The 72,089-nt window shown below is 37.7% G+C and overlaps 1 protein-coding gene across 1 annotated transcript; it reads left to right on the top strand.

The window, feature by feature from the left end:
• Positions 1-1,229: 1,229 nt before the first annotated feature.
• SMC2 (structural maintenance of chromosomes 2) lies at positions 1,230-59,634 on the top strand. Its single transcript, XM_059657524.1, has 25 exons — positions 1,230-1,445; positions 2,277-2,506; positions 3,137-3,286; positions 5,584-5,706; positions 7,412-7,450; positions 10,241-10,351; positions 10,530-10,574; positions 12,832-13,065; positions 13,257-13,406; positions 24,781-25,014; positions 26,415-26,574; positions 27,286-27,403; positions 27,999-28,137; positions 28,622-28,741; positions 31,734-31,938; positions 33,790-33,925; positions 36,429-36,553; positions 37,358-37,551; positions 38,596-38,739; positions 42,142-42,336; positions 44,885-45,085; positions 48,430-48,546; positions 50,506-50,666; positions 54,259-54,406; positions 55,399-59,634. The coding sequence occupies exons 2-25, from the start codon at positions 2,339-2,341 to the stop codon at positions 55,555-55,557; spliced, it is 3,576 nt and encodes a 1,191-aa protein (XP_059513507.1). The 5' UTR covers positions 1,230-1,445; positions 2,277-2,338; the 3' UTR covers positions 55,558-59,634.
• The last annotated feature ends 12,455 nt before the right edge of the window (positions 59,635-72,089 follow it).

The raw sequence follows: 72,089 nt of genomic DNA on the forward strand, positions 1-72,089 counted from the left end.
AACGGCCTGTGTGTGTGTGTGTGTGTGTGTGTGTGTGTGTGTAACCGATTTCAGAGACAGGAGGGGACATAGAAACGTCAATGATGAGAAACAAGCCTGGCTGCTGGGAGCCTGCACCCCGGGCCTGTGCCCTGATGGGAGTCACACCCTGGCCTCCTGGTTCATAGGCTCACACTCAATCAGAGTCACATGGGGGGGGGGGGGGAATAGGGGGCTGATATTTTTTAAAGGAGAAAACCATGCACATGGTTCCAGTGGCACCCGGTTCCCGGAATGAAGGGGACTATGAGTTATTGAAGGGGACTATGAGATATTTAAGGGCGCGCGCTGCTAGACTGGGTGGGGACGAGCCCCAGCTTCTCCACTTACCACTCGGAAAACGTTGCTTAACTCTGTGACCCAGTTTGCTCCTGTGTAAAACGAGAGCAGTATCACCGATTTCAAAGGGTGGCTACGGGGCTTTTAGAAACCCTTGGAACCCGGAGCTCAAAAAAAAAAAAAAAAAAGTTAGCTGTCGTCAGCATGTTCCCCAAAAGAATCCTCTGAAATGTTAGTTGGCCATGGCTTATGATTAAGCAGCTTGGCAGGGTAAGGAGGGAACACCTATTCGTCCCGCACCTGCCACCCGCCCACACAATTTCTCGGTTGAATAGAATCGCCCGGTGCCGTCCCGTCGGACCGGAAACCCCAGAGGGAAAGGCCGCCAGAACCCGGGTCGGCGAGGGGCAGCCAGAATGCGACACAGAGGCGTCAGAGGCCGGCGCCTTCTCAGCCCAAATTCAGCTTCCAGTTCTGAGGAATAGGAGCCAACCCGGTCCCAGCCTCCGGCCCCTGTCGCTCTGAGGCGGGAGCTGTAGGTACCACCGAGCCCGCCAAACCCAAGCGGGGGCGGGGACGGGGCCTCCGGGGCGCGGCGGTGGCCAGGCGGCGCCTGAGACGGGGCGGGTCCCGCGGAGCGCCAGGCCCGGAGGCTGAGGTGGGGCTGCCCGGGGTGTGCCTGACGCCGGCCTCCGCACATGCCACCCGCTCCTTTAGCCCGCAGGCCCGCGCCATCGCAGCCCCGGAGCCGACGTTGTCGCCACCCTTTTTTCTATCTCCCTGTCACGTTGATTGTTCGGTGGGAGGGAAAAATGGAACCCTCCGAGTCAGGCATCTCCTAGGCATCAGCCAATGGACTAAGCGGAGGAGGTGGGGTCCTTCGCTCGCGCCGAAATTCAAAGGTATAAATATTTCCGGCAGGGACGCGGACCCGGGGCGAGTGCTGCATCTGCCATGGTGGGAGCCGGTTTCTAGCGCCCGAAGTCGGGCCAGGTTGGCCCGCTCTCCGCCCTTGTGAGCAGGAAGCGCGTGTGGGGGCCTCGAGCGCAGGCGGCCGGACCAGCTGCGAGGCGGGCGGGCGGGCGGGCGCGCGGCCGGTGGGGCCTAGCCTGGCATTCCTGCAGCAGGTGGGGGCCGCGGGGCCGGGAGCGGGGAGAGCCGCAAGGAGGGACCTCGGGCTAAAATTAGCCCTACAGGGTTCCCGGCAGAATGGCCAGTTCCTCTCCAGCCGTGGAGTGTGGCGGGGGAGTGTTGACAGGCCTGGTGAGGCGAGGGAACAGCCTGAGTGGAAGCAGGAGGCTGGAGGATACGTGGGATTCGTGTGTGTAATCAATATTTACGGATGCTCCCCACTCCGCGCGCACGCCCAGGAGTCAGGCCTGTGGGAGCACCCAGCGCGGGGGGGGGGGGCGGGGGGCGAAGATCCTTTAGGAACTTGGGTGATGACAGGTTGGGTAGACGAGTAAATACATACTGTTTAGTGTCGCCTCTAAGTTCAATGAAGGAAAAAGAAAGCAGAGTAGGGGGTAGGGGTGCTACAAAGTGGATTTCTACAGAGAAGTCAGGAGGGACCTGCAGTAAGGTGACCTGTGGGCAGGGACGCGAGTGGTAAAGGAGGGAGCCACGCCGGGGTGGGCGAGGAGCGTCGGGGCAGAGGGAATGACCGGCCTGGGAAATAACCTGTGGTCTGTTGGCCGGGTGTTATAACGGTGGAAGGTGAGTCTGGAGGAGTAGCTGACCTCCAGGTTGAATTAATGGGTTAATTAGTCTCCAGGTACGGACCAACTCCTGCATGTTTTTAAGTTGGAGAAGGAGATCTTTGCACCCGGGGAAGTAGCTCGGGTTGGCAGGCTGCTGCTCTATTTCTGTTGAGCTGTCATTCGGTGTGAGTCTGGCATGCGCCGCATAGGGTTCCAGGTTTTCATCCCGCGCGTGTGTTGTTGTTTCTGTTCGTACAGAACTTCCTTTGCGGCCCATTGGATTCCTAGCAAAGGCTTACCTGTCCAAGTCAGTCGTGAAAATGCACATTAAGTCCATCATTCTCGAAGGATTCAAGTCCTATGCTCAGAGGACTGAAGTCAATGGTTTTGACCCCCTCTTCAACGCTATCACGGGTTTAAATGGCAGTGGGAAATCCAACATATTGGACTCCATTTGTTTTTTGCTGGGCATCTCCAATCTGTCTCAGGTAAAGTGTAAACTTTCTGATGTATGTGAATTTAAGTTTGGGGAATCCTCGCTGAACTCGGAAACTATTGCCAGTAGTTGCATTTTTTTTTTTACTTTATGGGAATTCTGTCTCACTGCAGCCCTTTAAAGGTAGGGATTATTACTCAGTTTTTTAAGGTGAGAAACCAGAAACTTAGGTGGGTTGCATAAGGTTCATTCTCTTATGTTATTTGGAGCAACACTCAAACTCAGGTATTCTTACTTTAAGGCAGTCAGGCCCATTCCAGAGTCTGTATTCTGTGCCCCCTCCTCCCACCCCGCCTCCAAGGTTAAAATGCCTTTTCAGGGTCTGCTAATGGGATTGGATGAATAGTGAAATTCTTAGATCTGTATACCCTTGAGTACCTTAAATGAACTTTTGTTAAGAAATGAGTAAAAAACAATTAAATTTAAAGTTGAAAAATTCCTACGGAAAGATGGACTCATTGAGGTTGCTGCTATTTTCCTGGCCCCATTGCCTGTCCTTGGTTACTTGATGGATAATACTATAAGGGTGGTTTTCCAAATATCAGGAAACCCATTTTTTAGTGCCATTTTGTGCAATATGGGGTTTTGTAATTGATAAACTTTTTTTTTTTTTTAATTTTAGGTTCGGGCTTCTAATTTACAAGATTTAGTTTACAAAAATGGGCAGGCTGGTATTACTAAAGCCTCAGTCTCAATCACCTTTGACAATTCTGATAAAAAGCAAAGTCCTTTAGGATTTGAAGTTCATGATGAAATTACAGTAACAAGGCAGGTAAGTAGCTAAGAAATATTTGGATACCTAAGAACTTGCATGTCTGCTCTGTGTTTTGGTGATAGGACTTTAATGGGGAGAGGAGTGTTGTATGTGAGAAATCTATGCATTGAATACTGACTCGATTCCTTAAAAATGTCTTCCTCATGTTAAAATCTGACCATGCAAATCTTACCATTTACCATGAGGATTGACAGGAATTTGAAAAGTCATCTATTATTATAAGCACTCAGCCGTGCTTCAGTCTTGAACCATAGCTGAATCCTCTCTGTCTGTGCTGGAACTCGTAACAGTACTTGAGATCTTACCATCTGCTACGGTAACCCATTCTGGTTTTGGACAGGTCCAGCTAGAGCTTGAACAATATAATGAGCATAATTGCTGTCTTAAAGTTTCATATATTAATCCAACTTCTATTGAGGGTACAAAGAGCAATATTTAAGTGTTCTGTATGTCTAAATGTTATGACCCTGGAAAGTTAATAATACCTTATGAATTCATATCTGATTTACTTAAAATTGCACTAATTTTTTTCATGTGTGCTATGTTATTGCCATTTCTGTATGCAAGCAGGTTTGTGAAACTGATGCAGGACCTTATATTTCCCCTTAAAAGTCTTTTTTCTTATAGTCAACTAGAGGCTCGGTACACGAAATTCATGCAGGGGGGTGGGGGAGTCCTTCAGCCTGGCCTGCAACCTCTCAAAATTCGGGACCCCTTGGGGGATGTTCAACTGCTGGTTTAGGCCCGATCCAGGACTGCTGGCCCCCTATCCACTCGCCTGCCTGATCACCCCTAACTGCCTCTGCCTGCCTGATCACCCCTAACCACCTCTGCCTGCCTGCCTGATCTCCCCTAACTGCTCACGTGCCTGCCTGATCAGACCTAACCACTCGCTGGGGTGTAGCCGGCCAGGATGAGGGGCCATGGTCGTTCCGCCGTTTCAGTTGCTAGGCTTTTATTATATAGGTGTTTTTAGTTTGTCGAGGTTTTGTTTTTAAAAGTTCTGACTCCCATTTATTCTCCGCCTTAGTGTATGTAACTTACACATATCCCTCTCTGTTTTAATGAAAGTCTCTGGTTTAAAAACAAATTAAAAAAGCATTGACTATGATGTGACAGAATCCTGTTCTATGTCATTAAGCATCTATCAAATAATCACTCTTTAGGAATTTTCACTAAGTCTGCAACTAATCTGTCTAAAGTCCCTGTCCTCATGTGGTCCATATGTCTGTATCTTATTGCAAAGACTTCATTAAATTACTAGTATGGATGTACTAGGTCTGTAATTCAAGTATATTAATATATGTTCTATCAGCCTAATAATCCTGTCAGGAAAAGAAAAATTAACTTTACTCAGTATTTATTAAGTGCTTGATGTATGCTGAGCATTCTTGAATGCATTGGGAAATAACAGGGAGAATTAAGGATGAGAAATAGATCTTGTCTTTAAGGACCTCAAAATATGAGTGAGACAGTCATACCCAATACATGACAATGTGAGTGCTATAGTAGAATATAAACAAACTGGTGTCTGATGTAAGTTCTTAATGAACCCATGCTGGAACTCCATTTTACTCCTTTTCTTGCAAGTATTCACAAGTCATGTCCTTATTAATCCCCTTTACAATCTTTTAAGGATTGATATCAAACTGCTTATCTTTAGTTTTTTCGTATCTGATTTTGGTTTCTTTGGGAACAAAAAGGTGGAGGAAGAGGGGTTAAACACCGAGTGGAAAAATTGCAGGAAGAGGATAATCAAGGATAAAGATATGTTGGAGCCCTGACCAGTTTGGCTCAGTGGATAGAGCATCGGCCTGTAGACTGAAAGGTCCCAGGTTTGATTCCAGTCAAGAGCATGTACCTTGGTTGCAGGCACATTCCCAGTAGGAGGTGTGCAGGAGGCAGCTGATTAATGTTTCTCTCTCATCAATGTTTCTAACTCTATCCCTATTCCTTCCTCTCTGTAAAAAATCAATAAAATATATTTTTAAAAAATATGTTGGAAACAAAGCAAGAAGTGACCTAGAGACCCAGTCCAGTGTAGGGACATTAGGAGATTTGTAAGTGGTTACATAACTTGTTAGTAAAAGTCTCTGGATTAGAAAGCAATTGTTCTGATTCAACCTCATGTTTTCTCGACCATGTCACATTTCCTGCAGAGTGGTTTTGCTCAGGATTGGTTTTATTTATCAGTTGGACAAAACAAACAAATGCATGATAATATATTTGGGAGTTTATTATCATAGTTCAAGATGTGTGTGTGTTTATATCTTTAAAAATACCTTTCTTTTTAGGTGGTCATTGGTGGCAGAAATAAATATTTAATCAATGGAGTAAATGCAAACAATACCAGAGTACAGGATCTCTTTTGTTCTGTTGGCCTTAACGTTAACAACCCTCACTTTCTCATCATGCAGGTATTCTATTTGTGATCCTTTTATCTCTTTCACAATGGTTTTGACTTTTTTTATTGTTTTAAGTTATACAAAAGGGAAAGTGCTTCTTTTTGGACTTTTCCATTTTTTTATTTATTCTGTTGGTCTTTGGGCACCTGTTAAGAAATGGGGTTTTAAGTTATTTGTACTGATGTGTTCTAAAGTGTTGTATACATTTGAATTTTGAAGAACATCTAGAAGTAATTTTCCTCGATTTACTTGGTTACTTACTAGAAGAACAATACATGCTCACTCTATAAAAAATTTTTAAATGTTGTCTTAGTATTTCATTTAAAAATATTGGATTAAAGTATTTTATTTTAAATATATATTAAATTTTTTAAAAATATATTTTATTGATTTTTTACAGAGAGGAAGGGAGAGAGATAGAGAGTCAGAAACATCGATGAGAGAGAAACATCGATCAGCTGCCTCCTGCACACTCCCCACTGGGGATGTGCCCGCAACTCAGGTACATGCCCTTGACCGGAATCGAACCTGGGACCTTTCAGTCCGCAGGCCGACGCTCTATCCACTGAGCCAAACCGGTTTCGGCTATATATTAAATTTTAAATAATTTTCTTCTTTCGAGACTTATCCAAATGAAAAATAAGAATTAATGTTATCTTGCCTTTATATTATCTCACTTGACCCATCCAGCTATCCTTTGAGAAAGTTAAGGCAAGATCAATGGCAGGATCCTGATGATACCAAAATAAAATTATTTTCAATACATCACAGCCTCAAAACTGAAAATTTACTTCAAATGAAACTAAATCTTAAGTAATATTCTCTTGAGAGTTGAATAGCAGGTCTTTTTTTTTTTCTTTTTTCTTTTTTTTTTTTTTTGTCTCTGAATGATTTTGGTGATTTTTCTAGCATTGAAAGAAAACATTTTACTATTCTATTTAAGGCCTAAAACAGCCTGCAGGCTATAGAAGGCCCTGGAAATCATTTGGTCTGGCCCTGCCAAGGCATTAGTGATGAGTTAATTAAATGTTTGACTAAATATTAAGTTGATAATTTTGTATGGCCCGAAAATGATGTTATAAATATCCAAATGCCCTTGGTAGAAAAAAAGTTTCCTACTCTTGGCCTAGAAGTATGCAGTCTATTTCTAGAAATTATTTTGGATGGCTGTCTTTCAAAAAGACCAGGAAATATTCAATAATTATGCTAAAAGTTTATTGATATGCCTGTTTTGAAATTGGCAAGTTCTATATTAATAGTATTAACTGTTGCAGAAATCTGGGCAGAGTTAACTTTGTATCTATCATTTATTAACTTCTGTAATTTGTATCACTCTAGAATTATAAGATACCTTCAGTCTCAAATAAAAGAAACATCTTTTATTGTGTGCAAAACAGGAGTGGGGAACCTTTTTTCTGTCAAGGGCCATTTGGGTATTTATAACATCATTCCTGGGCCATACAAAATTGTCAGCTTAAAAAAATTAGCCTGCTATATTTGGCCAAACATTTAACTCACCCCTAATGCCTGGGCAGGACCAGACCAAATGATTTCGCGGGCATATTATACAGTCCACAGGCTGGACATTCCCCACTCCTGATACAGAAAAAAGAACTCCCAGAAGATTGATGTATTAGGATACAATAGCTTCAGTGCAGATAAACATATATGCCTTTAACTTGTTATCATTATGGTAAGTTTACCATTTTATTTACAGGGCCGAATCACAAAAGTGTTGAATATGAAACCTCCAGAGGTAAGAGAACTACTTAATGGACAGTAAAAATAGTAATAATTATATATTGTTTTAATCTTCTAGATAATCAATTTTTAGTATGCTTTCTTCTATTCTTGAAAACATGTACGAATGATTAGTAAAGAAAGTAGTTCTTTTTTCAACATTTGCCCAATATTTTATTTTAATTTTATAACATAACCATCTGAGCCTTAGCTTTTTAATCCATAAATTGGAGTCAATAATCCTAACCCCAGGATTTATAACAAAAGGTGTGAGACAATGTTAAACAGATTTTAAAAACTATTGATTGAAATATAATTGATGTTAATTTCAGGTGCACAACATAATGATTCAATATGTATATATTGCAAAATGATCATTATAGTATTTTAGCATCACCACACAGTTATAATTTTTCCTTGTGATGAGAACTTTTAAAGTTTATTCTTTTAGCAACTTTCAAATACAGTATTAACTAAAGTCACCATGCTATACATTGTATCTTCATGATTTATAAATGTTATAACTGGAAGTTTATACCTTTTGACCACATATTTCACCCACCTCCAGTCCCCTACCTCTGGCAACCACCAATCTGTTCTCTTTATGAGTTTGGTTTTTGTTTTCTTTTTAGAAAGAATATAAGTGAGATAATACAGTATTTGTCTTTCTCTCTCTGAACTTCGTTTAGCATAATGCCCTCAAGGTCCTTCCATGTTGTCACAAACAGCAAAATTTCCTTTTTTTAAATTGATGAATTACATTCCATCATATATACAGGCATACCTCAGAGTTATTGTGGGTTTAGTTCCAGACCACTACAATAAAGCAAATCATCTGGTGGAGGGTCTTGCCTTCAGTTGGTAAGAAGTAGGACATCTATGAAGTGCAATACAGTGAGGTATGCCTGTGTACCTCACTGTTTAATTTATCAGTGGACACTTAAGTGTTTCAATGTCTTGGCTGTTGTAAATGCTACATTGGACATGGTGGTGCAAATATCTTTCCAAGTTAGTGTTTTTCCTTAGCATAAATACCCCAAAATGGAATTGCTGCGTCATGTGGTAGTTCTATTTTTAATTTTTTGAGAAACTTCCAAACTGGGAAGTTTTTCCACAGTGACTACACCAATATACAATCCCACAAACAGTGCACAAGATTTTCCCTTTCTCCCATGTACTTGCCAGTACTTTTTATTTCTTGTCTTTTTTATAATAACCATCCTAACAGGTATGAGATTACATATTATTGTAGTTATGATTTGCATTTTCCTTATGACTAGTATTGTTGAGCACCTTTTCATCTACCTATTGGCCATCTGTCTTCTGTGGGAAAATATTCGCACATTTTCTGCCCATCTAGAATTGGATTATTTGTGTGTTTTTCTATTGAGTTCTTGGTGTATTTGAATATTAACACCTCTTCAGGTACATGATTAACAAGTATTTTCTCCCATAGGTTGTCTTTTCATGTTGTTGATGGTGCCCTATGCTGTGCAGAAGTTTTTTTTAGTTTGATGTAGTCCCACTTGTTAATTTTTGCTTTTTTTGTACTTGCTTTTGGTGTCAAATCCAAAAAGTCATTGCTAAGTTACAGTACTCTTAGTAACTATTGTTGGTAGAGTGAGTAACTTCTAGGATACCAGGGTCCATCACTACAGTTAACTAATTTCAAGGCATTTGGGGAAATGAAAGGTATTGAACCAAATAATTAAGTTTTCTCTGTAATTTTTGCAGCTTCTGACATCATAATGATGGCAAGGATGTCAAGGAGCTAACGACCTATGCTTTCTTCTAGGAGTTTTATGTGCCCAATGTTAAAATAAATTTTGAATGTGTAAAGCAATTTTCCTCAACCGCTGTTTCATATCAGAGTTAAACCCTATAGAAAAATCCTACAGAAAAAGATCTGAGTGAAATTAATTCATTGCCTATAATGGATTACTTAGGGCGTATTTTCTCTTGGCGCCCCCTTGAGAAGAGTTGGTATGAAGGAATGAATGTTTTTTAGAGAACACAGGCTCATTAGTTATTGAGAAGCGCTAATAAGACTGATAATTGATAATACCTTTCTAATTTGAATGTGGGGCATGTTTATTTCCTTTAGATAACATCTTAAGGAAAAACTTCTAATTTGAAAACTGCCAAATACATAGAACTCAAAGTGAGTTCCAGAGGAACAATCCTGTTGAGATAGGGATTGGTCCTGAGTAGAAGCTTCTGAAAACGGAGTGCTGGAAAAATTTCTCTTCTTATACAATTATAATTGATTAATATTTGCCTTTTTAAGAGTGCCTTTCACATGAATTATATTAGCAGTGCTCTGAGATATTACGAGTACTCTGGATGAAGAACCTGAGGCACAGAGGAAATTCAGTTATTTGCCCAAGTTCTTGAAGCATGGCCATGCTTCATCCTTCTAGGCACAAAATGGCTCAGGTCTTACTTGGGACAATTTTAAGTAGAAACTTCTAAAATGAAAGCTGAATGGTGTTAGCCTTTACTTTTTTTAGGCTTATATTTGAATGAAAAGAGGAGTGAGGAATTACTGGCTTTCAAATTTAAAAGAAATGTGCTCTGGTATAGCATGAGGTTTGATGTTAGAATTGGAGTGACAGCCAGAAATGTTTCTGGAATGTGAAGGTTATGGCTAACATGTACATTTTTATGCACTTATCTTTTATCATCCATTTGGGCCATTATTTTGATAAGCTCTTAGTGTGGTCAAGGCTTTAAGTGATATAATTAATGTAAATTTCAATGAGATTTATTGTCTTAGATTCTTAAAACAATACAATTCTCATTCTAGATTTTGTCCATGATAGAAGAAGCAGCTGGAACCAGGATGTATGAATACAAAAAAATAGCTGCCCAAAAAACTATAGAAAAAAAGGAGGCTAAGCTGAAAGAAATTAAGACGGTAATTAAGTTTATATAAAACAGTTTTAGAGAAGAGAGTCATTTTGCATTTAAAGTTTCTCTGCTCTAAAGATGGAAATCCCCTCCCTTGTTTCAGTTTTCCAGTCTTCTGTATGACTCCTTTTTTAAATTTTTTAAATGATAGTTTACATACTGAAAAATTTTATTTAATTTTTCAGATACTTGAAGAAGAAATTACTCCAACCATTCAGAAATTAAAAGAGGTATGTGTATATATATATATATGTATATATATATATATATGTGAGGACAGCAAGCTAGAATCTCTCACAGTTTGTGATGTATCCAAGATCATATACATAGGGATGAAATATGTACTACATCTTAGGGCAGTGATGGCGAACCTATGACACGCGTGTCAGAGGTGACACGCGAACTCATTTTTTTGGTTGATTTTTCTTTGTTAAATGGCATTTAAATATATAAAATAAATATCAAAAATATAAATCTTTGTTTTACTATGGTTGCAAATATCAAAAAATTTCTATAAGTGACACGACACCAGAGTTAAGTTAGGGTTTTTCAAAATGCTGACACACCGAGCTCAAAAGGTTCGCCATCACTGTCTTAGGGATTATTTTCTGGGATGAGATAAAGAATTAGAGTTGGTACCCCATACTCAGCCTTCCACTCTAGAGAACATGCACTTTATATCTATTAAGTCATAATGATTTTGGATAATCTTAGATAATGATATGCCAAAATTTAATACTTTGTTGAAGAGAAATCTAGATTTTTTTGGATAATTAGAATTGCACAGAACAGCATTTCTTAAAGATACAGAACTCTTAGTAACTTCTAGGATATAAGGGCCATCACTACAATTACTACTTTGAAAGCATTTGGGGAAATGAAAGGTATTGAACCAGGTAATTAAGTTTTCTCTATCTTTGCAATTTCTGACGCCATAATCAATGTTTCAGGGAAGGTACATATATAGCACATTTTTAAAGTTAGGCATTTAAGAATTTATTAAATTCTTATTATCATTTGAAATTCTCAAAGTTCTTCTGAATCCATATAGTAGAATAAGTGTCACTTGAAAAACTGAAACATCGTGATCTTGAAGGTACCCCGTGTGCATGATTTAGTGGAAAACACTAGATTACAGTTTAAACCTAGGTTTCACACCTGATTTTGCCAAATTCTTTCTAAATCTGACAACATGAAAAGGTCATTTATTCTGAATTGGTTTCTTTGTCTGCATATTAGGAAATTTAGTAGTTACTTTGTGTGCCCCAGATGGCCCTTATGGGAATCAGGCTTAGTATTGTGTAAGTTACATGAATGAATGTTGGGTAGGCATTTAGGTAATAGGAGTGCTTTGTATTATGCCATCCAAATAATAAAACCCTAATATACAAATCGACCAAACGGCAGAACAACCGGTTGCTATGACGCGCACTGACCACCAACAGGCAGACACTCAATGCAGGAACTGCCCCCAGTCGGGGCCCCCAGATTGCCCCACTGGTCGCCCCACAGATCAGCCCTGACCACCGGCCAGGCCTAGGGACCCTACCCTATATATTGGGAACAGTCTCTTGATTTTAAAAATTAAAACCTGGCAATGCTACTCTAACACTGAAAAAACAGGATGATGCAGCGATGACATGCATGGACTCTGGCTTGCACATTTTATGGTCAGCCCTGATTCTGACACTTATAACTATGTGACAAAGCCATTTACTTAACTTCTCTCTGCTTCAGTTTTTCCACCCATAAGATGGGGAAACTGGTACTACTGCCATTGAAGGATCATGTTATGTACTACTTTTTATAATCAGGGCAAAAAAAAAAAATGTAGCTGCCCATACAACAGCAAGATGCCTTTTATCTGTATGAATAGTATTGGGTACTTGTGCATGCAGCATCCCAGATTGAAAGAGGGATGTCCAGTTGCCAGTCGGACACCCCCAAAGGGTCCCAATTGCGAAAGGGTGCAGGCTGGGCTGAGGGACCCCCGCCTTCTCCCCACCGCCCCATGCACGAATTTCATGCACCAGGCCTCTAGTTTTATATAAGGTACTTAAGTATCTGCAGATTTTTGTATCCACAGAGGGTCCTGGAATCAATCCCTCGTAAATAAAGAGGGATGACTAGACTAGAAAAATATATTAATGCTGTATTATTGATAGTTGTAAATGTTGTATGTATAGACTTATGAACCCCAGTCTATGAATCTGTATTCATATTTCTATGTTAATTCCAACTGCCTGATTATGTATTAAAAGAAATAGCCACATAGGATTCACTAGACTTGGTGTAATGTTATCCAAAAAGGCAGAGTTCTGATATTATTTCAGGTTTCCTAAAATTTATAATCCATGATTACTTAGTCTAAGACAAAATCTATCATGTCATGGGAAATTTTATACATGTTGCTGCAGTTTGATTCTTTCCAAATTTGTTTAAAAATACGAATTCTGAATTGTGCTTTATTGCTGATTTCTCTTTCAGGAAAGATCTTCCTACTTGGAGTATCAAAAAGTAATGAGGGAAATAGAACATTTGAGTCGTTTATATATTGCTTATCAGTTTTTGCTTGCTGAAGATACCAAAGAACGCTCAGCTGAGGACTTAAGAGAAATGCAGGATAAAGTTCAAAAGCTTCAAGAGGAATTGTCTGAGAATGATAAAAAAATAAAAGCGCTTAATCATGAAATAGAGGAGTTGGAAAAAAGAAAAGATAAGGTTAGACATACATGTACAAATACATAATATAGCCTGAACAAATGCTAAATTATATACAATGATTATTTAGGATTCACTGGGCATTGTCAGTCTAATCTTTTAGAAAGTAACTTATGTACAAATCATATAAGAAAATGATGACATGAACAAATTTTAAGTATTTTGATTTAATTGTATACATTTGATTACAGGAAATTGGAGGTGTACTCCGATCTTTAGAAGATGCTCTTGCAGAAGCTCAGCGAGTTAATACTAAATCTCAAAGTGCCTTTGATCTCAAGAAGAAAAATCTGACAGGCGAAGAAAACAAACGCAAAGAGCTGGAAAAAAATATGATTGAGGTAAGCAAATAAGCTTAATTTTATGTCACTAGTAGTATACATTCTATTTATATTTACTGAGTGTCTGCTATGGATCAAGTGTACGTGTTTGGGTTGGGTGTGTAGCAAAGGACTAAGTGACAAAAATGCGCAATGCCTCTGTGTCTTCATTCTAGTGAGGAAAATGATAAAGAAAATAAATAAATGAGGTATATAGCATGTTATATAGTGATAACTGATGTAGATAGAAAACAAAGCAGGGGAGAGGATTGGGAGTATATGAGAGAGGGGTGCAATTTGGGCTTTTAAGTTGGGTAGCCATTGAAGATCTCATAGTGTGATAGTTCATTAAAGACCCAAAGGATGTCAGAGAACCATGTAGATAAATTTGGAGGCTGTGGGGAAAGATGGTCCAGGCAGAAAAACAGGAATTTTCCCAGGGCCTAACAAGAACATCAGTGTTGTTGGTTAGCACTAAGTAGTAGGAATGCGGAAAGATAATAGGATCTAGGTTCACATGTGGTTTTACAAGGCAGTGTGAAGGACTTTGACCTATATTTCCAATGACACGGGAAGCCTATGGAGTTGGTTGAGCAGAAACATGATGTTTCTTATTTTAGTTGGACTGCTTGTATTGTGTTTTTTAATTTTTAAATTACAGTTGTTGACATACAATATTATATTTGTTTCAGGTGTACAACATAGATATTAGACATTTATATAACTTGATTTCACTTAGCATAATACCCTCTAGGCCCATCCATGTTGTAGCAAATGGCAAGATCTCATTCTCTTTATGGTTGAATAATACTCCATTATATATATGTACCACATCTTGAGCCATTCAACTCTCAAGGGAAACTTGAGTTACTTTCATATCTTGGCTATCTACACTAATAAAAGAGAAAAATGGTAATTGGCGTACGACGATACCCTTTTCATTGGCTAATCAGGGCTATATGCAAATTAACTGCCAACTATGATTGGCAGTTAACTGCCAACAAGATGGCGGTTAATTTGCATATGTAGGCACAATGCAGGGAGGCGAAAGGGAAAGCAGGAAGAAGCCCCCTGCCACTGACAGTGATTGGAAACCCAGGGGGGAGCTAAGAGCTGGGGGGCAGGGCAAAGGCGGCCCCAGGGCCGCCTTTGCCCTGCCCCCCAGCCATGATCGGAGAATCAGGCGCCTTTGCCGCCCTGGCCAGTGATAGCAGGAAGTAGGGGTGGAGCCAGCGATGGGAGCTGGACACGGTCGAAGCTGGCAGTCCCGGGAGCTAGGGGTCCCTTGCCTGGGCCTAAAGCGGGGCCGCTGCAGCTGCGGGTCCCCGCTGCCCGGGGCGGAGCCTGCAACCGCGGGGAGCTGGGGGTCCCCTGCCCAGGCCTGACACCTCTGCCGGAGGCCTCAGGCCTGGTCAAGGGGCCGATCCGGTGATTGGTGATCAGAGGGTGATGAGGGTCAACTCCTCTGGCCGAGGCATCAGGCCTGGGCAGGGGGCTGAGCCAGGGCTTGGGGGGATATGATGGTCCCCTTGCCCAGGCCTGAAGCCTGGGTCAGAGGCGTCAGGCTTGGGCGGGGGGTGGAGCAAGCGATCAGAGGGAGATGGGGGTCCCCTGTCGAGGCATGATTCCTGGGCCAGAGGCCTCAGGCCTGGGCAGGGGTCAGAGCCAGTGATCAGGGGGAGATGGGGGTCCCCTGTCCAAGCCTGACACCTCTGGCAGAGGCGTCAGGCCTGGGCAAGGGGCCGATCAGTTGATCAGAGGGTGATGGGGGTCTACGCCTCTGGCTGAGGCATCAGGCCTGGGCAAGGGGCAGAGCCAGCAATCGGAGGGGTCTGGGGGTCCCCTGCCCAGGCCTGATGCCTGGGCCAGAGGCATCAGGCCTGGGCTGGGGGCAGAACCAGTGATGGGGGAAATGAGGGTCCCCTGCCCAGGCCTGACGCCTCTGTCAGAGGCATCAGGCCTGGGCAAGGGGCCGATCCTGCGATTGGAGGGTGATGGGAGTCAACGCCTGAGGGCTCCCGGTATGTGAGAGGGGGCAGGCTGGGCTGAGGGACACAACCCCCACACACACCCATTGCACGAATTTCGTGCACCGGGCCCCTAGTTGTTAATAATGCTGCAGTGAACATAGGGGTGTATATCTTTTCAAATGGGTGTTTTGGGTTTCTTTGGATAAATACCCAGCAGTGGTATTGCTGTGTCATGTTAGTTATCTTTTTAATTTTGGGGGGGACCCTTTATACTGTTTTTCATAGTAGCTGCATCAATTTATGATGCTGCCAACAGTGCACAAGGGTTCCCTTTTCTCCACATCCTTGCCCAACATTTGTGTGTTGATTTATTGATGATAGCCCAGGTGTGAGCTGATAACTCCGGTTTTAATTTGCATTTCTTTGATGACTAGTGACATTGAGCAGCTTTTTCATGTCTATTGACAATCTGTATGTCCTCTGGAGAAGTGTCTATTCAGGTCCTCTGCCCATTTCTTAATTGGATTGTTTGTGTTTTCGATATTGAGCTCTTTATAAATTTTGGATATTTATTAACTCCTACCATGAGATCAGAGGTATCATTGGCAGATATGTTCTTCCATTGAATAGTGTTGTCTTTTTGTTTTGTTGATGTTTTCCTTTGCTGTGCAAAAACTTTTTAAATAGAATGTAATTCTATTTATTTCATCTGTTTCTCTTTCCTGAGAAGAAATAGATTTAAAAAAATATATTGCTAAGATTGATGTTAAATAGTTTACTGCCTATGTTTTCTTTTAAGTCTTGGTCTTACATTTAAGTCTTGCATCGATTTTGAGTTTGTTCTTGTACCTGGTATAAGAAAGTGGTCTAATTTTAACTGGTTTTGAGGTCTGTGATGGTGCGTTATCATGAAGCAAAATTACTTTGCTGTGTCTTCTGGCACATTCTGTTTGTTTTACAATCAAAGCATGCTTCAAATTGATTATTTGTTGTCGGTAGCCACCAGTATTAATGGTTTCATCTGGTTTTAGAAGCTCATAATACACCACACTTTTCTGATCCCACCAACCACAGAGTATTGTCTTCTTTCCGAAGCGATTTTGCCTTGCAGTCGATGTTGATGGTTGACCTGGATCAACCCATGATTTTGTGCTTTTGGGATTCTCTAAATAAATCCACTTTTCATCGTCAGTGCAATTCGATGCAATTCGATGCAAAAAGACTTTCTTTTGTGCTGTTGAAGCAACGTTTTACTGATGACTTTTCGGTTTTCCATTTGTCTTTCATTCAGTTGATGTGGCACCCATTTTCCTTCCTTTAAAATCTTTCCCATTGCTTGTAAATGATCAGAAATTGTTTGCTGAGCGACACTTAATCTTTCTGCAAGTTGTTTTTGAGTTTGACATGCATCTTAATCCAATAATGATTGTAATTGTTGGTCTTCAAACTTTTTCGGTTGACCTGGACATTCTTTGTCTTTCACATCAAAATCATCACTTTTAAAGCATTTAAACCAGTGTTCACAAGTATCTTGAGATGGAGCATGTTCACCATAAGCTTCCCAAAGTATTCAGCAGCACTTTTCTTCAAAATAAAGTAATGAATTAAAACTTCGCAAATGCTCTTTTTTGGCACGAAATTCAACATTTTTAATCGTAAAAATATCTATGATGTTAACACCTTCAGAAAATTTGACAGGAAGTTTTGAAGGTTGCTGTCAATACAACAAAACAGCATACATATCACATTGCATATATATCAAAATGTGTAACTCCATCTATTGAAAAAAAATATGCATTATTAACCAGTACACCTAGTAGTTTCATATCAGGTGGCTTGATACCTCTAACTTTGTTCTTTCTCCAGATTGCTTTGGCTATTTGGTACCTTTTGTGGTTCCACATAATTTTAGGATTATTTGTTTTAGTTTTGTTTAAAATGCCATTGGAATTTTCATAGGGCTTGCACTGAATCTGTAGATTGTTCTCAGTAATAAGTTCATTTTAATGATGTTCCATGAGCACAGTATATACTTCCATTTATCTGTCTGTTCTTTTTCTTTTATTTTTTCAGTGTCATAGTTTTCTGACTACAGGTCCATTTATTTACTTGGTTAAATTTATTCCAGGGTTGTTTTGTGGGTTTTTTTTATATAATTGTAAATGGGATTGTGTTCTTCATTTCTCTGGTAGTTCATTATGGTGTATCAAAATACAATCAATTTCTGAATATTAATTTTGTATCCGCTATTGTACTGAATTAATTTATTATTTGAATAGTTTTTTGGTGGAATCTTTAGGGTTCTCTATAGTATCATGTCATCTGCAAATAATGACAGTTTAACTTCTTCCTTTCTAATTTGGATGCTTTTTATTTCTTTTTCTTGACTAATTGATCTGGCTAGGGCTTCTAATACTATCTATATCCTATCTAATAAAAGAGAAACATGGTAATTAGCATACGACCGCTACCCTTCCCATTGGCTAATCAGGGCAATATGCAAATTAACTGCCAGCCAAAATGGCGGCCGGCAGCCAGGCAGCTTAAAGCGAACATGAGACTTGCTTGCTTCAGTGACGGAGGACTCCAACGTTCCCCGCTAGCCGCTGCCAGCCTCTGAGCTGCAACTCTAAGCAACTATGTTACAAATATAGAAGCTAAACAAAACCCCAGAAACCTGCTTTAGTCGCCAGGCTTCAGCCCGCAGGATCGCAACATTGTTTCAAATACAGAAGGTAAATAAGGGCCAGAAACCTGCTTTCAGCAGCGGAGGCCTAAGAGCTGGAGCCAAGCCTTAAAGCTAAAGCTGGCCCAGAATAAAAAAAAAAAGAAAAAAAGGAGCGGTTGGGAGCTTCAGTCACCTGCCAGCCTGAAAACAGCCCTCAGCCCCTCACCCAGACTGGCCAGGCACCCCAGTGGGAACCCCCACCCTGAAGGGTGTGTGACCAGCTGCAAACAGCCATCATCCCCTCACCAGACTGGCCAGGCACCCAAGTGGGATCCCCACCCTGATCCAGGACACCCTTCAGAGCAAACCAGCCAGCCCCACCCGTGCACCAGGCCTCTATCCTATATAGTAAAAGGGTAACATGCCTCCCAGCACCGGGATCAGTGTGACAGGGCAGTGCCCAAACCCCCTGATCGCCCTGCGGCTCTGTGTGTGACAGGGGGCGGGGCCACAACCTCCCTATCCGCCCTGCTCTGTTCGTGACAGGGGAAGGCGCCCCAACCCCCCCTGATCAGTCCTGCTCTGTGCCTGATAGGGGGAGCTCCCCAACCCCCTTATCGGCCCTGTTCTGTGTGTGACAGGGGGCAGCGCCCCAACCCCCTGATCAGCCCTGCTCTGTGTGTGACGGGGTAGAGCCATAACTTCCCCATCAGCCTGGCCCTGAATGTGAGAGTGGCGGCACCCCAACCCCCTGATAGACCCTGCTCTGTGGGTGATAGAGGGCGGCGCCCCAACCCCCACCCCACGGGCCCTGGTCTGTGTGTGATGGGGTAGAGCCATAACCTCCCCATTGGCCCTGCCCTGAGTGTGACAGTGGCGGCGCCCCAATCCCCTGATTGGCCCTGCTCTGTGGGTGATAGAGGGCGGCGCCCCACCCCCCTGATCCGCCGTGCTCTGTGTGTGACGGGGCGGTGCCCCAACTCCCCTATCGGCCCTACTCTGTGAGTGACAGGGGGGAGCTCCTCAACCCCCTGATGGGCCCTGCTCTGTGCGTGACAGGGGGGAGCTCCCCAACCCCCTGATTGGCCCTGCTCTGTGCGTGACAGGGTACGGAACCCCAACCCCCCTGATGGGCCCTGCTCTGTGTGTGACGGGGCAGTGCCCAACCCCCTGATTGGCCCTGCTCTGTGTGTGACAGGCGGTGGCGCCGCAACCTCCCATCGACCCTGCCTTGAGTGTGACAGGGGGCGGTGCCCCAACCCCCCAATCGGCCCTACCCTGAGCGTGACTGAGGGTGGCATCACAGCTTCTCGCAATCCCCCCAATCGGCCCTACCCTGAGCGTGACTAAGGGTGGCATCACAACCTCCCGATCCGCCCTGCTCTGTGCATGACAGGGGGTGGTGCCCCAACTCCCCAATCAGCCCTGCTCTGAGCCCGACCAGGGGCTGCACCTAGGGATTGGGCCTGCCCTCTGCCACCCGGGAGCAGGCCTAAGCCAGCAGGTTGTTATCTCCCGAGGGGTCCCAGACTGCGAGAGGGCACAGGCTGCGCTGAGACCCCCCTCCCCCCCGAGTGCACAAATTTTTGTGCACCGGGCCTCTAGTATATATATAAAAGTCTAAGTGATCATTATGAAGGAACAACCGGAATGACTGGTCACTATGACGCGCACTGAGCAGGCAGGCAGGCAAGTGGTTAGGAGCAAGCAGTCCCAGGTTGCAGAGGGATGTCCCACTGCCAGATGTCCAACTGCAGGGATCGTACCTACACCAGCAGTTGGACATCCACGAGGGGTCCTGGATTGCGAGAGGACACAGGCTGGGCTGAGGGGACCTCTCCCATGCACGAATTTCATGCACCAGGCCTTTAGTATTGAATAGAAGTGGTGCAAGAGTGGGCACCCTTGTTTTATTCCTGATCTTGGAGGGAAAACTTTCACATTTTCACCATGGAGTATGATTTAGCTGTGGGCTTCTTATGTGGCCTTTGTAATGTAGAGGTATGGTGTCCCTGCCCCCACATTGCTGAGAGTTTTTAAATAGATGTTGGATTATGTCAAATGCTTTTGCTATATCTGTTGATGTGATCATTTGATTTTTAAACTTCATTTTGTTTATGTGGTATATCACGTTAGTCATGTGGTATACCAGCCTTGTTTCAGGAATAAATTCCACTTGATTATGTTGTATGATCTTTTTAAAGTATTGCTGAATTTGGTTTGGTAATATTTTGTTAAGGATTTTTGCACCTAAGTTCATCAGAGAGATTGGCTTATAATTTTGTTTTTTTGGAAGTGTTTTTGTCTGGTATTAGTATAGGTAACACTGGTCTCATAAAAGGAGTTTGAAAGCTTTCCCTCAACTTCAACTTTTTGGAATATTTTGAGGAGGATAGGTATCAAATCTTTGAATGTGCTGTAGAATCCACCTGTGAAGCCATTTAACCCAGGACTTACGTTTATTGGGAATTTTTTAAATTACTGATTGAAGTTCATTAATATTTACAGATCTGTTTAGAAATTTAATTTCTTCGAGAAAGAGAATGTCCAATTTGTTTGCAAATAATTGTTGTGGTACTTACTTTTAATTCTTTGTATTTCTGTGGTGTCAGTTGTCACTTTCATTTGTGATTTTATTAATTTGGGTTCTCTTTTTCTTGAGTCTGCCTAAAGGTTTATCAATTTTTATCTTTTTTTTTTTAAATATATTTTATTGATTTTTTACAGAGAGGAAGGGAGAGAGATAGAGAGTTAGAAACATCGATGAGAGAGAAACATCGATCAGCTGCCTCCTGCACATCTCCCACGGGAGATGTGCCCGCAACCCAGGTACATGCCCTTGACCGGAATCAAACCCGGGACCTTCAGTCCGCAAGCCGACGCTCTATCCACTGAGCCAAACCGGTTTCGGCAATTTTTATCTTTTTACAGAAGCAATTCTTGGTTTCAAGACTCTACTTTGTTTATTTCCACTGTGATATTTATTATTTCCTTCCTTCTCACTTTGGGCTTTGTTTAATGCTTTTTCTGATTTCTTTAGTTGTAAGGTTAGACTGTTCGTTAGAGATTTTTATTTCTTGAGGTAGGCTTGTATTGATGTGGCTTTCCCTCTTACAACTGCTTTGACTATGTCCCATAAATTTTGGTTCATTGTGTTTTCATTTTCATTTGTTTTAAGGTACCTAGATTTCTTCCTTGATCTTGTTAACACATTTATTGTTTAGAGCATGTTATTTAGCCTCCATGTGTTTGTTTTTCAATTTTTATTTTATTTTATTTCTGATTTCATACCATGTGGTCAGAAAAAATGCTTTTTATGATTTGTCTTTTAAATTTATTAAGACTGGTTTTGTGTACTAATATGTGATCTATCCTAGAAAGTGTTTCATATTCACTTAAAAAGAATGTATATTCTGCTGCTCTTGGATCAGACATTCTAAAAGAATTAAATCAATCTGATCTAATGTGTCATTTAAGGCCATTTTTCCATATTGATTTTCTGTCTGGATGATCTATGCATTGATGTGAATGGGGTGTTAAAGTTCCCACAGTTACTGTATTACTGTCGTTGTCTCCCTTTATGTTCTTCAATACTTGCTTTATATATTTAGGTGCTTCTATGTTGGGTGTGTGTATGTTTACAAGAGTTATATCCCCTTGTGTATAGCTGACTTCCTCTAGTGTTGGGTTTGGCACCCTTTGGTGGACACCACATTGGGAGCTCAGGTTTGCTGCCACTTGTGCCGGATTTTTGTCAGTTGAGGCTATGTTCCAAGCCACTTCTGGCCACTGCTTGTGCCAGGCTTGGGGCCATCTGATGGGAGTTAAACAAGTTGAGAAACTGGTCACCACTTTGTGTTTGTTGGAGTAGTAAAACAACAGGTACCGAGCACACCAAGTCTTATTTGGAATTTGTGTACTTTGGGAAGTCCACAACTCAAGCTTAGGCAGGTTCCTTCTGTCTAGGAGCTGCTGGAAGAGGTTCTGCTAGGTGGGTGAGTTGGGTGCACTGGGGTCTCAGGGAATTACTAGGGTGAATGGTGTTAGATGAATGAAGAGCCTACCTACACTAGCGGGTGGCGGGGGGTGCTCAATATAGGAACAGTAGCACCTGCCAGCACTTTCCTCTGGGAGAGAACTGTCCTGGCCCTTGCCCTCCAGCCCTTGCCCTGAAGTTAGTTCTTCCTGTGTCTCTTTGGCTTTTTGAGCTGCTGTGTTGGGGCTCAGAGCTAGTGAGATTGTGAGTGAGTCTGTGTCCAGGCCCTCTAAGACCTGCAGTGGGTAGGACTCCAGTACCCCTCTGTTTCTTTTATACACAATGCCCATTGGTTTTCACATCCAGTTGTTATGGGGACTCCTCTTCCTGGCAGTGGAGCCCTGGGCTGGGGAGTGTGATGAAGCTGAGATAGGCCTCCTGATTCTTAATTGCCAGCATTTGGGACCTGCCTATTCTGTTTCTCTGCCCTTTCTACCATTCTCAGCATGGCTGCTTTATATCATAGGACCTGTTGAGCTTTTCTTCAGGTAGTTCTCGATGGTTGGTCTATAATTTAGTTGTTACATGGGAGGAGGTGGGCACATTGTTTACCTGCTCCACCATCTTGACCAGAAGTCTCCTATTCTTGTTTTGAGAACAAACTAAAGGATGAGGAAAGTAGCTTGTCCAGGTGTTAGCCCTTGGACAAATGCAATAGAAATGGAGTGTACTGAGAAAGTTGTGACATTTTATGCGCATCTTAAGGGTAGGTCCAACCAGAATGACCTGGAGATTGGCTGTTAAATATAAAAGGAAGGAGTGAAGGAAAATTCTAGGTTTTGACAGTTGGACCTAGGATTACCATAAGCTGAGTGGAGAATAAGAAGAAGTATAGTATGAATTTGATGGGCTTGAGGTCCCTGTTAGACATCTAAATAGAGATGTTGAATCCAGGTTAGAAATACAAATCCAAGTACATATGTTGGCATGTCCCAAATTATTGACTCTTTCCCTGAATTCTAGACTCAGGGAAGCTAGATAAATTCTAGACTCATTAGTCTAGCTTCTTAATAGTTTTACATGGATGGTAACAAAGTCTAAAACTTAACATATCCAAAATAAAATTCTTAAATTTACTCCGCCTACCCAAACCTGCCTATATTATTGAATTTTTCTCATACCGGTAAAGGACACCACTGGTAACCTAACGGTTCTGTTCAGAAATCATAGGGTCCTCCTGGATTTCTCCTTTTCTCTCAAATCCTACATCTAATCCATCAGCAAATTCTGTTGGCTTTAAAAGGATATCCAGAATACAGGCACTTTTCATCACCTCCATCACTGCTAACCTGGTATAAGCCATCACCTCCCATGAGGGATAGTGCAATAGTGTCCTTACTAGTTGCCCCTCCTGCTCTATAGTCTGATCTGTACAAAAGCTAAAATACAAATTAGATGACATCATTCTTGTACTTAAAACCTTTAGTGGTTTCAAAGTTACAAGTATAATTAAATCCAAGTCTTTACCATGGTTTACAATACTATATGGTCTAACCCCTGGCTCCTTCTTACCACTTGCTCATTGCTCCAATTACAATTCCTCCTAGTATAGCATGGCCACTCCTTTTATTTCATTTAGGCTTCTGCTCAAATGTTATCACAAAAAGACCTCCTGTCATTCTTCTTAAAATAATAGCCCCCATCACCTTCCATCCCTTTACTTTGCTTGTTTGCTTACTATGTCTTCCACCCTAACATATAGGCTCCCTGAGGAGTCTAAAACAATACATAGTTTTGTTTGGTACATAGTAAACATCTGGTAAATATTTATTCAATCATGAATTAAACAGGTGGGCCAAAATTTCTGATTTCTGGTCACTTTCATATAAACAGTATAGATATACATATTTTTTAGGGCTGGTATCTTGCATAAAAAGGTGTTAAGTAATGCTATCCCCACAATTATTTAATGCTTAAATTTTATGGCCCTTAATAGTTTATAAAAATATTCTTTAAAAAATTTAATTGATTTTTAAAGAGAGGGAGAGAGCTAAACATCGTTTTGTTATTCCATTTATTTAAGCATTTATTGGATGATTCTTGTATATACCATGACCTTGGATCAAACCTACAACCTTTGGTGTATTGGGATGACGTTTTAGCCAACTGAACTACCAGGCCAGGGCCTAAAAATATTTTTATATACACGTTCTTAATCCTAAAATCTCTACTTTTAAAATTGGTGTAGGATGGCTATTATAATTATTTAGATTTAGAAACTGATTTTTAGTTTCTTCAAGTGGTTTAAATTTGCAATTATGTCAGCGCATTATCTCTCAGATTTGACTATAACATATGAAAGTATTTCTAGAAAGATAAGCACATATTTACATCCCCAGTAGTGGGTGTGCAGGAGGCAGCTGATCAATGTTTCTCTCTCATCGATGTTTCTAACTCTCTATCCTCTCCATCTCTCTTCCTCTCTGTAAAAAATCAATAAAATACATTTAAAAAAAAAGAAAAGGATCTGGCCTGGGAGACAAGAAGCCTACCTTTCATTTAAAAAAAAAAAAAAAGGCAGCACATTTATCCTAAAAACAGCAAATTTCAAAATGAGAATAAAATGTTTAAATTATTTTATTTAAGGTGACATTATTTTTCTTGTAACCATGTCCACCTTCAAATTGCAGTGAAATTTGATGACATAAGTATACATATGTATTAGAAAATAGATGTTTCTCCTAAAATATAACACTTTTCAATCTGAAACTCTTCCTAAAGGATTCTAAAACTTTAGCAGCAAAGGAAAAAGAGGTTAAAAAGATAACAGATGGGCTGAACACCCTTCAAGAAGCAAGTAATAAAGACGCTGAAGCTTTGGCTGCTGCACAGCAGCACTTCAATGCTGTTTCCGCTGGCCTGTCCAGTAACGAAGATGGAGCAGAAGCAACTCTTGCTGGTCAAATGATGGCCTGTAAAAATGACATAAGTAAAGCTCAGACAGAAGCCAAACAGGTAAATATAGACATTAAGCACTATGTGATTACTTTTTTTGTTTTCAAGAAGATGCTTCACATTTATGCTTTGTTAAAAAATAGTCAGATCAATGTCGAGGATCTTGTTTATTTTATTCTGCCACTTTATAGCATTTACTGTAATGAAATTCTGATATGTGGATTGCTAAATATTGATAGTTTAAAGATGCTTTAAAACCTAAAATGCCTTTATAGGTTAATTGAAATTGTTAGTGTAATAAAGGCTTTATTTTGTTTCCAGCACTATATGGAATATTTGCGGTTAGTCAATTTTATATATTTTTTTTGCTGTATTTATTGGCATCATTAACTTGAAGTACTAAGATTTAACAGGAACAGAAAAGTATCCTCTCCATTTCTATGCCCAACACATCTAGTTCTTAAAACCTTGGTTCTAAAACTTGACAACATACTCTTTGGAAATATCTCCACTTCCCACCTACCCCCATTCTAGTCTTTGGTTTTCCTACTCTGATTTCATAATTTTCAAAGGTTTGTCAATCTATTAGAATGGTTTTCAAATGTTTAGATAGTTGTACAACTCTTAAAGTCCTGTGACTATAAGACTTTTGATAGCAGAAAGAAAAAATGTATATATACACATTCTTTGTTTGTAATGGAAGACTCAGCTCTGAAAATATATATGGACATGTGTGTGTATTGTATATTAATCCAGTTGAAGTTTTTCTATCACCTATTTGCCACTTTTTTATTCAACAAAGATGATCACAAAATATTTGTTAAAAATCAATAGCCAAAAAACTTTAAAACCCTCTCGGTTTTCCTATAAACTTATTTGTATTGGGACAAGCCCATCGTTATTCAGTTTTAGAGGGAGGATATACCCATATAGAGCTTAGAATACTACTTCATGGTTTTAAGGACTAGTGCTCAATTATATAAACTAGCATTTAAATATCAGACTCTTTGCATTTAAATTGCTGTCAATTTAGTTTCCCTTTTTCTATGTAATGTTATTTCTCATTGCTCAGTATAGCTTCTCTTGTTAGATTGTACTAATGTATATTTGTGAGTGTTGTCTAAGTGGAAAGGAAGAGAACTAGAGTTAGGATTTTTAGCTTTCTATTGTGTTCTTAATTTAACCAGCTAATGACAAGTATTCTTTGATATAATTTGAACTAATTCATTTCATATTTTATAATTATTAAAAATATGGATTTAAATTGCAAGTTATTTTATGGTTTATGTTAAACATATTAGTTTTTACTCTGAGTAGTTTTTTTGAGGAGAAAATGTTAGGAAATGATTGATCTGTTGGGATACTAATCCAAGTGGCCAACAGTTGCATTTTCAAGGCTGATTCTCTTAAACCAATCTGAACTATCTGCCTCAGATGGTCTGTTACATTTTTCTTTGCAGGCTCAGATGAAATTGAAACATGCCCAACAAGAATTAAAGACTAAACAAGCTGAAGTTAAGAAGATGGATAGTGGCTACAGGAAGGATCAAGAAGCTTTAGAGGCTGTGAAGAAGCTTAAAGAAAAACTTGAAGCCGAAATAAAAAAGCTAAATTATGAAGGTTTGCCTTTAAAGACATACTATTAAATCATTAGGAGGTAGTGGTGGTTGGTGAAACTAACTTAAAAAAATAGCAAGTAGGAAAAATTTTTATCCTATTAATGAGTATTAGTATAAGAAATGTTTACAAATATAGTCTCAAAAATATGCTTAGAATTTTTGAAGATTCACTAAGAATTTCCTGCTTCAATCACTCTGACCTGACACTTAAACTCAAAAATGTCATTTGTATATTTCTACTTCAGTAGGCATTCAATTCATTTGTTATTTTTTGGAATAGAAATTGTATTATTTGTCAGAAATGTCTACTTAACACAATAGAAATTTGAATGTTAAGCATGCTTTTTTACTTAATACTTATCAGAAATTTGTATTTTGCTTCTAGAAATGCTTTGGAAATAGAGGTTACAAATATTTTCCTTAAAACAGAATATTTATTTTAAGACTTGTTTTTTTTTTTTTTTAATATATTTTTATTGCTTTTTTACAGAGAGGAAGGGAGAGAGATAGAGAGTTAGAAACATCGATGAGAGAGAAACATCGATCAGCTGCCTCCTGCACATCTCCTACTGGGGATATGCCCGCAACCCAGGTACATGCCCTTGACTGGAATCGAACCTGGGACCTTTCAGTCCGCAGGCCGACGCTCTATCCACTGAGCCAAACCGGTTTTGGCGACTTGGTTTTAATTTACTTATGATTTACTGTTTAGAAAACAAGGAGGAAAGCCTTCTGGAAAAGCGCAGGCAACTGTCACGTGATATCAGTAGATTGAAAGAAACATATGAAGCTCTCTTGGCCAGATTTCCCAATCTTCAATTTGCCTACAGGTATGAGATTTAAATCTTGAATTTTAACATAGTAATAACCAAGATCTCTTTTTATTTTGGCTGGAAGGCAGTCTTAAAATTTCATGGACATTAAGATTTTTGTATGAAAATTGTGAACTGCTTTACGTTAATTGCAATGTTTCAGGTGTGGGCAGGGGAAATTCTTGTGAGATTTAATGGCTGTTAATGCCACCTATCTTAAAACCAAAATGAGAGGAATTTAATCTCAATCCAAAGTTTCTTTAAAGGTTTTCTATCATTAATGATAAATATCTATATTAACATTTTACAGTTTGCTTTCCTCATGGGATTTCTTTCATAGAATGCTATGGTAATTATATATTACAAAGATTAGAAAGTCAAAGTTATTTTTGTTACATTGAAACAATATGTACTAAAAGAGCTTTTGATTGATTTAAAAACAATAGCTGGGTAGTCATCTGGGACATTTTCAAGTTTTTGTTTTGTTAAATCTATATGATTCTTCTGTCAGTTTAATGTGCTGTCGAAAAGAGCTCCTGAGTATTACTATATATATATAATTTTTTTCTATTTTCTTATCTAAGATTGACTTTTGTCAACTTTTCCATTTTAGGGATCCAGAGAAGAACTGGAATAGAAATTGTGTGAAAGGACTTGTAGCTTCTTTGATTAGTGTGAAAGATACTTCTGCAACCACAGCTTTAGAATTGGTGGCTGGGGAACGACTCTACAATGTTGTAGTAGACACAGAGGTAAATTGATTTTAATAAAGGAAATTTGTGATTGCTGTTCAGCTTGATAATTATGTGCTGATAGAAGATTTGGGTACTTTTTTGATGTTGTAAGCTTCTTCCAAAGTTGCTTATTTTTACAAGTTAAAACTTTTCAGTTAATGACATTTTTACTATATTATTATATTTGATTAGAGGCCCGATGCACGAAAATAGTGCAAGGGGCTTGGCCCTCGCAGCCCCAGCAGCCTCGGGTCATTCTGCTGTTCAGTCTAATTAGCATATTAGCTCTTTATTATATAGGATTTAGCTGTATTTCAGAGGAAGTCTCAAGCTCACTCAGGAATCCAGAATGTATATTATCAGCCTTAGACTTTTAATTGTTCAGGATAGTAGGCACTAAATATTTGATTATAGATTCCTAAATGTGCACTCTCCATTCAAATGTTTTCTGTTATCATTAATAATATGCATGTATTTTTATTTCACATGCACTGTGTTTTAGGTTACTGGAAAAAAGCTTCTAGAAAAGGGGGAATTGAAACGTCGATACACTATAATTCCACTCAATAAAATTTCAGCCACATGTATTGCTCCAGAAACCCTGAGGGTCGCTCAGAATCTTGTAAGTCTTACATGTTTTATCTCTGTTTTTAAAATTAGAGAACATTAATTTTGGGGGACTTAATCATATGCAGAACTGCAAAATTTTTTTGCTACCATGACTTAAAAATTAAGATAAAAAAATATAGTTGGTGTTTCAAAGTTGTAGTATTAGAATCTCTTTAACCCTTAAGTCAAGTTACATAACTATCAGGTAATAGTAAAAACAGTACTCTCCCCATTAACACTAGAATGCCCAAGGAAGTCATTTTGACTGCTTTTTAATTTCAATTAGAAAAACAATTATGTATATAAGGACACAATTTCTTAGAATTTTGTGACTTTTTGTACAACATATAAATGTGTTTATTAATAATTGTAGTTACCTCCCCCCTCCTTCATTTCCGGTATATATATATGTGTTATACCTATATTGCCCAAAAGCAGTCATTTTGACTGCTTGGGGGGGGGGGGGGGGGGAGGAATTATGACTCTTATTATTGAATTGAGTAAATTTCTTATATGACCAGTTCGGCTCTGTATTGAAATAACAGTTTTCATTTTTTTTCGATTACCGTCACATGATAACATACAAGTACATGATAAATTGTCGATACTTGATAAGTTGCAGTTGCTCAATAAGCTAAACTAGTACTTGTTATTCGAATCTTTATGCAGTGATACTTGTTCTAATAAGTTGTTTATTTCTTTTGCGCCCTAAATTCATGAAAGAAATGTCGAATAGAAGTGAGTTATTGGAAAAGCTAAGGAACATAAGTGAAGAGTGCTCCGATATTATTCTTTCACAATGCAGTCATTTTGACTGCTTTTGGGCAATATAGGGATATACTAAATTTCAGTCTTTCTAGTGTTAAGAAAGGACCCTACATAAGGCCTTGGTCCTTTAAGATTATAATGGAGCTCAAAAATTTTTAAGGATTAGTGAAGTCCTAGCCTTAATAATGTCATAGCACATATTACACAAGTACTTAACCCTTGTGTTACAGTTGCCTACAGTATTTCATACAGTAACATGCTGAACAGGTTTGTAGCCTAGAAGCTGTAGGGCAACTATTTATTACTCTTAAATAGTCTATTTGGTATAAAAATATTTTAGGCTTGTTAAGAAAGTAGAAGTTACCCTTTGTAAAAGATATTTTCATTTGTAAGGGTGAAGAGGGGAGTGACACCTTACCTCTAGAAACTCATATCAGTGTAGAAGACAAGGAATTAAATCTACATAGCAAACTTACCTTTGTTTACTGTGCTTTTTCTGGTAACTCACTCTCCCCACCCCAACATCTTTTGCCTTGCACTAAAGATGGTATTTAAGGTAAGATGGTAAAAATGCTGGCTTCAGCTATTTTGAGGAGTCAGTTTTCCAGGTCTCTTCCATGTAGACAGGCGGTATAGATGTTACTAAACTTTTTTTTTTCTCCTGTTAACTTTTTTTTTCATAGGGATGTCTCAGCCAAGAACCAGAAAAGTGAAGGGAAAACTGTTTTTCCTCCCCTACAGATCAATAGGCTAGTTGTGTGTGTAGTAGGCTCAACCATCTAGGTTTGTGTTAAGTACACTCTATGACAGTGGTCGCCAACTGTTCGGACCTCTCGGACCACCGGTTGGCGACTGCTGCCTATGATGTTTGCACAATAAAGAAATCGCCAAACAATGCATTCTTAGAACATATCCCCATCATTAAGTGGCTCTTGATTGTATTGAATTTCTGTTTTCTGAATAATTAGAATTACAGTTTATTAATACCAGAATTCTTCAGTTTTTTTCATGCTAGGCACATGTAAACTGTGCACAGCAAGACCGTATATGGAAGGTGTCTGTTGATCTTGCAGAGATGCTTCTCTGTTAGAGTTCTTCTAAGTGCCTTTCAATCTGTGGATGTACAAAACACATGGCAGAGATATTCAGTCAGCTGTTGAGAAGTAGTAGCTAACTCCTACCCCTGGTATGACTACTAGTAAAATAGCAGATGAGTATAAGAAAGTTCATTTAAACGGCTATTAACGACTGTATAACATTCAGCAGCAGAATCAGCTTATTGAGTAGTTATTTCAAGTGCAGGATTGAAAAGACTGAAACCTCGCATTGCATTTGTAATTAAGATATTAAATGGATATTCAGTATATTTGCTGAAATTTTGAGAAGTCTTCAATTAAAATTACTTCGAAGTACAATTGTGTTGATCTATACACTGTCAGGGGATGGAGATGAGTGCATAGTAATTGAAAGGTGGTATTTTGGGTTAGTACTTCCTTTACTTTGAAGGCTTTGAAAGTTATTTCAACCTTAGGTCCAGTCCCAGTGTCAGAAGTAAATTGGGATTTCAAGTAACAGTAAAAATACAGCTAAATCCTTTAGCCAGATGTGTTTAATGTAGCTAGTACGTCACGGTACAATGCTGAATACGTGTTACATAGAGCCTCCTTTATTTTGACTTCAGCTGCTGCTAAGCTTCATAAAGAATGCTTAGTTGTTCTAAAAGACGGGCAGAGATGGACACTGTAAATAAAGTCTGACAAGACACAGTTGTATCAAAATAAAGGACAGGAATTAAAAAAATTTTTTTACTCAATTATTGTGTTTTTATTTCGGTGGCTGCCCTAGCATATTTAATTTAAATGAAAAAGCATTCACTGTGGAACAAACATATTACTAATAATTGAAACAAAAACATTTTATGTCAAAACATTGGTCCAGCATTGCTATACTTTAATTAAGAAAGTCTGTTCGAATAGTCCAGTGTGGATTTAGAAACTTCATAGTGGCCGCTCCTTGCTGGAAACTCTCAATAGGTCTTTCAGGGTTTAAATTTGGAGAAAAAAAAAATTTTCCTAAATGAAACTCTTGAGATTTCCATAGCATTTTAGAAAGTTCTAAAGGAATTATTTTGCTAGATAAGTATTACCTAAATTTCTATTGTAGCAATTCTTACTATTTTATAAAATTATTTTGAAAGGAAAGGAGTAGTAAGTACACATCTGTTTTTTTCCCCACAGGTTGGCCCTAACAATGTTCATGTGGCTCTTTCCCTGGTTGAATACAAACCGGAACTTCAGAAAGCAATGGAATTTGTCTTTGGAACAACATTTGTTTGTGACAATATGGATAATGCAAAAAAAGTAGCCTTTGATAAAAGGATAATGACTAGAACTGTAACTCGAGGAGGTGAGGTATTTGATCCTCATGGGACACTGAGTGGAGGTAGGTATTATATCATTTGTCCTCATAATTCTATGTGGTAAATAGGATGGGGCCTTTTATTATCTTTAACAGAAAATAGTAGGGTTGGAATGACTTAATCCAGAGTTTTATTACTAATCTAGAAATTGGGTTCTCTTTTGAATACCTACCACATGACAGGTATTTAATAATATTGAGAGATTACATGATGTCATAGTCCTCAATGAGCTCTAGTCTAAGCATCAATCCTAGCTTTTTTTTATTCATCTCAAGTAAAACTATTACTGTTTATTTTCTTTTGCTTTTTGCCCTATCAGAATATTCTAGTCACTGGGAAATGAAGTCTTTTCCCCCCCAGTATATTTGTAGCTTAACCACCCATTTCTCCTTCATCAAACATGATAACTTCTACTTTGTGTATATGCCACTGCTCCTGTCAAAATAAAATTAAATTTGCCCTGGAGATGGTACTTTTTTTAATACTTTAAGAAAGGAATTCTTAGATAATGACCATATGCTTCTTGTTTTAATGTTTACCACATTGAGTTTACAGATCTGTATCAAGTGATCTCATAATATCAAACACTGAATAATACTTACTGTCTACTAGGCAGTGTTGTAAGATTGTGCTGTCCAAAATAGGAACTGTTAGCCACATGTGGCTCTTTACATTTAAATAATCAAAATTAAAATTAATTTCCTCACTTGCACAAGTCACATTCTCAGGGCTCAGTAACCATAAATGGTTAATTAATGGGTAACTGGAAAATGCAGGTAGAGAACATCTCTATCACGCTATAAAACCATATTCTAAGGGCTTTAAATAATTAACTCTTTTAATCCTTATAGCAACTATGAGGTAAGCATATCACAATCATTTCTCATATACAGTTGTAGAAAGTAAGGTACAGAGTTATTAAATAACTTACTGATAAGTGGCAAAACTCAGAATTTGAACTCTAATAATTAGAGTTTGTGCTTTTAGCCAAACCAAGAGGTAACACCTCTTACATATTAGATAACAATTTCTTTCTAGGCCAAGAAGACAAGAGTCAACAAAATGAATCCGATGATCAAATTCCCCGGTACACAATAAGATGACTAGTAGTTACAATGGGAAGACAGACCAAATATTTTAAAATATCTAAAATAGAAGAAACTAGATTTCATTGATTTGTATGTTCTTAAAATTCCTTCCTAAGGGATGGCAAATGTGTAACCCCATATCATATTAACAAAATGCTCATAATGGCATTGCTTATTAACCTTTGTATTTTATCAAACTTACAGAGTTTTCTTGCCAGTATAACCTCAGCCTGCCAATGCCAGACAAATACAGTTGTTTATAAAGTGAAACCAATTCTCTCTGCTATATCAGAGCCCGGACAAGGTTATGGTATAACAAACAGCCCCCAAATCTCAGTGGCTTACAAGTGTTTTTTTTTTTTTTCATGATTATGCTACAGTAACTGTAGGTCAGTTGTCTCTGCCCCATGCTAATCTCATTCTGGAACCCAGGCTGAAGGAGAAATGGGCGAGGGGGAAAATGTGGTGATTTAGGTGCTGTCATTTAAGGCCCACTTTCAGAAGAGGCACATTTCCCATTTTGTTGACCAGATCAAATTACATGCCTAACCCCGATCTTTATGAGTAGGCAGGGACAGTGATTAGCTTGAACAAATAATCCACCACATCTACTTTGAAGTACTTACCAAGTATGTATGTTGTAAGATGTAAATGAAGTAAATTCTATAATTTCATAAGCTCATTGTAAAGGATTGCATATGGAATCATTTCAAGTATAATTCTCTTAGAAAACTTCTTATTTACTAAGTATGTGATAACTTATTGTACAATTTCAATTTCTGTCAGGTGCTCGATCCCAGGCGGCTTCAATTTTAACCAAGTTTCAGGAGCTCAAAGATGTCCAAGATAAGCTGAGAATCAAGGAGAATGAACTACAGGCTCTAGAAGAGGAATTAGCAGGTCTTAAAAACACTGCTGAAAAGTAAGACCTATTGAATTAAGCTACATATATTTATATATATTCTTTTTGGTCAAAGATTTTGCATGGTAGAAAAGGAAAGAAAATATACCTTTATTTGAAGAAATGCAACTTTGACTTTTTTTCAGACTATCCTTGGTGTTTTTTTTTTTTAGTTGAATCAATTGTTTGTTATGCAGTTTTTCTAATAAAAAAAATGCCTTTGTTATAAGAAATTAATTAAACAGAAGGAAAAATTAACCAAATATTCTCCTTTCCCTTTGAGATGTACTCTGGAGGTTGATAGCAGATACTTGGTCCTTGATATGAATGAAATGATACAGTTTAGCATTGATCAGGTGTCTGCACTGACTTCAGCAGCATTATGGCTGACCTATAGCTATTGAAAATTATTAGGTTGCATACGGAGGAAGTAAGTTCATGTCAGAAAGTCACTGCTAAAATTAAAGTGTCCTTACATGTTTCTTCTGTGGGTGTAGATTATAGGTATGTATGTTAACCTTTCAATATTACTTCTGTTTATGTATGGTACAAGGTATATGCATGTTATAATATTTTCAAAACTGGGATCATGGTGTTTAATGTAACCTCTTTTTGTAACTTAACATTACTCACTTTTGAGTGCCTCTTCCTATGTGCCAAATACCCTTATTGGAGCTGGAATACAGTGATGAATCAAACAGATAAATCTCTTCCTTCATTGTGTGTATGTCTATGTGTATGTATGTGTATATATATGTGTGTGTGTGTGTGTATATATATATATATATGGAAACAAACACTAAAGAAGGTTAAATGGGTAAAGTGTGTTAGAGAAATGCTAAGTTCTAAGGAGAAAAAAGGACAACAGAAAAAGAGATATTGAGCTGTCCAGGGCAAACAGGTGCTGAAATTACATAATTTGGTGTTCAGGGAAAGCATCGCTTAGAAGGTGGCTGTTGAATGATGTGAGTGAACTCCACGTGTGGTTATCCTGGAGAAGAGTCCTTACTTGCTTTGAAAGGCTTCAGTAGTATAAACACTACAACTTACAAAGTACATTATATGAAAGTGTAATTTTTTCCAGTCCTTCTGAAGCTGGCAATTGGCAACTGAGATAAAATTAAAATCAAACATTTTATTTAGAATTCATAACGCTGAATAAAGGTTTTTTAAAAATCTACATAAACTTAGAAATGAAATTTGTAGCATTCATTTAAAATTATCAAAGCTTAGAATGGTAACAAGATATTTAGGATACTATGTATATTGAAGAAATTGTTATAATCAGTCAACATGGTCATTCCAAGATACAGTATATCAGAATGCCCACTTTCAAACATCATATATATGTTTAACCTGCATTTTACCGTAACATAAATTAACCATAAAGTGACTGAACTTTTTCTGTGAGAAAAATGCAACAAGATTTTCCTGAGCTCTGTGTGGAAGCTCTGGCATGGCAGTGAGTTTGTGCTCACATTTGGCTTAGAACTGTTAACTTTGTTCAGCAGTATTGGATCATTTATTTTGCACAATTGTCCTATAGATTTGTAGCATTGGGGTTAAGGAAACAAAATAGATTTTGAAAAATATGAGAATGGAAGGGTCAAGTAAAGTTATTCTTTCATAGACCATATCAGGAACATAGCCTTTTTTTTTTTTTTAATTGATGTCAAGCAGTTTGAGGCTAGATACACATAGAAGTATTTGTTTTATACTTTTTCCTCAAATTTCATGATTTTCTAATTACTTGAAATTTAACTGTAGCTGAATTAGCTACATACTTTCTAAAGAAATAACTAAATAGCCAGAACTGGGGTAGATCACAGGGTTTGCAAGGAAAATGCATTGCAAATGTTTACTCTGTGCTGTGCACTTTTAAACTATGTCTTGTTAGAAAATGTAGGGAACATTTTTTTTTTTAACATTTGAAAATGGAGATTACTAATCAAATTTTAAAAAATTTTAAATTTGTGTGTAAATATGCACTGAGTGGCCAGATTATTGTGACCACCCCATCAGTACTTCATTGACACTTCCAAAAATACTGAATATTGAAAACTTCTTAAGCAAATACTCTCAAGGTTTTATTATTATTATTTGCATAACTAATTCAGTTCATTGTACTGATGGGGTGGTCATAATAATCTTGCCACTCAGTGTATAGTATTAATCTGGTGTGTTGTTTTTTTGTGTGGAGTTTTTCCTTTCCGTAAGGATTAGTAGGAAGGGTTATTTTTAAGGAAGCCCTGTTTCATTCAAAGATGATTTTTATTGTTTTCTAAAAATAGAAGTATTGCTGTAAATAATTACCGGTCTTGGTCATTTCGAGTTGTTAACCTCCAATGACCAAATCAACCTTGAATTTAATTGATGCCTCAAAACTATTCTTGTAACCAGTGGTATCTTATATTGTTTATATTTAGTATGTGAGTTTACTTTAGGTAAAAGCCTGTAGTTTGGATGCATGTCTCAAACATCAGAAAAATTATGTTCATTTGGTACAAACTTCTCTTTTTCTAAGGTATCGCAAACTAAAACAGCAGTGGGAGATGAAAACCGAGGAGGCAGATTTATTACAAACCAAGCTCCAGCAAAGTTCATATCACAAGCAACAAGAAGAATTAGATGCTCTTAAAAAAACCATTGGTAAGATGAGGAACTGTACCTAATGTGTTTCTGATAACCATACTTGAGGTATTTAGAGCTTATCTTTATTATGTAGTTATTTGAATTATCTTTAAAACTTATTTTAATTATTACATGCTATGATTACTATATTGCCAAATTCTGCCCATTTGTAGAAGTACACATTTGCACTAGTGGCATATGAAAGTCCTCATTTCTCCAAATCCTTTCCTGTTCAGACTTTTAAAATTTTCCAGGTTCTTTCAGTGTGTAATTTGTGAGAGTAACATACTCATTCTATCTTACTTTATTCTTTCTTCTTAAATTTAGAGACAATATTTTTACTATGCTTATCCTAGACATGTTTTCACAGTATTTCTCTTGAATCAAAATAAGTGAGCGACGAACACAAAGTAAGCTTGTTTATAGAATTAAGTCTAAGCTTTCTGGCCATTATAATAAAGGAAAAATATTATAGTTATTCTCTCTGTTCTGGTTTTAGGAAGCACACAGATATTAAAAAGATCATAGACCACCTTTTTAATATAAGTTATAGGTTAGGGTTTATTAATTTCATATGATTGGAAATAATTTCATTATAGATCTCCAGATAGTTCAAGTATAGCTCTTATGCAGGATCTGTGTTTCAACATACCATTTCTAGAATAAGGTTGGAATAGTTTTGTTTTGTTTTGTTTTTTAACTTCTAGCCTCTAACTTTCCAGACCATTTTTTCTATTAAAAGTTGAATTTGTAAGCCATTATCTGTAACTGTTAATAGTTGAAGTACCTCAGTTAGCCACATTTGCCTACTTTATTAAACAGAGGAAAGTGAGGAGACCTTAAAAAACACCAAAGAAATTCAAAGGAAAGCAGAAGAAAAATATGAAGTATTAGAGAATAAAATGAAAAATGCAGAAGCTGAAAGAGAGAAAGAGCTGAAAGATGCTCAGAAAAAACTTGATTGTGCCAAAACAAAAGCGGATGCTTCCAGCAAGAAAATGAAAGAAAAACAACAGGTAATAATAACCTTTGTTGAAATAGAACCAATCTTTTAACATCAACACAGAGCTAAAGGTGGTAGAGCACCAGCGGTTGGCCTTATTTTTCAGTATTCATCACAGAATTTAAAAACAAAGTACTTTTTTAGGAAATATATTTTGTTATGTCATATCAGATTCAGTATTTATTTTGTTGATCATTTATGTGAATGTATACTGTGAAAGAATGATGTAGGACAAAGCATGCTGTATTTATGGAATGCCATTCGATTGTAGGTTGGTGATATTTGATTATATCTTTTGGATAGTACCAAAGCTGGGAATTAAACCTAGATTTTTTTCTGACTCCAATGTCTATGTTCTGAATCACTGTTCCATAAAATTTCACTTTTCTTCACAGTTATTTTTTTAACTCATGCTTTTGTCATTAAATAGCTGCACAAATTATTTTCTAATGATAAGAAAGGCTATAATAGGAAAGAAGAAAATAGAGAAACTAGTTTTTTTTACATTGTTTAGAAAAGGCTTTTACCTGTACTTAATGTATCTGTTATGTAGGATTCGATATTGTTTTCCCCTATAGGAGTAAAAGGAAAATAGTTCATGCAAAGTTCCTTGAACTGGTAAAAAAATGACAAATGTATGTGCAATATTTAAGTATAGGAGAGTAAATTTTATTTTCCCTCCCTTCTGGTGAAGCAGTTTAGATATGTTTTAGGTCAGTGATGGCGAACCTTTTGAGCTCGGCGTGTCAGCATTTTGAAAAACCCTAATTTAACTCTGGTGCCGTGTCACATATAGAAGTTTTTTGATATTTGCAACCATAGTAAAACAAAGACATATTTTTGATATTTATTTTATATATTTAAATGCCATTTAACAAAGAAAAATCAACCAAAAAAATGAGTTTGCGTGTCACCTCTGACACGCATGTCATAGGTTCGCCATCACTGTTTAGGTAGTTAAGCAATTAAGCTGTTGGTCTTACTTGCATGAGAATCTTACTAATTTTGTTGATATGTAGTATTTACTTTTCAGTAGTTAATGCCCTGTTTCTTATAGGAAGTTGAAGCTATCACTCTGGAACTAGAAGAGCTCAAGAGAGAGCATGCATCCTGCGAACAACAGCTTGAAGCTGTAAATGAAGCCATCAAATCCTATGAAGGTCAGATTGAAGTGATGGCAGCTGAGGTGGCTAAAAGTAAGGTGAGGTTTATTTACCATATTGAAGAAATTGCAAGTGTTCATCTACTTATATAACATTGGCTAGAAGACATTTAATTAACTTTAGAGGTCTCAATCTCTTCACTCAAAAATAACTACTGATCCAGAAAGAGTCCTGAAATAATGTTACTAATTATTTTAGTCCAGTTTTATTCAGATAACAAAAACTACACAGTAATTTGAATGGGTAACTTTTAAATTAAGAACATTATTAACAGTAATAGGAATTTGGAATGATGTGGGATCACTAAGGGGTTTAGAGAACTCTGAAAATAGGAACAGCAGATAAGGGAGCAGCTATTACCTGTAGGGCTGAAGCAGCCTCCCCATGGACGAAATAAATCTGGAAAGAGCCCCATTCCACTGCAGGGCTGAGAACCAGATGTAGTTGGAGAAGACCTGACTGTGGCCCACTGGTGAGGTTTGGAGAGCCGGGGAAAGCCCTCTGTAGGAAAATGCTGTGTGGGCGGCGCTTGCTAAGAAATAGCTTTCTGTGATGCCAGGGGAGACTGGCTGTGGGGAGGTCCCTAGCCTGTGAACATGCTGAGAAGCCCCCTCACTGCCATGAAGCTTGTTCTTGAGAAAAGCACACCAGACAGTAAAGCCCCTTCCTTCTACACCAGCTGTGGGCAAACTACGGCCCGGGGCCGGATCCGGCCCGTTTGAAATGAATAAAACTAAAAAAAAACAAAAACCGTACCCTTTTATGTAATGATGTTTACTTTGAATTTATATTAGTTCACACAAACACTCCATCCATGCTTTTGTCCCGGCCTCCGGTCCAGTTTAAGAACCCATTGTGGCCCTGGAGTCAAAAAGTTTGCCCACCCCTGTTCTACACAGTGTCCCCACAGCATCCTTTCCTGATGAGGCATAATATTGTAGCTGGCGAGGGAGACTTCATGATAGCAGAAGCAGGCAGTAGATTTGGAGTCAAGGGGGTTTCTTAGGGTATGTCTTTATTATTAGAGATTGCCCCTCCTGAATATTGGATACCCTCTTGTCCCTTTTTGTGATTTTGACTTTGAATTCTGTTGTTTCATGTTAATAAGTTATAATTGACATTAGTTTCAGGTGTAGAATATAATGATTAATATTTGTATATATTGCAAAATGATCATCAAAGTCAGTCTAGTTAACATCTGTCACCACAGTTATATTTTTCATGTGATGAGAACTTTTAACTTATTCTTAGCAACTTTTAATTATGCATTAACTAGTAACCACGCTGTTCAGTGTATGTACTTTCATTTTTGTGATATAAGAAATGAAGTTTTCTGTCATGTTGCTATCAGTACTGTTTTTGTAAATAGTATGTTATTGATTTTCATGTTAACAAAATGTACACAGCTTAACAGGAGTTCCATTAATTTACCTACATTGTGGTAAAAGAATGTTTTTGCCTTGCTTCTACTTCTACATCTTCCCCTTGAAACGACTTTTAATTATTGTATTATCCTGTATTTTGAAAAGTAGGTCTTTCCTCTTGATTCTGTTCCTGTTTAAATTCGTTTTTTGTTGTTGTTTATAAGGGATAGAAATGCTTCTCAGCTTTGTGGTTTGTGATTAAGTTTTCTATAGTTTCTATTATGTCTCCAAAGGAAGTTTTAGTTTTTAAAACATTGTTTCCTTTGATTCATCTTTTAATCTCATTCCTCCATATTTTCTGTCTTTCATGAATATCATGGTGTAGAATTTTTTAAAATTAGACACTCCTTCCTTCATCTAAATAAAGTCAAAGCATGTACCTCTTTCTATAAAGAGGGTATCCATTTCTCTTTATGGAAAACTATAAAATGGGTCACTTAGTTTTTAAAGGTTGTTCTTTCAGACTTTACATTCTAAATTGTTTTCCTTTGCTGGTAAGAGGTGTCAAGGACATTCTAGGGAGTTAAGAAAAAAAACTGCCTAAAACTAATTAGCTTAAAACAAATAACACTAAAATTTTGTTTCTGCTCAACCTTAAGTGACAGATTTCCTGTTTTTCCCTACCATAATAAAAACGATTATTTAAAAGATTAAGCATTGCACTGCAGGTGTGACTGATTTAATGTTTAGGCAGTCTTCTTCATAAACATGTTTTTGTCAGATACAGCATTAGTTAGATTCAGCATAAACTTGTCTGTTTTCCTTTGGTTAATATCACCAGAGTATTTTTTATTACTGTTTTTTAAACCTTTTAAAAAGCTAAAAGGTCTTTGGGTCTTTTTAGATCAGCGATTTTCGATCTTTTTCATCTCATGGCACAAATAAATGAATTACTAAAATTCTGTGGCACACCAAAAAGTATGTATATTTTTTGCAAATCTGACCAAAAAATGGGTAAAATTTGTATTGATATACAACAGACGGCTATTTTTGTGTTGGCTATTGTCATTTTTTTATTTGACAATCTAAGGGAAAAGGTCAGTGCCCCTGGCTAAATAGTCAGGTATTGCTTGTTTTAAAAATACTATGGGCACGCTGGTTTAGATAAATGCCATGATTTATCTTCCTTCTGCAAAAGTATTTTGGGCACATTCAGTAACCTAATCATAATGTCAAGTATTCTTTATTGTTCAAAATTACATTGTTTCCTTATGAGCATGCTTAAAAAAATTATTACATTCACTTTTAATCAGGTTGTTCTTCCTGAGTCTTTTAGAGAGCAGTTGTCCTATTTGTTTTCCATCACCCAAATACAAGTTGACCTAGGTTTTTTTGTCTGTAGGTATTTGTGTGACTTAAGGTCTAGGGAGAAGCATTGGTGGTAGACTAAATTCCAGGTGTAATGACCACTTTGAGGTTGGGGGATAGAAGTCAGACCAGGAAGTTTTCCTTTGTGCCCCAGATCTAGTTCTTCAAAAAAGTTCCTTTTTCTTCCATTTCCCTGTTTTGACCCCTGTTCTAGAACCAAACAGTGACCTTCGGTTGTTACTGATAAAGGTAATGTGACTTACATCTACAGAAGAGAAAATGAACAGATCCCAGCCTACCTTATTTCTACCCTTGTTTTTTGCTCCTCCTAATAAGTGTCATTTGGGAGTTTATCAGATTACCTTATTAACTACCCAGAATTGCTACTTTTTCGAGAAATCTCACTGGTCAGATTCCAATAGTCTCTCCTGGCCCCAATTAATGCTAACTACATTATATTCAGCAAAAACTTTGTTGCCTCCAGCATAATCACTGCATCTCATCTCTCTTTTTTTTCCTAGTGGAAATCCCAGTTTTCTATGTATAAGTTTTATTAGTCATTTTAATGGGGATATAATATATAGAGGGTATGTGACTACTGCCTGTAGTCACATTGCTATCTTACCCAGAAGGCTGTTAGATGATCTTTTAGTGAACTAAAAATATCTCCTATATCCTTGCTATGTATCGTCTAATTATTTGTTTCAGGAATCATTAAATAAAGCTCAAGAAGAGATGACCAAGCAAAAAGAAGTGATAACAGCCCAGGACAATGTAATTAAAGCTAAATATGCAGAAGTGGCAAAGCATAAGGAACAAAACAATGAGTCTCAGCTTAAAATTAAGGAACTGGACCACAACATCAGCAAGCATAAACGGGAAGCTGAAGATGCTGCTGCAAAGGTATGTTTGCATTCATTATTACCCTTAGTCATATTTTTGCTTCTGGGTTATTGAGATATTCCAATAAACTGCTGGATGAAGAACTAAGTATAAATGGCAGAACTACTGTGTAACATAATTTTGAAGCTTTAAAACTACGTTAACTGCTCAGCGATATGCATTTTTACCAATGGCACAAATGTTTTTATATTTAATTCCAGGTATTCATACTAATCTACAAGGTGTTTTTACCACATATTTAATGGTCTCCCATACAAATGACTGGTTTTTCCTCCCCAGTATTCATAAAACTATTACTAATGTGTTGGCAGTAATAATACATATTCTTTACCTTATTTCACATTGGATTTAAAGACTCACAGAAATGTACATACAGGCAACTTCTGAACTTAATTGGCTTCTGGATGTCTAAGGATCATGATAATCAATTTTTGCATCTTCATCTGAAATCTGACCGTTTTACCAAACAGTTGTCTTTTTTATATTATCTCGGGTTTAGGTTTGTTTGCTTTTTAATGTATTTTAATTGATATCGGATAGAGAGATAGGAACATCAGTAAGAGAAATATTGGTTGGCTGCACCCTGCATACCCCCTACTGTGGATCAAACCAACAGCCCATGCATGTGCCCTGACCAGGAATCAAACCCTGACATCCTGGTTCATAGGTCAACACTCAACCACTGAGCCACACCGGCTGGGTTATCTCAGGTTTTTTTGTTTTGTTTTTGGTCACTCAGTTTTAGGTATCCTAAGGAAAATACACGCTTTTGGAGAAATTCATTGCTTGGTTAATGGGCTGCATCCATTAGTCTAAATAATTTACCCATTAAGTTTTCTTACGAGTATGTAACAGTTTGGTGCCTTTAAATTTTTTTTACCATCATAAATGTACAACAAATTTAACTTCAAAAAGATCACAGTATACAAAACAGTCTCTCCACCCCCTGAAAGAGCCATATTTAGGTTAATTACTTGGTTTTAAAAAAGTTTTTTTATTGCCATATCATAATATCCTAATATTTTATTAGTATTGACTTCCCATTAGCCTTTTTGGTCATTAAAAATGCTAGTATTGGTGACTGGTAGGGAATTTTATTTGCAGTTAAGGCGGTTAAGAAAGGTACCTGAAAGTGGAACTGCTAAAAAGTCAATGATCCTTTGAAATACATGGTTTATCAAATATTTATTACCAACTAGTATCAGATGCTAGATAAAAGGATGAGCAACATGTACACAGAATGCCTTCATAGAGTTTACGTATCAGTAGGGAAGACGGCCTAGAGATGAGACCATACCCAGGGAATTAATAAAGAAACAAATTTATAAATATTATTCTATTAGTCAAAACTAACCTTAAACACTACATTTTTTCGTATGTTTTTATTGATTTCAGATAGAAAGATGCTGGGAGCCGGTCCATCCTTGCTGTTTCAAGGGACCTGGCATATATGGCATACTGTTCTTAAAATGTTTGCTTACCTTCTTGGCACTATGTGTTTTAACCAAGGTCATCTCTCTGAGAAAGGCTGTTTCCCCAGGTAGGGATTTTCCCCTGAAGTTAGGGAGGGAATAAAACCCCTTAACTAAGTGCCAGGCGGGTAATTAATCACTTTACTACGAATAATCATGCTTAAGCTACATAATCTTTACTCCCTGGAATGGAGATAAGAAACGCCCTAACCTTTGGAATAGAGATTGATAGGATTGGAATCAACTGGTATAAATACAGATGTTACAAGACAACAGGACACAGAACCGAGACAGAACCTAGCGAGAGAACCTGGCTGAAGATCCTAGAGACAGAACCTGGCTACAGAACCTGGATAGAACATGGCAAGAGAACCTGACTGAGAACCTGGCAAGAGAACATGGACACAGAACCTGGCTGGAGATCCTGGCTAGGCTGCTGATCAACTGAACGCTGCCTCCGTGTCATTCCTTCTTCGCCGACTCCGTCCACACCTTTGGGGACCCCTGGACCTGCTGGGGTTGGACCCCAGCAGAAAGAGAAAGGGAGAGAGATAGAAACATTAAGGATGAGAGAGAATCATTGATTGGCTGCCTCCTGCATGCCCCCTGACTGGGAATTGAATTGTGACCTCCTGGTTCATGTGTCGACACTCAACCACTGATTCTACACCAGTTGGGCCACAGGTGGTGGTTGTCTTTTTTTTTTTTTTTTTTTTTTTTAAGCAATGATTGAATTTGGTAAAATCTAAGAATCCTCATCTGATTTACATTTCATTCCAATGGAAATGTTTTACATACATATACATTATAAAAATTTCTGTGAGTTGGCTTTATTATCATGCTTAAGTAATAGATTATATTTTTAGAAAAACAAAAAGAAACTTCCTAATTTCTTGGGCCTGGCTCCCAGGTAAAAATACTCATATTTACTATAGGTTGGTTCACTGTCAACAGTAAACCTCATTTTTTCAAGTGAGTCATTGTGGTGGTGTCCTCCAAAGTGTTTGATTTAAAATTAGTAAATATTTAAATGTAGCTTTATACACAATGATAGATCCTTCTCATCATGTGACTAGGTATCCAAAATGTTGAAAGATTATGACTGGATTAATGCAGAGAAACACCTCTTTGGACTACCCAATAGTGCCTATGATTTCAAAACTAATAACCCAAAAGAAGCTGGTCAGAGACTTCAGAAGTTGCAAGAAATGAAGGAAAAACTAGGAAGAAATGTCAACATGAGAGCTATGAATGTACTAACAGAAGCGGAAGAGCGGGTAAGTCATTTTCTTATGACTGGCAATGTTAGAACAGGAATAGCATTGTAGCCTCAATGGCTTTGTATAACCTCTGAGGTGGTTCTTAGGGTCAAACTTTTGCTTCATGTCTTTGGTACTTGCTTTTTCCCCGGTTTCCCTTTTCTCCCTTTTCAGTTCTTTGTTTTCTTATTTCATTCTTTTTGCAATACCTTTTGTTCATACGTTCTGTTGTACCTTGAATGACTTTTCTGCTGGCTTTGCCCTTTTGTCATAAATATGTTCTACTCTTATTCTTGGTATAAATAAAAATACTTTCAGATCATGTTAACGCTTCACATTGCTATTACCATTTGTTTCACTTACCTTGAGAGGCTAAGAAAAATAAGGTATACTGCCTCCTTACCAATCTCCAGTGTATACTGGAAACATTATATAAATAGAGATTAAAACTGTTATATATGTAACCAGTGTTTTCCTAATCTGTAATTCCAGCAGTATTTTCTATGTAATGCTCTCAGTTGCTCTATAATGTTATCCATCTCCCCTACTCTGACAAAACATTTATAGTCAGCCATGTCCCTAGGAAAATCCAGAGGGGAAAGCAAGCCCTATTCTTGACTAGCAGTCAGAGTAATTTTATATTATGCCCTATACCTTCTTTAATTCTACAAAATTTCATTTGAATTTGTATGATGGAGTTAATGAGAGCTCTGTAAAACTGATAATACTTAGGATGAGCTCAATTACTTTTAAGAAATTTTGCTCTAATGAGTTTAATAACAACACCACAAAACTGTTGACATACAAACAGGCTAATAATGTGCATGTTGTGATTTCTATAAAATGTTCCTGCTGGTTTTCATTTCTCCATTAAAGCTTTGCAGTGTACTGGGGAAGTAAATTGTTAGCCTGAACTTGTGCTGCGGAACATCATGAAACATGTTCGCTTTTATTAGATAATGATTACTGGGTCTAATATTTTTTAAAAGAATTCATCAACTTCCATCTCCTTTCCAGAGAGGAAAGCTCTATTATTGGTCAACAGATGGCCTTTTGTTGGTGTATTTTGTGTCTGTCTACATAAGAAACTACTACATGGAATTATGCAAGGAATAAGATAAAAACATGGAAAGAGGTTTGAGGAGTTTGGCCATAAAGAAGAGGAGCATCCAGGATGCTAGCAGGACTGGCTGGAGCTTTTAAGGGCCTTGAAATGTGAGGCTTTTTAGGAAGTTCTGCTACTCATGGTATAATTATCCCTTTGCAGCCAGCCTACCTCAAATTTTTTTCCAGAAAATTTATCCATTAACCAGGAAAGGCCAGTGAAGATGTGATGTTGAGCTGAAACTTGAGACACCAATTAGGTCAGATGTAGAGGAAAAATGTTCAGGAAGAGAGATCAGGCTACAGTGAGTTTACCAGGTATACCGGTTAATAATGCGGACTTTTTTCACTAGATGGAGTTACACATATGTTGATATACACTGAGTGGCCAGATTATTATGACCAAAAATACTGAATATTGAAAACTTCCTAAGCAAATACTCCCAAGGTTTTATTATTTTTATTATTTGCATAACTAATTCACTTCATTGTACTGATGGGGTGGTCATAATAATCTGGCCACTCAGTGTATATGTGATTTGATATATATGCTATTTTGTCGTATTGACAGCAAGGTTTAAAACTGCTATGTCACATTTTCTGAAGGTGTTAACATCAGATATTTTTACATTTAAAAATGTCAAATTTCGTGCCCAAAGAAAGCATTTGCGGGAAGTTTTAATTCATTATTTTGAAGAAAAGTGCTGCTGAAAGTTATTGAATACTTCGGGATGCTTATGGTGAACATGCTCCATCTCAAGATACTTGTGAACGCTGGTTTAAAGGCTTTAAAAGGGATCATTTCGATGTGAAAGACAAAGAACATCCAGGTCAACCGAAAAAGTTTGAAGACCAACAATTGCAAGCATTATTGGATGAAGATGGGTGCCAAACTCAAAAACAACTTGCAGAAAGATTAAACGTTGCTCAGCAAACAATTTCTGATCATTTACAAGCAATGGGAAAGATTTTAAAGGAAGGAAAATGGGTGCCACATCCAACTGAAGACAAATGGAAAACCGAAAAGTCATCAGTAAAATGTTGCTTCAGTGGCACCAAAGAAAGTCTTTTTGCATCGAATTGTGACTGGTGATGAAAAGTGGATTTATTTAGAGAATCCCAAAAGCACAAAATCATGGGTTGATCCAGGTCAACCAGCAACATCGACTGCAAGGCCAAATCACTTCGGAAAGAAGACAATGCTCTGTGGTTGGTGGGATCAGAAAGGTGTGGTGTATTATGATGTGAAACTGTTAATACTGATGGCTACCAACAACAAATAATCAATTTGAACCACGCTTTGATTGTAAAATGACCAGAATGTGCCAGATGACACGACAAAGTAATTTTGCTTCATGATGACGCACCATCACACACTTCAAAACCAGTTAAAGACATGTTAAAAGACCTTGCCTGGGAAGTATTAACCCACCCGCCGTATTCACCAGACCTTGCTCCTTAGATTCCCACTTGTTCCGATGGATGGCACACTCACTTTCTGAGCGGCACTTCAAAATATACGAAGAAGTGGAAAATTGGGTCTCTGAATGGTTTGCCTCAAAACAAGAAAAGTTCTATTGGGACAGTATCCACAAATTACCTGAAAGATGGGGGAAATATGGAGCTAGCGATGGACATTACTTTGAGTAAAGCACTTTTGATGTTTCTCTTAAAATTTTTGTGTTTCCTGTGATTACAAAATCCGCATTATTAACCAGTACACCTGGTGTATGTTCAAGGACCTGAAGAAAGACCATATGGCTGCAGCCTGCCTGGAGAAGAGTGTGATATCAAAAAGAGAGATAAATAAAGGCCAGATGATGTAGCATTTGTATATCATGGTGAAGAAGTGAAATTTTGTGTCACTGCTGAGATTAACTTTAAAAAGAAAGCATGCAGGGCTACTTTTGAGTTTACATATGACATATTTTTCTTTGTGTCTTGGCTTCTAGAATATTAGAAAGGGAATATTAGTGGAGTCAAAATATTTTAGGTGCTTGTCCTACAAATTCTCATCTATAATAACTAAATTTTACATATAGGTGATATAATTTAAACCAATTATAAGGAAAGTAAATGTAACTATTGGAAAGTAAATATAACTATTAATACACTATATATATCTTTTTGGTAAATAAGAGCGTATATAATATAATGTATACAAAATAATGAAAGCTCTTTATTCCTGACTGAATTCTAGAATAGAAATAGAAAATTTTGTTTTTCCAAAAAGTATGTTTTTTTTTTTATCTTATTAGTATAATGACTTGATGAAGAAGAAGAGAATTGTAGAAAATGACAAATCCAAAATACTTGCAACTATAGAAGACCTTGACCAGAAGAAAAACCAAGCCCTGAACATTGCTTGGCAAAAGGTATTTGAACCAAAACTAGTATCATTTATTCTATGTGAGGCAAAGATGAAGAATGCTGGCAATAGGTTATACTCTCAGTTGAACTGGAAATGGCTGGTTTGTGTTTGGAGGAGGTATTGCGCATACTAATTTAAAACCTCGTAGACCTCAGGCATTTTGTCCTAAAGGACTTGCAAAGGTAAGTGTGTGTCATCCCATCATTCTCTCTTAGTCTACTTCTCTGGTGCCTAGATTATAATATTTCCTAATTCTTTATTACCCTGTTAAAGGGGACACTACTTGTCCTATTTCCTTCCCATGAGATCACAGGCTCTTATATTTGGAAGAAACCTCAGATACTGCCCGCTCACCCTCTGCTCGAGATTGGAGCAGTATTATTTTCTCATCGGGAATCTGATTGTTGGGAAGCTCTCCCTGGGCTCCTTCAATTCTACCCTCCCTTGTTCTTCTTGCCCAAACTCAGAGGTCAAATGATAGCTCTAAGAATGTTTCCATAGTAAGATTTGCACATTCCTTACCACTTACAAATTAATAAGTATTATTAACACGTATTAAAAATTAACTGTTAATTTTAAATGAATTATCTTAAAACAATTCCATAACTTTGGCAGTTATTATCCCTACTTAATTCATGAAGAAACCAGAGCTTACAAAAATGAAATAGCCTACAAAGATCATATAGCCAAAAGGTAGAAAAACTGGGTGTGTTTTTTTTTCTAAATTAGTACCCAAGTTAAAACTGCCTTTTATGCCTAACTACTATCACCTTTATTCTTTAACAACTGGGCAGTAAACAAGGAAGTTTGATATTCTCTTTTACTGGACTCTTTACTTTAAAAATCCCAATTACCATTTTTGTTTTATGACAACTTTGGAAGATTTCAAGGATTCTCATTTATTTTCACTTCCCTGTAGATTATTATTTAGCATGTGTATAGTTGCTCTTAAAATATGCAATCTTAGTAAATCTACATTCAGGAGCACTGCTGTGTCTAAGATTTCCTTATTACTAAAAATACTCATGAGAAATATATTTGCCTTTATTTGAATTTGGAGATTTCCCTAGAGAACCTGGGTGTCAAGACCGCGCGTGTGTGTGTGTGTGTATACACCCTCAAATTTGTCTGAACTCTCTAAGGTTATTAGTCATGTCTTTGAGAACAGATGGCCAAATTCTCAAATCATTAAGTGTGTATGCACAAAAATTACCCAATTATAAGCTACCCTATTGGCCCTAAATCTCTGTAATCTCCTACTGTGCCTTGATGAAGATAAGCCAAACAGCTTCTTTAGCCTCTTTCTCTTGAATTTGAATGCTATTCCCACCCTTTGCCACCTCAACTTTGTTGGCTATGAGAAGAAGCATAGAAAGAACCATTCAACACTTTGAGCAGGTCTGGTGGTTTAATTTCAGGCCTCTTTCTCCTAGAGCCACCCTGATCATCCTAGGTTTTTAAGGTTAGCTGATAACCACAGGGCCATCTTACCATACCATTCAACAGAAAACAAGTTTTATAAGAGAACATTTTGTGGCAAAAAGAGATTGTTTTATTTTTGCTTCTCTAACCACAAGTTGAATCTCCTATTATGTACAGTCATGTGTCTGAGGATTCCTGTATGATAGCCCACAAAACTTCAGGGTAGAGTTGAGGTATAGCCTCTAGGTCCCTCTGGAAGTTAGAACAGGTAATAAACTTTCTGTAAAGGGACATATAATATTTTTTGTGTGTGTGTGAGCGCCAAATACTCTCTGTTGCAACTACTAGACTACATTGTTTTAGTGCTTGCAGCCATAGAAAATACATAATTGAATGGGTATTGCTAGATTTGTCATATGGGCCATAATTTGTCAACCCTGGTTAGAGTAACAGCAAAATGCATTGTTGGGTTACATATACACCTGTCAATATTTGATATTTTAGGAAACTATCGTATTTTAATATCTTCTTTTTTTCCCAGGTGAACAAGGACTTTGGGTCTATTTTTTCTACTCTTTTGCCTGGTGCTAATGCTATGCTTGCACCACCAGAGGGGCAAACCGTGTTGGATGGTCTGGAGTTCAAGGTTGCCTTAGGAAATACTTGGAAAGAAAACCTAACTGAACTTAGTGGTGGTCAGAGGTGAGTAATCCCTTAGGTTCATTATAATTACTAATTACTCTTATTATTGCCCATCATCTCATTGTCTACCACTTATTTCAGTTTGCAGCGTTTAACTCTCTTTGTGTATAGAATTTAAGGAGCCTATTATGTAAGACTACCTGCCAGCTGCGAGTTTGACATGCTTGGACTAAAACATTTTAGTTAAAACATTTAGTTAAAATGGTAGGCAAAAATGTAAGAATAATGAACTCGAAACCTAGATAAAAAAGATGAAAAACAATTATTTTCAGATATTAGAAAATGAGTAGTCCGGAATATGTACCCCAGCTTTCTTCCTGGGAGCAATTTCTGGAATGCAGGTGCAGTGAGAGAAATCCACACAAAGCCCAGTAGTCTCACTAAATTCAGGAAACAAGGATTAGAATTAAGTCTGTATTATCCCTTAAGTGAAGGCTACTATAGCTGCACCTTAGCAAAGGTCACTGCAGGCCTTGAAGAATAAAGCTGATCTGCATGTAACTTAATTGGTTCTCAGAACAAGATCCAACACTCTTTAAAGAAAGACAACAAAACTGAGACTCTGAACAACACAATAACAGTGTGCAGCATGGTGATTCAGTCAGTCAGTACCAGGAGAAATTGATACGGTCATATGGCCTGACTCCTTACCTGCAGAGAACCAAGTAATTAAAACTTCCTAAGACAAAATTGTGATTGAATGTTTACATAATTGAAGATGGTTGGTTATTAATATTTCTCCCGCAAGAGGTATAGTCCATAGTCCTTGAATTATTCTCACATGCCCCAGAATGCCATGTTACTCTTATGTACATGGAAAATACTAAGAAAGACCTGTTAATTTCCTTATGAAATCCTTTGTCGTTTTTATTAAAATAGCAAGCCCTATTTTTCATTAATAAAATTCATAATTTTTTTCTATTGCCTGTCAACCAAAATTGAATTCCACAGTTTAGATCCTAGTCATCTGTTTTTGCCAAAGTCCTAGAAAATATTTTGAGGAAAATATAAAATGCATGTTTATTTTATTAGGATCTAAAAATTATTTCCATAATTAAGATGAGGATAAAATTATTTGTAACAGTACCAATATTCAGCAAAGTAGTTTAACCTCTGGTGTGGGTTTTTTATTTTTCTAAAACTCAATGCCTTAAACATTTGGCACAGAGGAAGCAAATGGAAAATAATTTTAAGTTGTTAGAATGACCTCAGCTACCTGCCATAGAGGCACATTTCACTCTGTTACTTGTTTTTTATTGTACCGTTCATTCATTTTCTTTGCTAGACATTTTGATTTCACCTCCTAGACCCCCTCTGCTTGTGCACATTTTCCCCACCTGTTTCTTAATAAATATCTACTGGAATACAGTAAGCATTAAAGTGGCAGTTCATTCTAGTGCTGCATATAGGAGATATTTGATATTATAGAAAAAGTGTGTTACACATTCTCTTGTAATTTTCTAATGTTGAATAATTATATTTTGTATTAAAATACAAATTATTACAGTTCTTTATACCAGATTAGAATGAAAATAGCTACCAGTTAAAGGGAATGGTTAGCTAGAAGAGAACTTTAAAAGAGCTGCAGAATCTAAGCATGGGTGTCACTCCTATATACACAAATAGGAGTATATATATATATATATATATATATATATATATATATATATATATTGAGAGAGAGAGAGAGAGAGAGAGATTTATTATAAGGAATTGGCTCATTTTATTGTGGAGGCTGAGAAGTCCCACCGTTTGCTATTTGCAAACTAGAGACCCAAGAAAGCCAGTGGTATTTCAGTCTGAGTGTGAAGACCTGAGAACCAGGAGCAGCCAGGGCAGAAATATTCATGTCCCAACTCAAGTAATCAGCAGGGAGGGAAGAATTCTTTCCTCTACCTTTTTACTATTCAGGCCCTCAGCGGACTGACTACTGTCCACACACATTGTGGTGGGCAGACTGCATTACTGAGTTCCCATTCAAATGCTGATTTCATCCAGAAATGACGTTTAGCCAGACCTCTGGGCATCCTGTGACTCAATAAAGTTGACAGAATTAACCATCCCTTAAGGGTTCCTTAAACCTCTGGCACTGTGAAGTACTTGGAGTAATGGGCCATAATCTGTTCAACGTACTCAAATGTGCCAATAAAAAGTGGATAGACTTTGTGTGTGCACATGTATGCATACATAGTAAAAGTTTGAAAGAGGGCACCTAAGCGAGTTACACTGTTACCAAGACAGTAGCTGTTACTTAACAAGTGTATGTAGCCCTCACTCATCTGCCACCTAGGCATCTAATGCAATTGTGGAAGGAAGTAAACTATTAACACTTAGTATGTTTTCTTAAAGATAGGTGCCGAATATGATGTCCTAATTATTTGGAAAGAAGAATATACCAGTAAACCTGTTCTAAAAATAAAACTCACTGGGGAAAGGAAAAAAATGAAAGGCTTAAAATGAAAGACATTTTGATACAAGTGTTGAAGTTTGAAACCTAAGGTTCTTTTTTTCTGTGGCTATCTCTTAGCTAAAATCTGTACTTTTCATAATGCCAGGGTTCTTGTTCCAGCATCTAGAAGGGTTCAGCAATCTGGAGAAGGGCTGTGTGTAACTTAATAAGAAACATAATTTTGAAAGGCATTTGGGGGTCAGAGGAGCCTAGCTAAAGAAACTAAGATCTCCTCCTCTCAGGACCCCATGCTTTTTATTAACACAAATTGTCCTGAGGCGAGGCAGAGTTATACACATCAAAGGGTCAGGTTTCATTTACAGAGCCCATTGTCAGATTGGAAGAATTTGCCTAGGGCTATTCAGGTGTTTGGCCAATAGGAGGCAATAACATGTAAATTAAGATGCCCTGAGCTGTCTGGCAGCAAGCAGTCATCCCTTTTTTTTTTTTTTTTTTTTTTTAAATATATTTTATTGATTTTTTTTTACAGAGAGGAAGGGAGAGAGATAGAGAGCCAGAAACATCGATGAGAGAAACATCGATCAGCTGCCTCCTGCACATCCCCCACTGGGGATGTGCCCGCAACCCAGGTACATGCCCTTAACCGGAATCGAACCCGGGACCTTTCAGTCCGCAAGCCGATGCTCTATCTACTGAGCCAAACCGGTTTCGGCAGCAGTCATCCCTTTTGCAGTGGTTCTCAACCTTCCTAATGCCGTGACCCTTTAATACAGTTCCTCATATTGTGGTGACCCCCAATCTCATTGTTACAAATTGAACATAATTAAAGCATAGTGATTAATCACAAAAACTATGTAATTATATATGTGTTTTCCGATGGTCTTAGGCAACCCCTGTGAAAGGGTCGTTCGACCCCCAAAGGGGTCGCAGCCCACAGGTTGAGAACTGCTGCTTTTCAGGATTAGGGAAATGCCTTTAGCCATTCCCAACAGGTGACAAAATATGTGACTCAGCCCTTGTTGAGTCCCCAAGTTTCATCAACCTTTCGATGAAACTCTTGCAATTATGACATGCTGGAACTGGCTTCTGGCATCATAATAAGAGCATAGCAGATTTGCTTCAGTTCTTTGGTAAAAAGTGGTAAAAATCAAGTTTTGACAGCTTTCTGTACACTTTTCTTAGGTCATTGGTGGCTTTGTCATTAATATTGTCCATGCTCCTCTTCAAACCTGCTCCAATTTACATCCTGGATGAGGTCGATGCAGCCCTGGATCTTTCTCACACCCAGAACATTGGGCAGATGCTGCGTACTCATTTCACACATTCTCAGGTAAGAACCAGACAGAATGTCTTCATTTTTAAAAAGGATAAAGAAAGTCTGAGTATTAGTATTTGTTTTTCTGAAACTATTCTTTAGTAGTGGTCACCATTAATAAGATACTTAAAATTGAGGAATATTAAAGCATTGTATATTTCTTTAAATATTTATTAATATTCAGATGGGTTTAGAATGAAAGAGTTGAGTTTGGTCTCCTATTAAAGAAAAAGTCAGACATTACAATGGTGGTAGCATGAAGGAGAATCTAATATAGTTAGGAATTAATTTAGGTTTAAATGTAATTATTTTTCTAGATAGCTGCCAGAGGTGCAGCCAGAACAAACATGTTTCAGAGATACATACCTAGGTATCAGAACATCATGTGGCACTTGGTAGGGTACTCTTTATTTCTCCTGGCTAGACAGTAGAGGCAGCCCCTTTAAGTTAAGAACCGTTTGTTTGTGTTGAACTGGGGCTGCCAAATATGGTTTATAGATCATGCATTATACAACTTGGGTCTTCACTTACCATAGTTATCATAGACTATTTATTATGGCACTTATTTGCAGACAACAGTGAATTAGTACCTATTAATTATACAAATATAAATGTTCCATTTGAGCTCGTGGAAATGCTGTAGGAACTTCAGACCTTGGTAGTATTAAAATATTTCACTAGGGCATTTAGAGCTAACAACAAAATAGTTGTCAGCTACAGAAGCCCAACAAGCTGTCAAGCAGCAGGAAATGTAAACCTGGATAATGAAGCCATCAAGGTAAAATTAAGAGGCTCTCAAAACAAATATGAAAAGCTAGAATAAGCTTAGATGTCTAATAAACTTAGATGTCTAATATTATAACTAGTTGCTACCTACATTTGAGGGTGTGAGTTTAAAGAATCAAAGTATCTCCAAATAATTATTTAACCTCATTAGTTTTAAAAAGTGAACTTCTTTAAGAATATAATAAAAAGTATCTTTTATGCTTTTTTTTATTTCCCTTAAGTTCATTGTGGTGTCCCTAAAGGAAGGTATGTTCAACAATGCAAACGTCCTTTTCAAAACCAAGTTTGTGGATGGTGTTTCTACAGTAGCCAGATTTACTCAGTGTCAGAGTGGAAAGGTCCCAAAGGAAACCAAGGCCAAGGCGAAAGGACCCAAGTGATCACAGGTGGAAGTTTAAAGTATGAATTCACTTCTTCACCTTCACCTGCTTTTTAAACAGACTTTTTCAGAACCTGGGATTTATCTCATTTGTTTATATAAAGATTTAATGTTTTTTATTACTTGATCCATATTTTCTCTTCCCATATATAATCACTTATAAATGAACATGATTTCTCTTTTCTTAGTTTAACTATGGCCCAATTACTGTGATTGTGATTTTATGCATGTCATCAATTATTTTTCTTACACAAGTCTTGTAGAGTAGGGAGCCTGAGATACCTGTTTGGTGGGAAATCCCGTTTGTAAAAGCAAAAATACAAAGAAACAGGTAAAATTAGATTATGGGATAAATATAGCTGATAATCAGCTTTTAGTTTAATTCCTAAGATAATATTAATTCCTAAGATAATATTAATGTATTTTCTATTGCTAATAAAGTCATTAGGTAAGGAAGAATAAAAAAGCAAGGAGCTGGACCAACAGCGGGAACACAGAGCAAGGTGTTAGGCACATTCTGAGCTATTTGTGGTTAGTTTCTTGAGAACACAATGCTAGATCCCTGATTCAGACTCAAATGACAGAAATCAAGACCTATTTCCCACTTTGTGATGTTTGAATATCATGTTTCTAGATGCTCAGTAATTGATCTGTATATGCGTACATTTTTTAAAAATCTTTATAAATATTTCTGTAGGAGTTTAGGAGAAAGGTATGTTGCTTGCTGCTCTCTGGTGCAAGTTTATCTGAAGTCTCCCAATACTTCTGTCAGCCTTTTCATAATCTAATCAATAACAATCTATTGTTGGATGTGAATGTAGAAGCCAACAGACCAAATAAAATTTACCTTTTTCTTCAGTCTAAGATATTTGTAAATAAATTAGATCCATCTGTTTAACCAAAAGAACTCAAAATTTGATTGTTTCTTAGTGTCTTCTACTCTCCAGTTCAAAAGATCGTGCTGACAAACAACCTAAGAATAGTTGTTAATGTCTATAGGTATATTATCACCAGTGTCTCCAAACTCTGAATCTTGAAAGCTCTGACATGATCTCATCTGATCTTGGGTATATTATTTTGATCCCACATCCCTTCATATTTCAGTTCTAAATTCCTTTGTTTTTCCTTTCCCTAATATATGCTCATACTTCTTGGTCATGGGTTTAATATTTTTCATTCTTCATTTTTATACATATGTGAGGATGTCAGATAGCACTCAGGTAACTGAAATTATGGGATACCTTGAAAAGGATTGAATCAGGAATTAGTCCTGACTACTGTGGGAGGCTAGGGGAGTACTAGTAAATGCTGAGTTACAGGAAGCCCAATATCACATAGAACAGACATAAGAAAATTTTTATTTTCTCTCAAATGCATTGCAAATTATTTGCCAAAACAGTTTACACTGTCACAATATAGTATACCTGTTGGCCACAGCCTAGTCAGCAAGGCTGTTAATTTTAATACTTACAACTTACTAGTTATAAAATGGCACTTCATTGTTATTTAACTAGTATTGTGTAAATAACCCGTGGGGTGAGTATTGTTGCCATGTGTACTAATTTTCTTTCCTTTGCTACAAATTATCTATTTGTTTGCTTTCCTAATTTTTGTCATTTGCTCTTTGATGAAAATCCTCAAACATTAAATTTTTGTAAGTAATGTCATTCTTTGATTAGAGGGAGGACATTAAGTAGGATGGGGACATTATTTCATACATCCGCAATAATGTAATATTTAGTGTGCTCTATCTATATATTAGACACTATTCTCACATGCACATATTTTCATTTTTAATCCATTAATGACCCAGTGGACTCAGTACTGTTGTCAGGATTATGTAATGGAGGAAACTGAATTGAGCAGAGAAGTTAAACTTGCCCACAGTGATAACACAGTTCAGTGGCAGAGCCAAGATACCAATGCTGGCAGTTGGTCTCCAGAATCTATGAGGTACTACTGCCTGACAGCCTGAACATTTGTATTTGTACATAACACATTTAAAGGGTACCTACATGAGCAGGATGTACAACATGTGAATTATCTAGAGGAAGAATCTCAAACGTTTGAAGACAGTTTTTTAGTTTTAGCATTTCAAGTACACTAACAACAAATGCAAAAGAACAAACTTGAGAATCCCTCTTCCAATGTGGTGGGGTTCCCAGAGTCATGTCAGCTTCAGTCAGGGCAGCTTTATTTCTTTTTTATCATGTAACTTCTTTATAGCGCGTTACTATTACGAATTAGCTTGCTTAATTTCTTTACTATTAAACCAGCCTTGTGTCCTGGGAATAACCCCCACTTGCTCCTATTGTCTAGTTCTTTTTATGTAATGCTGGATTCAATTTGCTAATAATTTGGTCATGACACTTATGTTTTCATGAGTGGCATTGGTCTGTAGGCTTTTTTTTTTTTTACGGCCTTTATTTGGTTCCAGGGTAATGAATTGGGAAATGTTTTTAATTTTTTGGAGTGTATTTAACTTTCAATTACAATGGGAGTTTTCCAGGTAGTTTTTTCTTAACTGATTGTTAGTTTAATTTTGTTATGGTCAGGGTATATCATTTTAATTTTTAAAAAATTAGAAAGAAAATGATAGATTTAAATGCTTCTCTTAGAAAACAATGAGGTACAAATTCAGTGGTGTAAGGTTCTACTTTAAGTTATATCTTTAAGATAAGAACAAAGTAAACTCAAATTAAATGGAAATAAAATAAAGGGTAGAAATCAGCAACATGAAAACAAAAACAGTGGAGAGAAAAAAAATCAATGAAACCAACATCTAGTTCTCAAAAGAGCAACAACATTGGAATATCTCTAATTTGACCAAGGAAACCAGAGAGAGTAGAAACCACTAGTATCAGGAATGAAATCAGAGTTGCCACTCTGGATCCTTACCCAAAGGATACAAAATCATGACCATTTTTATGCCATTAACTTCAATAATTTGGACAAGATTGAAAAACTATTAGAAAAATAAAACTCACCAAAACTGGCACAAGGATATAGAAAACCTGAATAGCCTCACATCTGTTAATGCAGTTGAAAATTATCTTCCCACAAAGAGAACTCCAATATTATATGGTTTTACTTGTAAATTTTACCATTCAAGGAAGAAATAACATCAGTGTTACACAATGTCTTATAGAAAACAGATGGAGAGGGAATACCTCCAACTTGTTTTGTGAGACCAGTGTTACTCTAATACAAAAACTCGACAAAGACATTACAAACAAAATTATAGGGCTGTAGTCCGCAAACAAAAATTCTGAAAATATTAGCAAATTGAATCTAACATCATCTATAAAAGATAAGCCATTTTCAAGTTGTTTTCAACAGATGGTACTGACAGATATTTACACAGAGAAACAAACACTGACCCTTCACACGCGTGTAAAGGCATCACAGCACAAACTACTGGTAGGACTGTGCCGTTTTCATGGTCGTGTATCCGAATATTTTGAATGGCAGTTTCACTTCAGAGTGTCTGATGGAACTGTACAAATCATTTTTTATATCAACCTGCTGAGTACATGGCTATAATAATTGGAATGACAAAATGGGAATTATGTATAAGCACTTCTGCATACCAAATCATGATGTGTATTTTGCAAAAATGCAATTATGTCACTTGGGGTCTGAAGTATCCACTTCTTTATTTTTCCCCACGGAATACCATTTTTACTTGAACATAAGACTAAGACAAATATGGTTATTAAGTCTATGGTATTTGGTAGACATTTCTCAAAACTGAACAAAGTCAGTCTGCCATAAGAACCTGACATATCTGTTGCAAGTAAGAAAATTGTAGCTTTCAAGTGAAAGTTAGAATTTTGGCAAGCTTGTATTCATCATTGTGAACTTGACATCTTCTCAATACTTAAAAGACTTTTCTTGCCCTGGCGGTGTGGCTCAGTGGTTGAGCATCAGCCCATGCACCAGGAGGTTGCAGGTTTGACTTTTGGTCAGGGCACATGCCCAGGTTGTGTGCTCGATCCCCAGCAGGGGGTGTGCAGGAGGCAGCCAATAGCTATTGATGTTTCTCTCTCCATGTTTCTATCTCTCCCTCTCTCAGTCTCTCTAATAAAAACAATTTAAAAAAAAACTTTTCTCATAACTGGTAGTAATAGTAATGGGGTTTTTAAATATTGTATTATGAAATATGTTAACATTTTGAAGATCTGCATCGCCTGGTGAATGGTATTTTCCACCCTCCAATGTGCAACGTTAGAAAATCCTGCCTGGGTGAAACAGCCATTATAAGTATAGTGAAGACCAGTGGGTTTTAATGTTAGAGTATGAGAACTTCATTGGTATGGTTCAAATTCCACTTTGCAACTAACTTTTAAGAAGCTATTGTCTCATTTTGTTCTTAGTATCAAGAAAGAATATTAAATTATCTAATACTATACATTCTCAACTACACATTCTCAACTCTGGATGGGAAACTAGGAAGTGGCTGGGGCAGTGGGCACTTGGGCAGGATTTAAACTCAGACTGGCTGAAGAGCCCGTACTCTTAGCCATTATAGCAAGCTCCGAGTTAGGTACACTCTTGGGTTTGTGCCTGGAGCCGAGATAGCATTCCCATTATGCCTTGCATAGACCCTGATCATGCATGGGTGGGAGCAAGGAGAGAGAGATTTAAATATATTGTAGAGAAAAAGGTTGCAGTTTAGTTCTAAGGCTCATGCTAGTGGATCATTTTATGCCAATCTGGTGAGACAGTATGGCAACTAATCCTTAAACTTCAGAATGGTAAGAAGCTGTCCTTTTCTTGCCTCCAGTTAAGGACCAGTGTTGTCTTCAACGAATTGAGGCTTTACATGTCCTTACAAGACAATCTTTTGTATGTGGTTTATAAGATGAGCTTTGTTACTTGATGGCCACTAAGCATTTTCTAAAGTTCTCTCGAACTTGAAGCTCATCCTTGCTCCATTCTGTGTATTGGACCTAATGCACACTACTACCTGTTCAAACAGAATGACATTCTAAGCCCTCCAATCTCCCACTTTGTGGAGTCCCATTCTATCTTAAACTAACTGCCTTTATGGAACCTGTATTCCACTCAGTCTGCAACAGTGGCCACTCTGAACACAGCTTTGTCTCTACAGTCAATGCGAAAGTCACTCTATTCCATTCCTAGCAACAGTGTGCCCATCCTTTAAGCATCTACTCAAAAGTCACCACCTCTTCAGGTCCTTCTGTGTCCACCCCTTTGCATAAGGCACCAAGTATTCCATAATAGTAGGAACTGAACATGTGTCTTAGTTCTAATAAACAGCTGAGTGTGTCTTTTTAGAGCCCATACCATAGCCTATTAATCCCTTCATCTCAAAGATTATTTGCTTAATAAATGAGCAGGATCATAAAAATTAAACATGGAACAGACCATGGTATTTGTATTTAGTTCATGTACCACACTGGATTAGCAAACTGACTAGAAGGAGAATGTTTGACCTGAAAAGTCACTATTAGGATTTTGTCTTATGCCCGCGGTAGTAAAAGTCTCTCGGTAAAAATTTAAAAGCAGAGACCTCATGCTGGAGATTTTTCCTCCAAAGAATTAAAGCAATCGATGTCCTATTATATACATTCTATCCAGTACTTCCTGTTTTATTTTTATAGGCATGAAAATTATGTAAATTGTCTAAACTTGTGCTCCAAAGTTCAGGTTTTGATTTCACATCTTTCAACTTTATTTTTTTTTTTCAGTTACATCAATACTGAGTAAATTTATTGTTTTGTTTTGTGGTTTTTTTCCCACATCTTTCAACTTTAATCAAAGACAAAATTTTACTCCCTTGTATGCTCTTATTTCGTCTAAGGTTAATTGACAGATGCGGGTTTCGTCGGGGCACTCTATTCTGTTCCATTGATCTATATGTACGTCTTTTTATGCCAGTACTATGCTGTTTTGATTACTACGGCCTTGTATAGTTGGATATCAGGTAGTGTGAAACCTACTTTGTTCCTTCTCAAAATTGCAGAAGCTATTCAGGTTATTTGTGGCTCCATAAATTTTTTTGAATTATTTGTTCTAGTTCTGTGAAATACACCAGTGATATTTTGATACAAATTGTGTTCAATTTACAGATTGCTTTGGGTAATATGGATATTTTAGTGTTATTAATTCTTCCTATCAATGAGGGTGGCATATCCTTCCATTTATTTGAATCTTCAGTTTCTTCAGTATCTTATAATTTTTTTTGAGTACAGGTCTTTTACCTCCCTGGTTAAATTTATTCCCAGGGTGGGTAGGTGGGTGGGTATGTGTGTGTGTGTGTGTGTGTGTTCTGTGTCACTAATCATCAAAGAAATGCAAATTAAAATGGTAATGAGACATCACCTCACATCTGTCAAAATGACTACCATCAATAAATCAGCAAACGGGTGTTGGTGAGGATGTGGAGAAAAGGGAACCCTGTGCACTGTTGAGGGGAATGCAGACTGATATAGCTACTGCAGAAAACAGTATGGAGGCTCCTCAAAAAACTAAAAAGAACTGCCTATAACCCAGCAATTCCACTTCTGGGTCATGTATCTGAAGAAACCCACAACACTAATTTGAAAAAATATATGCACCCCTATGTTCATTGCAGTGTCATTTACAATAGCCAAGACATGGAGGCAATCCCAAGTACCCATCAGTAGATTAGTGGTACATTTACACAATGGAGTATTACTCAACAATAAAAAAAAAAATGAGTCTTACCATTTGAGACAGAATGGATGGATCTAGAGGGTCTTGTACTCAATAAACTAAGTCAGAGAAAGACATACCATATTTCACTTATATGTGGAATCTAAAGGACAAAATAAACGAACAAAATTGAAACAAACTCAGACACAGAGAGCAGACTGCTGGTTGCTGTAGGGGAAGAGTGTTGGGGGACTGGGTGAAGGAGGTGAAGGGATTAAGAAACACAAATCGGCAGTTACAGAACAGCCACGGGGATGTAAAGTACAGCATAGGGAATACAGTCAATAATATTTCAGTGACTGTGGTGCCAGGTGGGTACTATCGAGGGGAACACTTGGTAAAGTATATGATTGTCTAACCACTATTCTGTACACCTGAAACCAATACAAAATGATATTGAAAGTAAACTAATTGGAAAAAAATCATGTAAGTCCCTTAGTAATTTAGATATAGAACTTTGCTGTATTGCCTATTTCTTAAGATTAAAAATTCAAGGCAGATGTTAATTTGAAGGGAAAAAAAATTAAAGTTTTCTACCCTGAGATTGCTTCCAGCTCAGCATAAGGAAGCAGGTGTTAAACACATCTTGATTACCTCTGTTTTGGGGGACTAGAAAGAACATGAGTAATTTACTTTTATAAATAATTCCAATACCCTAAGCCACATCTTCCACTTCCTCTCTCACATAATTCCCATCAGGCCTAAATGGACCAGAGGTGCACTGAGCTGCTAATCTGTGGCCCTCGCTATTCCCTGGTGGGTTCTGAAAAATGCAGGCCACAAAATGTGGACTGAGATAAAAAGAGAAAACAAGCATACATGACTTGACAATTCTATCTCTTCCCTGATTTTAACAAAGGAGCCGTTATTCTCCTAGATGAGAAAACACAGGCTCAGAGAAGGCAATTTCCTCCCTCCGTTAAGGAGCAACAGAATCAGAATTTGAATGTGCCTAATCCCAATGTTCATAATCTTTCAACTTCAGTTGTTTCTAAAACATTATTTAACAACATAAAAACTATTTAAAAGAAACATGCTTTCCACACAAGATTGACTCTAATATGTATAACAAACTTCAAAATGAACTTTTGCCTTCCATTCCAATAAAATTTTAAAATAGAAAATACAAAGTAAGTACAAACAACTACAAAACAATGTTTTGCTTAATAACACTTATCTAATTATGCCAGTAGAGGGTGGAATAAAATTGTTTGGAGTGAGACTTTGGTAAGTGCAGCAGAGCAGGCTCATTGGAGTTCAGCATGTCCATGTGAACCAGGGAATGACTCATTGCCCCCTCATTCCTCACTGCACCCCGCTCTAAAACTTTGTACAGCACGGCATAGTGTCAGTCTTCATAACACACCGTGTGCATATTAACACCTGTTTCATGGCACAATGCATTAAAATACAGCCACTTCATGCTAAAGGGATTGTTATACAAGTATAAACTATGCAGGGTTTAAGAGGCAAGTTGCTGAAACGAACCCCAAATATGCTGGTCTTCCTATTTAATGTTACCAAAATAAAAGCACAAAATTCAAAGTATCTAGAAGACATTATGACTCCTGAGAATGTATCCTGATTCCTCCCCAGAGATGCTCCAACTGCAGTTTGAAAAGGACCACAATAGAGCATACTGAAGCTACGTTTGCATGATTTGGATAGAGGGTCGTCATTCTCTGGCAAAGGCCAGGTTCCTTCAGTGGCGCATTCTGACTGGTATTTCTCATCTGTTCCTCCCTCTCCCTGGAAGGGGACAGCTTCAGAACTCGGTTAATCTGGACCTAAGGAAAAGTAGCTGGAATAGCTCTCTCACTTTGGGTCTAACTTTTAATTTCTAGAGTCCTGTAAGAATGCCAAAGGTAATATAACTTGTGGCAGATGTTTTTGCAGGAGGCTCATTATGGCACCTGTAACCAAACCCCTGCGGTTTGTTTGTAAAACATAGCTGAAGGCAGGAAGGCTCTGATTACTTCTCTGCAAGAGTAGGAAGGGAATGAACCCTTACTCGCAGCAAAGGCAATAAACGCCATTCCAGAAAAGAGGGAAGGGCATGCATAAAGCATGGAACGATTTCCATAACTGTCATTTTAAGTGTAAATGCACTGTATATTAAATGTACATGGATATTAAATAGAAAGAACACTGAATGTTGGAGACCTGAGAATATTTCTATGCCTGGCATATAGAGTGGGTAAATGGAATCAAGAAATAAAACTGGAGGATGTGGAGAAAAGAGAACCCTTGTGTACTATTAGTGGGGCTATATATTGGTTTTCCACTATGGAAAACATAATTTGGAGTTCCCTCAAAAAATTAAAAATAGAACTACCATATGACCCAGCAGTTTCATTTCTGCGTATTTGTTTGAAGAAATGAAAACACTAAACTCAAAAATATATGCACCCCCATGTTCAATGCAGCATTATTTACATGAAAACAGCCAAGATATGAAAACAACCTCAGTGTCCATCAATAGACAATTGGGTAAAGAAGATGTGGTATATATATCCAGTGGAGTATTTTTCAGCCATTAAAAGAAGAAAATCTTGCAATTTGTGACAACATGGGTGGGTGTTGGCAGCAATATGCTAAGTGAAATGTAAAAAAATAAATACTGTATGATCTCACTTATACATTCAATCTAAAATAGATAAACCAACAAGACAAAAAACTCTGAGCTCATAGTTACAAGAGAGCAGACTGAGGGTTGTCAGAGATGAGGAGTGGGGGATGGGTGAATGGGGTCAGAAGGTCCAAACTTCTAGTTAGAAAAAAAGTCAAGAGGATGTAATGTAATTAATACTGTTTAACATATTTGCAAATTGTTGAAATATTAAAAGTTCTCATCACAAGAAATTTTGTAACTATGTATGGTGATTAACTAGACCTATTACGATCATTTCATAATATATTACAAATATTAAGTCATGTTGTATACCTGAAGCTAACACAATATTATCTCAATTATACCTCAATTTTAAAAAAGTTCAGAGTTAGGACTGGATGGAGAAAAGTCTACTTGACTTTAAACTGTCCTCTTACATCTGACTTTAATGAATAATTGATTTTAGAAAAAACTTATCAGAAATCAGAAGAATGAAATTGAAACTCCATCCTGAAATATAAAAGGAAAATGATCAAACAGGAGAAAAACAATGTGATAAAAATTATTAATATGTGGGCATGAACCCATCGTCCAACCTTGAAACTTTAGCACAATTCTAAGAAGAGCAATAACCAGAAACAAAGTGTTCCTGAATGGGGAGAAAAATGCTGCAAAAGCAGGTAAAAGATGTTCCTGAATTTTAGGCAAAATTGGTGGAATAGGAGCCAAACCTCATGTAGGCCTGATGTGTTTTTTGATAAAAAGACACTACCTATAACTAAATTAAAATGGTGTTACATTCAAACTCGAATTCATGGTGTGAACATGGTCCGTTTCCTAACGTTTCAATCCCAGGCACACCAAGAAAACCTACCACACCTTCTGGTGCCTCCCGCTTTCTGGGAACTACAGATATGACCACAGACTGAACCCAAGAGGGGAATGGAGTTAGACGAGATGCTTAACCTCAAGAGCGAGTTTAGGTAACTGTCAGAATCAACAAGTCACTCTAAGTCCCAGGCCTCAGGCACTCTCCTTCCTTCTCCCTCTGAACTCGTGGCAGGTCTTACTGACAAACCTGATTCTGTTTTCTCCTGGCCTCTTTCTGGTCTCTAATCACGGGCATGTTCTGGTAGGTCCTTTGCTAATATTTCTACAGGAAATTTTCCCCCACAACAGTTTATTCCCCAAAGCCCTGTTCCTAACCCATTCCCAGGCCCAGCCTTAGTTTCTAGCACCACAGCCCTGGCCACTCCTGCTTGTCTGGGAAGAAAATATGGAACCTATACATTTAGCTAAAAATATTCTAACAAGCATTTTTTTTTTAAATATATTTTATTGATTTTTTTACAGAGAGGAAGGGAGAAAGATAGAGAGCTAGAAACATCGATGAGAGAGAAACATCGACCAGCTGCCTCCTGCACACTCCCCACTGGGGATGTGCCCGCAACCCAGGTACATGCCCTTGACCGGAATCGAACCCGGGACCCCTCAGTCCGCAGGCCGACGCTCTATCCACTGAGCCAAACCGGTTTCGGCCTAACAAGCATTTTGACTCAAATTTTTTCTTTCTTTAAAAGAACAAGTTCAGAAGAATAATGCCATGTACACATTTTTGGTGTACATTATGTGTTTGGAATATACACTTCTAAGAAATAAGTGCCTGAATAACTTGCATATACCTTTAAATGGTTTTTATTACATAATTTTAAATTATATCTATAATCTAAAACATACACTTTTAAATACTTACATAAATGTATAGATAATGTAAACTATATTCCATAACATTATGGCATGTATTTGCATCCATTTCAACACATACATATGCTACATGTACACATATATGCTATAACCACGAAGCAATGTATTTACATTTAAATGACCATTGTGGAAATTGTTCATAATAGATTGTAAGAGGAAAGATAGCGTATCAAAGACATGTGCCTTTTAAAAAAGAAATTGTATATATACATACCATATATGTAGAGTGTATTTTTGTGTGTATAAAATAGGAAAAAAATCAATATTTTTAGCCAATGTAATAAGTGTGGATCTTTTTATTATTTCCAGATATTGTAGTTGTAAATAACTGCAGTGTACATCACTGTAGCTAAATCTTTGCACACATTTTTTTCAATGCCTGTTACATGATAGGTATCTAATAAGGGTCAAATGAAAAATTTCAAAACATTTATAAATTTTAATTGTAAACATATAATTCTGCCTTTGATAAAAATCTTTCCAATACTGAAAATATATTAAATAGAATAAATTTTATTACTTAGGTTGTTGCTATGACCTTGTAACTCTCTCTGTCTTTTGTCTATTTCCACTGCTCACACTACTTCCATTATCCTTCTAAAATACAGATCTGATCATGCCATTCTTTTCAAACTGTATTTATTCTCTATTGTCCACAAACTAAACACGGACAGTTATATTTAACTGTGGTCCATACTGCCTGGCTCCGTCTCCACCACACCACCCCTTCACCCCCACTCAGGGTGCTCCATCCACTGTGTGACAGACACATTCAGTCACACCCCCGCTGCCCGCAGCTCTTCTTCCTGATGAGCCTTCGGTCTTTAAAGCACAACTTAAGCAGCACTTTCTCTCCGTCATGCATTTATTTCTTCATGCGTGCAGGCTTTTGAACACTTCTATTATAGCCCTCATGACTCTAAACTTTTTATTTCTGTTTTCCAAAACAGACCAACTACTTCAGATCAAGAAGAAAATTTTCATCTGTTTTAGTGCCTTAATGATCATTAGTAAATTTTCTTTGGGTTTAGAATGAAGTAACGACAGTGCTTCACACACTTCTCACCACTGTTAGACCTTCACATTCAGTGATCAATCAAATACTACTCTCCTTTAAAGAGCATCACTGGTGGTCACGTGAATTTGGCATTTACAAAGTCTATTTTTGGCAAAGAGACAACACCACAACTACTGTAGTTCCAAGCAAAATGAAATAAAAATGTAGCCTCTACAACATGGCTTCACAGTGTCTTTGCTCAGGCTCTGTACTACTGTTTGTGTGGATGGGAGGTAAGACTACAAACACATGAACGAACAAAACCCACAATATTGGGGAAATACGGCCCACCATAACCTCAGAGTGTCCTAAAGGGAGAGAATGAACATTTTATCCAGGGCAGCATAGTTTATGTAGACGGGTTTTAGTGCATTATCTGGTCATTACATAACTTACTCTTGTCCTCTAGATTTCTCACTTCCGTGAGCTTTCCTGATCCATGAAAAGTTCTAGTAACCTTGACCTGCTCTGAATTTTCTCACCCCAGGAAGTCAGGTCAAGATGAACTTTAAATGACATTGGTGAATATGTTTCATGGCCTGCCTCAGCACTAGAGAGCAGAAACATTGATATGTGTGAGAACATTCGACATGGCTAGAAAGGGCTGCTGAATGAGGCATACTGGAGACAGTAGAAGTGTTCAGGAGGGACAGGGCCTAAAATATCTGACCCTGAAACAATGAATCTTGAGAGCACTAGGGTGGACCAGTCCTTATCCTGTCACCTGGAGATGCCACTTCGGCAGCTATGGACACAGCAAGGGAAACCCAGGCATGCTGGAACACTGCACTCGCAAGGGTAATATGAAAGTGCCTCATCATAGAGCACTGGGTAGCATTTTATAAAATCATGACTGGGTTTGGCTAAAAGGCAAGATTCATCATCTATGAATGCTTCTCCAGCTGTTTGCCCCATGACAAATCAAGAACAATTTATCCAGCCACTCTAAACAGCTCTTACCAGTCTTCCTCGACCATGTAGCTTTCTCCTCCCCAAACTTGCTTCCTGTAAGAGTTATAACACCCTTTTCCAAATCCTGGGTATTTCTGACTCAGCCCTTTATATCTTGTTAAATATAATAAAGTACACAAATCATAAGAGCATAGCTAAGAGTGAACACATCTACCCAAGTGGCTAAGAGCTGTGTTGGCCCCAGAATACCTGTAGGAAGGGTTAGGAGGGGAAATATTGGAAAGGGGATGTCACTTGAAGTTGCACTTACATAGCTTCATTCCCAAGAAAGCAAAACATGAGGAAAATAAGACATTTGGGGGTGGGGGGCCTAGCACCCTGACTCTGTACCTAGTTAATCAGTATCCCTGGTGCACATTCTAGTTAGCCTAGAACAGTGATGGCGAACCTTTTGAGCTCGGCGTGTCAGCATTTTGAAAAACCCTAACTTAACTCTGGTGCCGTGTCACATATAGAAATATTTTGATATTTGCAACCATAGTAAAACAGACTCATATTTTTGATATTTATTTTACATATTTAAATGCCATTTAACAAAGAAAAATCAACCAAAAAAATGAGTTCGTGTGTCACCTCTGACACGCGTGTCATAGGTTCGCCATCACTGGCCTATAATCAAGTCACTGCCCCTTCCTTAATTATCTGGTCTTGCAAAACCTGTTTACCTAAATACTCCCATTTTACAGAGGCCATAAACCATGAGCAATACACAACCCCTGGAGGGGGTTATCAGTGCTGGCGCCAGGCCAGGCCTCTAGGTTTGGTCTCATGGGCCCCATCCCAACACACGGGGCTTTTTGCAAAGCCTGCGAAAGGTCCGGAAGCCTGATCCATATTTGGGGGACAAAGAAACCAAAGGGTATACAGAGAAAACTTCCTCCATATTGGCTTGCTCAGGATTTAGAAACAGGCTCCCCTAAGTCATAGTACTAGTACATCTGGAAATAAATGGGTTTTTCCTGTATCTCCAAGTACTCCTGTGTGTATTTTCTGGTCGCCTGGTAAATTCCGTAACAAGCATGGATAGTAAATAACAAAGCAACTCAGTCCTAGGAACTGGGCCAAGGGGGGAGTAAACTGTAGCAGCAATGCCATCAATTGACAATAGGTGAATTTGATAATGACACACTATGGTGGTAGTATGGAGAAACAATAATACGTTATAGCCATTAAAAACTACAAATTACTATGCCTGTCACAGTTTTAGATATCATATCCTCCCTTAATCTTGGCATCCTGTAAGAGGGTGGGTGCTAGTCTGATTTTATAGCAGAGGAGCTACAGAACAAACGTGAAACAACTTGCTTAGAATGACTGCTAGCATGAGGCAGAATAGAGAAACTTTTTAATTTAAATTTCATCATCAAGACTAAAACAGTTATGGGAATTTGAAAAGGTAGAAATTCATAGGAGGCATGCCAATTTTTAGAAGTAGTTCTTTTTTTTATGAAAACAACTTAATTTAGTGCATCATCAAGGGATAGTATTATGGTCAATGTCCTTGCTTGTTATAATACATTAATAATTTTTAGGTTGTGCATAGGGCATATAAGTGCTATTTATGAGGTTATATAGATGTTAAAACCATTTTTGCTATAAAGCAATTTATTCCCCAAAAGGATTAAAATCCTTAAATTTAAGGAGTCATTTCACTTAGGAAGAAAAATAATACAGAAAAATTAACAGATCTTTACTCGTTTTAGTAGACATGTCAAACACTTGCATTTATTCATAAATAGGTCAAATGGGCCATTTGTGAAACAAAACACAGTTCTTATCATGTCAAAGAGTGGTGAAATCATTTAACACCCAAAGAAAGGAAACTGCAGGATAATTCAAAACCATCCAACTAAGTAAAAAAGGTCTAATAAAAACTATTGAATGTTCTTAAGTGTGTTTAAGTTTCTTACATGTCATGATTCCGATTTATCAGAACAGTAGTGACTTAGTAAGATTTAACACTCTTGTGAGGGTCACAATAATTTATTTCTAAGTTTTTCAAACTTCAATTTTGGGGGTTCAAATTCCAAGTAAAATTGAGTAAACACATTCTGCCCTGTCCCACTTATTGAAACTAAAACTCCTGGACAAAACACAGAGAGGTACTATCCAAGGACTCTGAAAAATGAAAACTTGAGGAATAACCAGGACAGCCTTGCAAACCCTGTTTTGTTTCATTTTCCTTCCATGACCCCTCCATGGTTTCAGGGCATCCTAAGCCTGCAGTTAGGGGCGAAACAGTCAGAAGATCCTTTTCTGGACAGAAGATGGAGAATAGCTATAGAGGAAATCCCAGTCTTAATAAAAGTCATCAGCCCTGCGCTATGCAAGCCCTGGTCATGAGGCTGCCCAGGCATAGCTTGGACAGCAGTAGTGGCCACTCAGGAATCTAACACTGTGAGGTCAAATCCTTCCTTCTGACCAAAAGGACTCCGAAAAGAAGCTCTGTGACCCAAAAAGTGTAGGACAATTCAGGTTATTTTTCTCTCTTTTTTTCCTCTCATCACGCTGCTGCTGAGGTAGACCCAGTTATAGGAAGTGGATGACGGGACAGGACATTAAAATGTAAGGGTAATGGCCAAAGGATCTCCTGAAGACAGAGTGTGGGGGAAACCTCAGAGAGGAGGGATCTCTAGTAAGAGATCCCCAAATCTGTGTACAAGACCCAGGCTCACCTTCCAAATTGCACAATCATGGAACTGACCGGATGTCTGTTGTCACACACGAGTTTAAATCACTTCTGAGTTCCCAAACTCGCTCAAACTGCATTGCATGAACTTGGAAAACTAAACCAACAGCTGAGCTGCAGCCTACAAAAGGTTAAGACTTGCTTCTGAACAAAATGAGGTGGGCTGCTGCTAAAATGAAATGTCAACATTCTCTGAAGAATGGAATAATCTCACAACATAATATTCAAAAAGTTCTGGATACAGCTGAAAAGTACTTTATATAGAAAGTACTAGTAAAATATCAATAAAGTTTACAGGTGCTAACTCTGAGATAATTCTGAGGCGGAACTATCAAACAATTTAAAGCAGAAATTATAACCGGATTCCATGAAGGACAAATATTCTTGAAATGAATGGGAAGATATGTTCTCAGCAAAGAAGTAGAAGCTATGAAAAAGAAAATAGAAATTTTAGAACTGGAAAATATAATACAATTTTTGAAAAATCACTTAAATAGTTCACTTGCAAAATGGATATGACATAGGAAAGAATCGATTAACTTGAAGATAGACTGTTTACAGTTTTCTATCTAAAAATAGAAAAAAAAATTGGTAAAATGAACAAAGATTCAAGGACCCCATTGGGACCGTATTGAAAAGTTAATATTCATGTTAAGTCCCAGAAAGAAAAAAGAAAAATGCCAAACAAATTATTTTAAGAAACTGCTTAAAATTTCCAAAATTTGGAGCAAAACAACT

Source organism: Myotis daubentonii, chromosome 11 (assembly GCF_963259705.1).
Source record: "Myotis daubentonii chromosome 11, mMyoDau2.1, whole genome shotgun sequence".
Lineage (NCBI taxonomy): Eukaryota > Metazoa > Chordata > Mammalia > Chiroptera > Vespertilionidae > Myotis > Myotis daubentonii.

Excerpts from the sequence above, each read along its gene's own strand:
- SMC2 (XM_059657524.1), top strand. The coding sequence starts at position 2,339 with ATGCACATTAAGTCCATCATTCTCGAAGGATTCAAGTCCTATGCTCAG. Across the intron at positions 5,707-7,411 it reads CTCACTTTCTCATCATGCAG|GGCCGAATCACAAAAGTGTT; the intron begins GTATTCTATTTG and ends TTTTATTTACAG. Across the intron at positions 36,554-37,357 it reads TGCTCTTAAAAAAACCATTG|AGGAAAGTGAGGAGACCTTA; the intron begins GTAAGATGAGGA and ends TTTATTAAACAG.